The sequence below is a fragment of the Pinus tabuliformis genome, chromosome 1_2 (assembly GCF_031772625.1).
Source record: "Pinus tabuliformis cultivar Carrire ecotype Pingquan chromosome 1_2, CPIR1, whole genome shotgun sequence".
Taxonomy (NCBI): Eukaryota; Viridiplantae; Streptophyta; class Pinopsida; order Pinales; family Pinaceae; genus Pinus; species Pinus tabuliformis.
In genome coordinates this window covers 108945542-109017630 of record NC_142298.1, presented here as the reverse complement: position 1 = coordinate 109017630, position 72089 = coordinate 108945542, and the positions used below count along the sequence as shown (strand labels likewise).

General features: G+C 35.4%; 1 pseudogene; it reads right to left on the bottom strand.

Moving 5' to 3' along the window:
- Positions 1-15156: 15156 nt before the first annotated feature.
- Positions 15157-44975, bottom strand: LOC149204736 (phenylalanine 4-monooxygenase, chloroplastic pseudogene; annotated as a pseudogene).
- Between the last annotated feature and the right edge of the window lie 27114 nt (positions 44976-72089).

Below are 72089 nucleotides of genomic sequence, written 5' to 3'. Positions count from 1 at the left end.
CAACAAAACAAACCTTACATTAATGTCTGTCAACATGTGAAAGAAAAGGTAAACCCCTACCCTATACTTCTTCTCTTGGCAATTTGAGCCTTTTGTCACCAGATACATTATGTTCTTTGGAAATAGAGCATAAACAAGCTTTTAGATGTTTCTAAATGGAGCACTCTTCACTTACGTCCTTCTCCTTTACGCCACATGATACAAATGCCAATTTCCATATTCCTGCGTATATCATTTTTATTTTATACATGTGATCTTTGAATATGCCATGAAATCCTCCAAAATATTCATAAAGGTTGGGAGTTCCTCTTCATGCATGACGTTATTGGAATGTGATAATTTATCCAAAATTCCACCAAATATGTGATTTTTTGTGAAATGTACCATAAATGGAAAAACATGCATAAATATTTGTGGCTAAGTGCCTTAAATGTGAGATGTTGCCACTTGTGAAATTGTGCCCCTTTTTGATGCTCAAACTCACACTCTAGTTGTGCAAGGATCACAAGGTGTCACTTTGGGTCAACTCAGGGTTGTTTCCACTGTCACCTTAGGAATGAATCCTCTCACTTTGGATTACTTATTGATTCTTGGGGGTATCCCAAAGCACAAATTTATGGGGTCTTTTATGTAATGAGATCACTAGTACTAAAAACCATCTTTACATTTGATGGTTCAACATATTAATGATCCCTATCATATTGACCTCAACAGTTGTATTCATTATTGCTTTCATTGCAACACCTCTAATAGATATTGATGGTGTTCATGAGCATATTTCTAGTTCTCTACTTTATGGAAACAATGTTATCTTCAACGCCTTTATTACTACCTTTCTCAAGAGGTGTCTAGATGAACATAAGAAAAAGATAGCTTCTCTAAAAAAAAAGTGCAATCATATGGAAGAAACAATCAACTATCTGAAAGGATTGATCATCAACCAAACTGGAGAAAACTCCAACTATCAAAGTAGCAAGATTCTCTCTCACTCATAGTAGGATCCATCAGTTAACAAATATTAGAAGGATCAAGCTCAAGCATCTCTATTACTCTATGTTTCTGTCTCTAAAATTTTTATATGCTTTGTAAATGTAACTTTTTGTCAAAACTGTTTGTCTGGATATATAAGGAAAATGTTATAGGAAATCTTAGAAACAATGGAGGTGAGGCATGTAACTTAGGGAATGTACTCCCTCTATTTTCATTTTCGGAAGCCTACCTCCAGTATGATATGATGTAATTGGAGAAAGCTCCCTTCTTCGTTTTTTTGGAATAGAAATACCAATAACCGACTTTGTTAAAAAAAACCTATTAGTTTTCACTTCTATCTCATCGGGGAAGTTCCTTTTTCGATGAATGGCTACACAATAGGGACCCTATGAGCCAATTGTTCATGTCATTAATGTAATGCCCTCCACAAAACATAGATATTCAATGGTCTATCATATGTAGACACTCTATGATGGGTTTAACAGATACCCAACATATGACAATGACATACATTCCATTGTTGAAGCCTGTAAGTAGTGGAAGAAATGTATTCTACCAAAGGAAATAGCCATCCGCACCAGCTATAGGAATTTTCCTACTCTAGATAATCCTTGGGAGTTAGTTCCCATTGATTTTATATCATTTTTTCCATCAACCAAACATGGTAACAAATGTGTTTTTGTTGTTGTTGATCACTTGAGGATGGGAATTTTGACACCCTGTAAGAAGATTGTCGCAACGAAATCCACTCATAAGCTCTTATTCGAGCATATTTTGGTTTATTTTGGGTTTCCAAGGGCCATATTTCCTAACAGGGATAATAGTTTCCTTAGTATTTTCTAGTTTAACCTTTGGTCCATGATGGACATGAAGCTCGACCAAATCCACTCCCTTCCATCCCTAGATTGATAAACAAAAAGAAGCAGTCAATAGGATCATTGTAGATGTCCTTATAGTATACAATTGCAAGCATACACATAAATGTGTTGAAAGGCTTCCATATTTTCAATAGAAATTCGACATAACTCTTCATATTTCTATTGGCCACAAGAATTTTCAAGTGTGCTTGGGGTCCCAACAATTGACACAAATTGATGTAGATATATTCATGGAATAACACTTGAATATACCTCCAAAACTTGGAATGATGTAAGAAAGCCAACAATTTGGAGGAAAGTATCCAACAAATTCAACAATTAGATCATGATATTTTGTAGAAAGTTTCCAACTCCAAGTACAAGTAGATACACAATCCATAAGGTTCCACATAAGTTCGAGGTTGGTGACCAATTTTTGTTAGACTTGCATAAAGAGAAATTGATAAACTGCCATAAGAAGCTCAAACAATTTTGATGTGAGCCTTATGGCATCACCAAGGATATGGATGAGAATTATTTTTAGTATAGTCATAGGATGATTTATATTACTTCAAATGTATATGTTAGGATGGTTTATGCTTGATGGGGTGCATGTCTAGGAAGAGTTACTTTAAGAGAATAAAAAATATGATCATGCCATTACTGACATAAGTAATTGTGATATCTACCTCAATGACATTAGGTAACTACATAAGAGATTTTAAGAGTGGAATTTTTAGGGTTTTTCTTATATCGAGGAATGTGTATATAATTTTTTTTCCAACGTATTTTCATATGACTAAATTTTTTAAATAGTAAATCACTCTAATATTATTTGTCTTACATGCTCCTAGGTTATAACTCAAAGCATCATAGGTAATGAAACTCATGAAACTCTTGGATTTTTCTCTAAATGAATAAACTCCCAATTTTGCTACTCCTAATATTCAAATTTTCACCTATTGTTAAGGCTACTTCCTCTAATTCTTATTGTTCCTCCATAAGTAAGCTAACTACTAGGTGGACTTGAACCATTATTAACAAGCGATCATAGTGTTACCTAATTGTATTTAAGCAAAATAAGCGGTGGGGTTGGTACAAGGCCAAATTTTCTATTGTCTATGCCATGACCACTATTAGGTTCTCATCCTCCCTAAATAGTTGGGACACATCTATTGGCCTTAGGATATGGTTTCCCATTAGTTTATTTGACTATTTCTCATCCATAATCTCATTCTACATTGCATCCAACCTGTCATTTAGTAATTGCATATATATCGTAACCCCACTCCAGTGTGTTCATTAGGCCTCATTGAGGTTCCTTGACTACTATTCCTTATTGAGCTATATTTTATCATAACACTTTTTATTCCAACCGTTCACTCGCTAAATCACCTTTCCCATTCAAATTCTCCAACTCTCTCATCCTCACTTCACTACTCCCTTCCTTGATATTATTATTTTGAAACTCCTTAGTGGCTTCTTCATTTGCTCATATCTAACTCAACCACCACTAATTAGTTATCTCTACTTCCTCAAAGCTTGTCCAACTTTCTCTTTAGCTTTTATGTCGTCCATTGTCATTTGGTCCTTTGAGCTCTCATCTTTTCTAACCCCATTGTAACCCATTCCTTAATGCAAGGTTTTCCACCACCATAATGAAACTTTTCCTTCACTAACAATAGTTTTATCCTTGTAGCGTTTGTGTTCACCAATCTCTCTCAAAACCACTTCTCAAACGGGTCATTAGCTTTTCAGTCAAACTAGTACAATTCATAGGATTTGTCTTTCAAATATAATTTTTTTCATTTCCGTCGCTTATTTCCCTCGTGTTGTAGGGTTTTTCTATGGAAGGAGTATAGAGGGTGTGTCCAGGGTCTAATCTGATACATTTGGTTAAACTCACAAAATTGGATTCCCGATGCCTCTCATCATGGTGATTTTGTGATTTTGTTCTACAAAAAGAATATGTCACAACTTCAAAACACTTCTAAACAAGCGTAATGAGGCACTCAATAGGTTGTATGTTCAGGATTCCATGAAAGAAGATGAAGCTGAAAGTGTGGGAAATAATATATTGAAGTTTTGTTGACTCTAATTTGTTCATGAGTTATTCCTATAGAAAACAAGATAACTTACAACATGTCTACCATGCCGAGAACTCAAAAGTTGATGCTAATCCAAATGAAATGGAATTGTCCAACCCAATTTAGCGAATTGTAAGAACCATGGGATAACAATCACCAACTAGTGAACTGATACAGAGTAGAAATAATTGATGCACATTTTAAACCCTTTCAGGATTACAAACTAAGATGTCACGAGTGTGGGTGTCTCTGCTACTTTGTTGGCCTTTAACAATGAGTTGAGATCCACGAACCACAACATAGAATCTCTCTATAGCGTTGGACGATCTACCAAGAAGGTAAAAAGATAAGGAGGCTATATTGGCGAGAAAGTTATTCATTTCTTGAAACTTGTACTTCGAAAAAAAATGGAAATTGGGGTGATTGAGAGGTTTTTAAAACCTTGACTATCTACTATTTAGATAAAATGTAATATCTATTTCTAAATTTGCATATATTGGGTTTAAAAATTTTGGGGAATGGATTCTCATATGCAACATGTTATGTAAACAAAATAAATTGGGGTGATTGGGAGCTTCTTCTAGCCTGATTGTTAAGATAAAATTTGCACTAGGTATCAAAATTTCAAGAGTTTGGCTTTAAGTTCTTTAGATCATGGTTGTTTGGATGAAATATGGTATAAAAACATAATAGAATTGGGGTGAGTAGGAGATTTTTGTAGCCCTGTATTTTTAGATATAATTTGGTGTGAATTTTAAAATTGATGGAATTTGGGTTTAGGAGCTTTGGTCATAGTGTTTAGATAAAATATTTTTAGAAAACATGATAGAACGGGAAATTGGGATCTTATTTCTAGAATCAACTGTTTAGATAAAATTTGTAGTGCATCTCTCAATTTTGAAGTTTTAATTTAACATCTTTGCGCTATGGCCCTTTAGATGAAATATTTAATGAGAATCAACTAGAACTCATGTGATTGGGACCTTTTCCTAGCCCTGACTATTGAGATAAAATTGGTAATGTATTTTTTAATTTGTGCAGTTTTGTTTTAAGAGCTTCTTAATTTTAAGATATGATCTGTGCTTAGGAAAGTTACTTCAGATGTCTATATTAGCCCACTTACCATTCCATTTCATTTCATAAGAAATCATAAACTAAATATAGATAGTAACTAAAGAAAGAATATAGACGATAGAAGAAAAAGACAAGCTAAGGGAAGCGAACACAAGGATATGGCTCAAGCCATAGAGAAACCCCAATATGGGAAAACCCTTTATCAATTCTTCATATTATTAATATCATTTGTTCAACAGAGAGAGAGTACAATAAAACTGACTTTCCAAATTAAGATCTAATATCATTTCCCTTAGACAAGAAGATGGCCCATTCAAACTACAATTTTGGCATTCTTTGCATGCTCGAAGAGCGAGTATCTTCTTCTCTGCAATTTTGGGCACTAGTTAGGGAATAAATACTATATGCTTATAGGACCCTATTCACACCCATCACACCTTCTATTTACTGTGGCCTCCCTTCAAACAGTCCCTACAACAACTCATTGTGTTTAAGCCTTTTTCTAGGCCTTAGATATGAACCACACAACTTCTTGTTCAAGCATAATGGAGTTTAACCTCCCATATGTAACTTATTGTCCTCCTAAATTGGGTAATTAAGGCCTATGACCTGACTATAGGTGACCCAATCAATTGTGGCCTACTTCTAGGAGATATCTACAACAACAATCCCAAAACATCATTAGATCATCTCTCATGCAAAGTGGCATCATGTGCTCCAAACACAGACCTATAACGGTGATAAATAACTAAAAAAATAGTCCCAAACCCTTGTCCTCTTCCTCCTATAGCTTCGTTGCCTTAGACAAGTATAGCTTGAATGAACATAGGATCTCACAAATGAGGTTGGAGGACACCTATATATATACAAATTTGTGAGGGTCGAGAGACATGACATTTGGGATTTATGAACCTACCAGGAGGTGAGGCTGACATTGAAAATTTGCATATGAGTGGGCATAAATTCAAAGGAACATTTCTCCTTATCTAAATTTGATGATCTTTAGGTCATGTTTGGTCCTCTCGAAAAGAGGAATTTAATGCAATAATTATCTCCATAAAATGAGTTTTCCAAAGTGGAATTTGGCCCTAGTTGCCAAATTTAACAGAGCTTTATGTCGTGGTTGTTTAGATAAAAAATATACAAAAAGAAAATAGAATTGGGATGAGTGGGAGTATTTTCTAGTCATGAATGTTTAGGTAAACTTCACTATACATTTTGAAATTTCTAGATACTGATTATAGAATATTTGGGTCATAGATGTATAACTTAAGTATGTTATGAAAAAAAAAAAAATTGTGGTGATTGGGAACTCTTTATAGCCTTGACTGTTAGATAAAATATGTTTTATATTTCCAAAATATGTAGAGACTAGGTTTAAGAGCTCTAGGCTATAAATGAGATACCTCCACCCAGAACCAAAATTGGATATATCGTTCCAGAGTGGGTAGATGAAAAGTTAAGCATTAAATACATCCAAGAAGTGTAGGTTGTGAGATTCCAAACACAATAATAACACTGCCTTTGCGGCCTAAGAAGGTTGATGCTTTGAAAGAGAAGCTAGCAAATATTCATCCAGAAGTAATTCTGTTTTAAAATCATAAAGTTGTTTGTAATAGGGTTAATGCAATCTGTGTTTCACTAGAAACTAAGTTTAGAACTTCGAAGAATGAACACATTGCATCATTTATTCGGCACTATTTCAAGAAAAAAGAAAATAGAAATCACTTATGGAGATATTGGCTTCAACTTACCTTGGAATTGAAACTCCAAAAACGAGTTCTTGGGGTGGAGAAAATTTCATAAGAAGGCACATATTTCTTCCTTCCCATCACATATTAGAGTGAAAATTCTTGACCAGAAATATGCTTGAAGAAGTTTGATTGCTAAACCACTTTCACTGGAAATATTTACTCTTTACCCACATTTGCAAGGCTTGGTATATCATATAAGGCACCCCATTATATTGGTGTGGGATTGAGAGGGCCAGCATAGAAGAAAAAAGTAATTAAATAGCCAATTATATATTTATGAGAGCATGGTAACATTTTTAATTACAAGTTCAAATCCCTTTTATATTTCTTCCAGGCAGTTGACATGTCCTATTTGATGTATTGAAATATTGTCATGGGTATAGGCACATAAAGAAATTTGTAGCAAACAATTTACTGTATGGTTAGTGAAGAAAATGCATTACACTGCTAGCATTAAAAATTTCCTTGTGGGCTTTAACAATATTAGGGTGAAAGTTTTCATGACTAGGCCTACATTCAAAGATGGATTTGTTCATGTTCTCGACTATCATCTTTTCTAGGAGTTCCATTTTAGAAAATAAACAAAATTGAATTCCATTAATATTATCATAGTTCAATCTCAAAAGAAATACCCTAATTGAACACATGAGAACATGGGCCCAACAAGAAATCCCAAGCATTAATTATAGCTCCCTCTAGTAACTAGCTTCTTCTCTAATTCTTTTCGACTATCACTTGCCATCCTATCTTGTTGAATTCAATCCCAATAAGTTTATCTATAACAACAATGGGTTGAGATATCCCTTGAAGATTATATAGACATGTATAACATTAATATATAGTCGTGTCTATAAATACATGCATAACATTAAGCTATAGGCATTGTAAGGAGTTTGCAAACAACAAAGAAGATTTCCATGCCCATGTTTTTAAGACATTTGGTAGGCAAAGCTAAGGGCTCAAACGTAACTCCGTGTTTCTTAGCTACATATGGTCTCACTATGGCCTCATTGGTCCAAGCCATTTTGACTTTGATTCAGAATCCTTAGTGGTAATGTTGAGTACACAAATGGTACGACCTCCACAACAAATCAAGAAGTAAATTAAATGGGAGTAATAATTTATCCATCATTTATATATACATAGTTCAACCCTTTGAACTTAAATTATTTTAATGCCACAATGATTTATAAAAAATGAAATAGCATCTCTACACCAAATATGTCTATATCAGGAGAATTTCCAATGCAATTTATATAACAATCACCAACTAGTACATTGATACATAGTAGAAAGAATTGATGCACATTTTAAGTCCTAGTGCCGTTTTGAAACACAAAAGTATCCAGAAATTCCAAAGAGCGCACCAAAAAAAGTAGATGACAACATCTTTTCGAGTAAGAAATGCTTTCAATCTTGAAAGAAGAACCTCAAGGATTGGTCATACTCACAAAATATTTAAGATATCGCGTACATGGAAACTTACATTTATATTTACTTGTATAAATTTCTTAAGTAAATATTTATTGCAATAACTTGCATTTAAAAGGATACTTATATATACTTATATAAGAGATATTTTATTATAGATAAGAAGATTAAGGTGTCTATCTTTGAAAATGTGTTATCCTCCACAATGTCCCACGCTAAAAGGAGATCAACAAAGGTAACCTCAAACCAAGCTTTCCGTTTGGTAGCTAGCCCTACCAAACCAGAGAGGGCTCTCTCTATGAAATGATATCCAAGAATTAACTAGAATGTAAAAGGATTTTTGGCTAGATATGTCAGGCTCAAGTAGGTTTTGAAAATTTAGATTTTTGATGCTAGATAAGGAATGAAAACTAGGTATCTACGTCAAAGGATCAAAGGGTTACATGAGGAAAGATATAGAAATGATGAATGGAAAGAGAAGATGAATATATTTCATATAAAGCTATAACAGAGAAAATATAACATCAGAAACTTACTGCACATGAATTCCAAGATAATAGTTGCAAACTACATCGTTTGATTTCCTTAATAAAGTGTCCAAGTACAAGCTACAACTGTTCTCTTATTTGATGTCCAACTTGTTCTATGACTGATAAAATGATACATATATACTAAAACAACCTCTCCCTTCTCTCAAGAGTGAAATCCATGAGTCTATAACTGATACATGAGGTGTTCCAACCAAAACCCTAATGTCTAGGGAGGTTAAAACAACTCCTTCATTTAAAATTTGACTCAAACTACTCTCATTAATGAGGCCTCAATTAACATAAAAACAACTTAACAAGCCTATTTACCCATAATTACATCATAGTTACATCAAAATCAAGTAATTACATCATCAAGACTTGAATCCAAGTGATAAAACTAGAGAAAAGCTATCACACGAAAAAAACGTAGCAAATTCTCCCAAATTCGCTGTGTTTTCTCCATGCTCACTACGTTTTTGGCTTAATTCGTTGTGTTTTTGTTTGTGACAACTTTTATCTAGTTTTATGAGTTATATTCAAGTCTTGATGATGTAATTACTTTATTTTGATGCAACTATAATGTAATTATGGGTGAATAGGCTTGTTAAGTTATTCTTATGTTAACTTATGCCTCATTAATGGGAGTGGTTTGAGTCAAAGTTTAAATGAAGGAGTTGTTTTAACCTCCTTAAACATTAGGGTTTTGGTTGGAACACCTCATGTATCAGTTCCTTAACTCATGGGTTCGACCCCTGGGAGAAGGGAGAGGTTGTTTTAGTCTATATGTATTATTTTCTTAGTCATAGAATAGGTTGGACATTAGAGAAGACAACACTTGTAGCTAGTACTTGGACACTTTATTCAGGAAATCAAAGGATGCAGTTTGCACCTATTATCTAGGAATTCATGCGTAGTAAGTTTGTGATGTTTTATTTTCTCTATTATAGCTTTATATGAAAGATATTAATCTTCTCTTTCCATTCATCGTTTCTTCAGTACTTTTCCTTAAAGTTTATAAGCATAATTCTTTGCATAAATCTCTATTTTGATGGGGATAACAATATGAGTTAATTTCCTTCTTACTTAATGAATTCATGGTGAACATGCTCATTAAGACATTTTCCTTCTTCCAAACACTACAGTACACCAACAAACCCTAAATCCATCACAAAATTATTTCTACCTTGCTCCTCTATATCTTTGTTTTTGTAACCCTTTGATCCTTTGACCTAGCTACCTGTTTTTCATTCCTTATGTAGCATCAAAACCCTAAATTTTTAAAACCTACGTGAGCCTAGCATATGTAGCCTAAAATCCTCTTACATTCTAGTGAACTCTTCGCTATGATTTCATAGCCCTCTTTGGTTTTATAGGGATAGATACAAAAAGCTTTTTTTGAGGTTACCTCCATCGATCTCCCCTCATCCTCGAACATTGTGGAGGATAATATTTTGGCACCATTGCGAGGGAATGAGAGATCATATGTTCCCTGGGAAAGAATGAAAAGGTTCAGATCTGATTTGCTGATGGTGGACAATGGTCAGACACATATGAAGGCTAAAATCATTCACTTAGTGACTCCAAATCGGTTTCAAATTTAATTCAAATACTCCACTGGAGGATGAACCTTACCAACAGAAACATGCAAGCACAATATGGGAAGATCAAGTATTCAAATTGGACTTTCATCCAAGGCTTCCTATTATTTATTGTAAATTATTTCTTTTCCTTCCCTGAGAATGTCAAGAAAGTTTTCCAAAGTATGCTGTATTTGAGAAAAGATCCCAACCCCTCATTTGATTCATTTTCTTTGAAGATTGTGAATACAAATTTTGATCTTGATCAAGACCCTTCTTCCGAATCTTATGATGACCATCTTCAGCTTGATGAGCCTCAATAGATCAAGACTAATCCTATAGATTTTGTACATACTCCTACACCTTATAAAATTTCAGATAGATACAAGCCACTCATCTTACCTCCTAGACTCCATGATTTCCATGAAAATTACTACAAATATCTTCCAAGGTTTGATGGAGAATATTGTAACATCACTCCTGAAAAACACATTTATAGTTTTTAAAAGCTTCTCGAACATTTTGAGGTTGAAGAAGATGATGTCAGTATCAAGCTTTTTTCCTTATCTTCGCAAGGCGAAGCCAAGCAATTGTTCAAGAAATTACGAGCTGCAAGCATTTTCGATTTCCATCAGTTTGTGATTTTTTTCCTTAATAGATGGATGATCAAGAGAAGCACTTTTCTGATTTTAGAAGAATATAATCATTTGGAAAGACAACCAGGAGAAACAATGCAACAATTTTAAGCTAGATTCAATCAAGTATACCATTCAATGCTTGCTGATATAAAACTACCTCCCGGTTTAGCTCTTTTACACTAACGAGATGACTTAGATTCGAAATTGGCATTTAAGTTGAGAGAAAGGAACACTACCGCACTCAAAGAAATGTAGGACAGTGCAATAGTTGTGGAAGCTAATCTGCTGGACAAAAGGTCAAAGTTGAAAGAAGAAGCGATGGAGAAAATCAGAGAAGAGAACACTTGTAGCTTGTACTTTGACACTTTATTCAAGAAATCAAAGGATGCAGTTTGCACCTATTATCGAGGAATTCATGTGCAATAATTTTTTGATGTTGTATTTTCTATGTTATAGATTTATATGAAAGATATTCATCTTATCTTTCCATTCATCATTTCTTGAAAGATTTTCCTTAAAGTTTATAGGCATAATTCTTTGCATAAAGCTTTGTTTTGTTGGGATATCATTGTGTGTTAATTCCCTTCTTGCTTAATGAATTCATGGTGCACATGCTCATTAATACCTTTTCCTTCTTCAAAACGTTGCACTACATCGACAAACCCTAAATCCATCATAAAATTATTGCTACCTTGATCCTCTATATCTTTGCTGTTATAACCCTTTGATCCTTTGACCTAGATACCTCGTTTTCATTCCTTATCCAAAATCAAAACTGTAAATTTTCAAAACCTACATGAGCCTAGCATATCTAGCCTAAAATCCTTTTACATTCCAGTCAACTCTCGGCTGTGATTTCATAGAGAGAGCCCTCTCTAGTTTGGTAGGGATAGCAACCAAACTAAAAGGTTGGTTTGAGGTTACCTCCATCGATCTCCTCTCACACTCAGACATTGTGGAGGATAACACAATGGAGGAAAGTACAACTGCAAAATTTTTCCCTTTTGTAGTGAAATAGGGATCAAGAGGGAAATGACAGTACGTTACAAACCTTAGTAGAATGGGGTTGCATAAAGGAAGGCTGGATCCATCATAGAGACAACCAAGGCTATTTTTGATGATCTAGATTTTCCCATGTATTGTTGTGTAGAAGCATGTGCTTTCACAAGATATTGGAAGTTTTTACTATTGGAAGCCACAGGGATCACACTTTCGTTTTCTTGGTTGCATAGTCTATATTTTTATTTCTGATGAGAAGAGATCTCAACCTCAACCTTTTACTGTGAAAGGTATATTTTCTGGTTATATTACATCCTCCAAGGCTTGGAGGATCTATCTTCCATCATAGTGAAAGACAATATTTTATCTCGATGTAAAGTTTGACAAGGATTCTTGGTCATGTAAGTCTCAAGAGAAGACCAAGGATACAATTGAGTAGGGATAAAATATTCTTGTCCCACGTGCATAGGAAAAATAAGATTCATATCAGAAACATTCCAATAAAGGAACACAGCGTGTTTTACTATCCAATTTAGCTTAAATGTTGAGATGGACTACATAGATTTTGCAGGAAGAAATGAGGCAAATAGGAGCACCAAAATCTTATTTTTAGGTGAGAGGCCCATGTATGTAGGCTTAAGAAGGCCCTTTATGGGTAGAAGTAGGCACCACATACATGGTAGTGAATAATTAATGAGTGATTATTGGAATTTGTGCTTCACAAAGGTTGCTATAGATCCTAATATTTAGTACTTACTTTGATCAACCTAATATGCTTTTCTTGGTCTTGCATGTATATGATTTGATCCTTATATATAGTTATGTAAGAGGCTCACTTCATGGTGCAAGAAGAAGGTAGCCAACAAATTCAATATGAAGGACATTAAACTTATGTGCTATTTTGTGGTGCTATAGGTTTGGTGGGGTAAATGCGATGTTTTTCTTGGAATAAGAAGCACACAATAGATATTCGAAAGATATTTTAGATGCTATATTGTAGACACTTAGCCATCTTGTGGTTCCAAATTACAAGTTACATGGTGATTTAGATTCAGATTTGTAGATCCTTTTCTGCATAGCCAGTTGATTGGTTCTCTTATGTCTGACGAATAATGTTATGCCTAATATATGTTTTGTAGTAAATACTTTGAGTGAGTTCATGGTTTGAACCCAAGCATATTGATTGGATTTCTAGGAAGCATGTGCTCCAATAATTGAAGGGTAGAACCGATTATCGCATGAGGTATGTGGGATATGGTGAGTTGATGGTACATGGTTTTGTTGATTTTGATTGAGTGGGAGATGTAATTGCTCGGAAGAGCACTTTTGGATTTTGTTTCAGCTTTAGATCATGTATGATATATTCATTTAATAGGAAGGAGGCAATAGTTTCACTCATCTTAATTGAGGTGGAGTATATGGTAGATAGTTATGCTAGTTGTGTGGCCATATGGATTGCAAGTTGATATCAAAGTTGAATGATCAGATGTTGGGGCCTTTAGAATATTCAGAATTCATTATTTTACAATTTCTCCAATCATATTCATATATATATATATATATATATATATATATATATATATATATAGATAGATATATGTATATGTATATGTATATGTATGGATATATGGATATATGGCACCATTTCCTTAGAGACATAGTTCAAAAGGGAGAAGTGGTCATAGATTATGTTCCTTCATATTTGCAGGTTGTAGAGATATTAACAAAGACCCTATCTAAGGGGAAGTTTGAAATGTTCAGAGAGAAACTTGGCATGGTGGATAACACCTTCCTTGCAAAGGTGAAGTGCTAGTTTTCTATATCTGTGTTGCCGAACTGTTGTTCTCTTTAGCATCATGCAGTCACTAATAGCAAGAGAGCTTTAAAACCTTTGCCTATGTGCAGCACTTTGAGTAATAATGATCAATGGTGGTGCACTGAATATGTAGAGAGGTAAAGATGTATGCATTTTCTAACCTTAGACAATTTCCAACCTTAAATAATTCTAGTTTTAGGATTTTCTTTAGTTAGACACTGTTGTCCAATTTTGAGTTTAACGTTTCCATATTTTGTGAAAGTACATGACTTAGGAAGTCTTATAGATTTAGAGTAGGCACTATGTTTGAGTTGGTGTCCAAATTTAAACCATGGGTGCTCTATTCTAGGAGGATTGGATATTTTTTCTATGGATTCTACCATGCAGTTAGGGTACATCTCTAGGCAGATTTAGAGTTAGAGTTTCTAAATCTAGGCACACTAGAGGGATAAAAATTTTCTGTAAATTTGGGGCCTTTTTTAGTGTATAAAATAAGGGCAAGGTTGGGGCATTAATTCATTCAATTTTGATTCATTTTAATTTATTCCTTCTTTGCAAGTTTATATTAGAGAGATGTGAGCTAGAGTTCAGATTTGTACTCAGTATCATAATTTTCAAAGTGTTGTGCTTACAGATTTCATGTTCCTTCATCCACAGTTATGATATGCTTTCATTTTTTCTATTACCTAGGATTTGTATAGAGTGAAAATCTACCTACCATGATTTAAAATTTAACATAGGCTACCAAGAAACAAATATCTAAGCTACATCTAGCAGACGATTAGAAACCACCCGTTACGATGGAATACAAATAATAAGAACAACTTCAATCCATATAAAATGGCCATCGAGGGACTACCACGCTCATTCCATTGACATACAAAATTATATAATGAAAACTATGTAGTATTCAATTAACGTATAATGCTCCCAATAATATATGTAAAGTTGGAATTGCGTAATACTCAAACAGACACATTTATCAAATTTTCACAACAAAAAGGTCCATTTGAATCCATAATTTATTCATATGTATGTGCTTGTGCTTGCCCTTTACATAAATTGTATAGAAACATTCTAGATGAATTTTGCAAATTTGCATACATGATTGTTCTCCTAGGCCAGTCCACTTGAATTTATCAGTAATTATACATATGTGTGCATTCTTAAATTTAACAATGAATGGGTTTAGCACCTATACATGATATATTGTGGTAATATCCCTCATCTCTGTTGTTTCAGCACCCTAAGCTACTTCCTAGACATGTGCAATAACAACCACAATAAGACCTGTCAGCTTACTTTAATGTTGATAGGTGCTAGTTCTAGTTTGTGCATAAGGTGAGGCAATTTCAATAGCTATTCATATAACCATGTTTGTTTAGAGTTTTATAGAGCATTTTTTAATTACCACAGTGAATAGTTCTTGCATAGGACCAAAGATTTTCTGTAATGCCTTAAATACTTTGACATAAGTACATGTTTTAAAATTCGTCCTTGTAACTCATCTTGGGTAGCTAAGTGAATGGTTCAAGGTTCTAAAATGTTGGTTTGCCAGACTTCATGTGATGAATCTCACCAAAACTTGATAGTATGAAATCTCCAAATGCCTTAACTTCATTATTTCCTTTAATTGTTCCAAACTCAACTATATACCAATATAGCTTAATAAGATGCCAAATTAATTTATGTGGTGTGCCCAGTGATGCTAAGCCAATAACCTGAGAAAGATCATCAAACTCAGGGTGTACCATGGAATGTCAGGTTCAGGAGTGTACATTGGATTGCTAGTGTGACAAATATATTGTGTTGAATGGAATATTTTGAAAGCCAATCCATTCAAAAATTGACATGGGTGCAATAACCTTACAACATGTCTTATCTTCCATCTAGTGTAATGTTGCAAAACCTGTGAACACAACCCATGCCAAATTTGTTATATACAGTGGCAAAAGTATCCATCCATAAAAAAATCTAAATACAACTTATCAAAACCCAATATAGGTGTGAAAGCTCTTCTAGTTAAGAAATTACGTTATGAGAAAAGTTATAAGTGGAAATGATTCCAGATACTCTTTGCAAGCATGACTCGGCTACAATTCACTAAGAGTTTTAAGGACTTATGCCCAAACATGAGCTTCTTCAATAGTATAAATGATCTAGATTCTCAAGAATGGGTTCTCCTCAACAGAAATTGAAATCTCTCTAGATTTTGAAGTAGTTCAAAGCACATGAAGCTACAAAAACAGAACAACATTTGTTCTAATAACCAAGGGTAAATGCATTTTTTTCTATATTTTGATTTTTATTTCCATTATATTGTACATTGTACCATCAAATATTGAACAAGTTGCCACAATTACATTAAATGGCAAGAAAGAATGGAATAACAGTGACTCAATTTTTTTCTTTTTTGGCCAGATAAGCAATAAATGACCGCCTTCTCTTGTATCCTAGTCATGGTATCCCTATAGATCAATCAACACGATGAAACAATTTAATTCATATAGCTCAAGCTGAAACAAGTTCAATTCAAATGGTATAATAGATATCCTCATGAGTGTATGACTATGCATGAAATCCCATGAAAAACAGTAGTGGCTGATGCATTTGTACCATACTTCATTTAATGGCTAACCCATGAATATGACAAACTTAGAAGTTCCAATGTGTTGATATTAGATAAAAGCTCTACATAAAAATGATAAATTTCACTAGAGGACACATAAATGATGTAAAAATAAAGCATTTTGAAAATTTTGTTGTGAAAATCATGTGTCAAGAATTAATGGTTCGCATTTTACAAGGATCTAAAATGATTGTCAAGCATATAAGCTATAACGACAAATAAACCCACCTGACTACGTGAGTCCTTACAAGTGTACATGAAAATATGAAAGAAATTAGAATCTTTTTAGTAGTTTGTCTCATACGCTGCTAATTTCACTCTGTTTTTTTTGGTTCCATTTACTCTAAATGAGTTCTTTTATTGTTGGTTTTATATTAATGAATATATGAAAAAAAAATCATAGGAACTGTCGAAGAATAGAATCACAAAGAATAGAAACATATCAGTGATCCTTTTAGTGTAAAACTTGTTTTGTCACTTTCATGGTGAATGTAATGGGGAATACTAAGATAGATCAACCAAATCAACTATCAACACGGACATTATTAGCACACACAAAAAGAGTAAAGAATTATATGCATAAGAAGAGTAATGTTTTTTTCCCTTTTTTCCCACCACAAAGAGAAGCATCAAATTCCATGGCTTCTTATCAAGCAACAATAGACACCACAAGTGGAAATACTAATAATGGGACACTAATGGTGTTCCCTTGGGACCAAGAACTAGATATCCATTTCCTTTATTTCCATCTAATGGTGGATATGGCAGGGATATTTTTCCTAAAAACAATGATGGCATCGAGACTATTTCTTCTTGGCTTGATGGGCAGATGATCCATATAGGCCTCCCACAAATAATCTAGTGTCATTAGTGGTTTCACATACTACATCTCTTGGTCCTCTTAAAAAAAATATGTAGGCTTTAACTCATGTAACAGTATGCTCCTCATTGTTGCTATTATATTTTTTTGTGTTTTGATATATTAAGGATTATTTTAGGTGTAAGCTTCTTCATGAACAAAGTGTAACCATATAACTTATTATATCCTCATACAATACATTTGTTAGATCAAGTCCTGGTTTTGGGGCACATGGGTTTGAATCCAAAGCAAATGAACTGAGTTGTCGGTGTTTTCAACAAGGGGAGACCAAGAGGCCAAGGTAATGACGCAATGATGAACAATACTAGAAATTTGGAAGTCCTAAACAAAAAAATTAAGGACTAATACTTGCAAGATTTAGGAATCAATGGGTTACTCTAGGGGCCCCATGGAAACCTTATAGGGAAGAGGATATTCAGAAGAGGGTAAAATATAGTGTATTCATGTATATGGTTTTTGGATATGATAACTTATGGAATGACAATCCTCATAAGATCACTTTTCATGAGATTGGTTTCTTACCCAACATGAATATATATATATATATATATATATATATATATATATATATATATATATATATATAGAGAGAGAGAGAGAGAGAGAGAGAGAGTATTCGCAGGTTTCCAACATATCCTCCATATTTCAATTTTGCACAGGTATTATCAACAATAAAAACCATTTTGTGTTTATTTTGTGTTTTGTGACTTTAGTTTTCTCTTTTATTATTTATGGTTATGGTTATTCTGCATTCTGTATTGATGATTTCGTTTTATATATTTCATAGTTTAGAGGTCATTGTTCCTTTTTCAATCAAGAAGAGATACTACACTAAAATCCATATATTTATATGTCAACTTTAAGGGTTTAATAAAGGGTGGGAGAGGAGATGCATTATCTCAATTCACATGTTCGTGTCTTACATGTCTATGTCTACTTGCTTTGTTGCAGGGATATTATAATTTGTATGCAGCACTCCATTTTCCACAACTATATGCTGGTTCAATAGAAAAAATGTATCTTCATGTTCAAATAACACAAGGTGCAATTGCCTACCTTGCCTCTGTCCGATATATGCAAGGTTCACATATTGTTCAGTATAGCAATGCGAGATTGGTAGAAAAAATAACTAATTTATCATAATATGGTGTTGTGGCATCAATACAAATCCTTAGTCAGTCTTTGGGTATATTCTACTCCCCAATTTATCTCTGATATTTAAAAAAATTGAAATAAGTAGGTTTTTTAGTAGATGAAAATGATATTAACTTTTTATACAATATTTTAGATCTTGATGAATTATTTCTCACACAATATGGACACTATGAAGTGAAAATTAATTCTTTGTAAATCAGAGTCCAAGACAGACACGACAACAATATGCAGTACCAATGCCTCTTCAAAATTATGTGGTTGTAGCAGACTCTGTATAGAATACTTCTTAATCTGTGTTTTGTGACTATTGAAGAGGATAAAGCAAAGAGGCATACTTGTTCGAAAATCACGTCATGTTGATATCAAACTTGAATTGAATATTCTTTATTATCCATCTTTAGGGATTAAAAGAGAATTATATTAGATTATTTCCATTAACAATTTATTTTAGTTAATTTTGATTCTTATTACTAAAACTCACCAGTTTTCACTCGTTTGAATTTTATACATTCACGATTGAGAACTGGGTTTTGAGAGGCTGATATGGGACTACACTCACCAATTTTCACTCGCTTGAATTTTATACATTCACGATTGAGAACTGGGTTTTGAGAGGCTGATATGGGACTACACTCACCAATTTTCACTCGCTTGAATTTTATACATTCACGATTGAGAACTGGGTTTTGAGAGGCTGATATGGGACTACAAGATTGGATTAAAAAATATATGTTACCAATATTACCTGAGCTAAGTTTCTACTAGTTCATTCAAAAGAAATTAAGTGTAGCATCAACTTCCGTATATTCTAGACTCTAGTTAACTAAGTTAAAAAACTAGCTTAATTGAAGCTTCTTGAACCTTCGTCTTGTCTTTTTAGGCTACCATGTATCTGATAATGTTCTTTCGTTGCATATGACCAAGCCTTAGGGATTCAAGGACAAAAGTAAATAGCATAGAGACTCGGGGAAAAAGGGTTCGACAATCTAGAGTATTTTAGTTTAATTATATTCTTAAATAAGTATGTTCTTCCCTGACTGTAAATCTTATTGTAGCTAACAAACAAATATGTTTCTTATTCATGTTAATTTGCAACATTCTTGCATTTTCATGAGATTTTCTAGGTCGTTTTATAGGATGCCCAAATAGAGAGAAATATTTTTTATTTTCTTGTCATGGGGTTTTGGTAATTTTGCCCATGCTACAAGAAAATATATGTTTCCTTATGTCAGCGACAAATACATTCATTGGGATATGGGACAAACAGGAGCAATGTTGCAGATTACAGGGGAGTAGATTACGAAGGATTTGAGATGTTGAAACTATTGAAAAAAAAAATTTGGTGGAAGTTTTCTTCTTCCAGTGGGCAAAATATATAAGGACATGCTATCCTATATCTGTGATATGTGGCCAACCTGCACCTTTTACAGTTGTATTCTGTGTTGTGGACAGACTGGTCTATGGTGATAAGACCAAAAGGTTATTAGAAAAACACCTTTGAGTGTGTGCAGTCTCACATACCAATCATGATTCATATCGTGAAGTTTTTTTCTGGTTACATGTTTACGCAACATCTGTGTGACGGCAAAAGCCTTCTCTTCTTCGTATTTGTTGTAGCTTCTTTTATGGTGCATCTATACGCTGCAATAGTCAGTGCACAAAAATTCTAAAGAAAATCAATTATTTATACACAACAAAAATTTAAACAGCACAAACATCATAATGCCACTACACAACACATGCTTTATTTCATTCGTCTAAAATCTTTGAAATGGAATATCCATGCAGATACTTGAGGGCCAAGATCCATGAATATATATTTACTTTGAATTTAAGCACACTATACTTTAGGAACTGTTAAAACTGTAGAAAACTTTTGAACATTAAGAAGGCATTCAATAGTTAAATAATCCACCCTTGATACTATACATGAGATTCTGGTGTTGGTTGGTATTTTAAATTCTATATAATCCTCCTCCCAACAAAACACCTTCGATGTTGTTTATGACTTCCAATTTTGTTTGGCAGTTTGACTTATATATAATCCTTCTCCAGCAAATATGAATAATGGATTCAAAACTTGATTTGGTGTTGACACATTTCAATTCCCAAATAAAAATATGTTATAAATCCTGGCAACCCAAATCAACCTAGACATTGGTTTTGAAGGAACCATACAATGATTATGTGTGGATCCAGACTCCGCTTCCAATGAATTATCAGGAATAGAAAATATTGGATTTGATATTCCTTGAGAGGTAAGGACATGGATCCTAGATTGCTTATCTTCACTTGTGTTTTTTTTAGCTCAAACCGTTATAATTTGTATCAAAAAGAGGTTTTGGCTGCACCATACAAATAACTAATAGAAATAAAAAATGAAATGTTTGATATCAAGGCTTCAAAAAGACCTAAAATTAGTAATCTTCTTATTTAGACAAGGCATGGATATTTTCAGTCCCTCGGTGTATGGAGATCGATGGGGGAGATCTTGAAAAATGAAAGGAGTCATTAGCTTTTACAAGTAAGGCGTCATCCACTGACAAGGTTTATATCTACATATTTGTAAATATTCTTTTACACTATCAGAACAATCTCCTTCCCCTTTTATCTGTACTTTTGTGTCATATTCTGATTTTTTTCCCTTATGCAACATTGTATTTTATGAAATATGAACAATGCCACTAATGTGTTTTAAATAATTTCCCTACCATGGGAAGTTGACTTGTTGTGGATCTACTAGTTGGATCAATTGCAATGATGATCTTAACTAGGTCTTATTATGGATCTGCTAGTTGATTTAAACTTTCATGCATTGCAATAAATTTATATTGATGGAACACCCAACATTGTTATTTTTAGATGCATTTTTATTCCTTTTGTTCATTTGTTTCTTTCTTGTGACATGCTTTCTAGTGTAATGTTAAGATTATTGGAAACTCAGTATTAATATTGAAGATTTAGTATATGCAAATTTATGATTTTTTTCTTAGTGGAATGTCATTTAAATTGTTCCATACCATAAGATTCTTTGTAGAACAATCATAATATTTTCGCAAACCAGCCAATACTTTTGGTAGGGGCTTCCTTTTATTGTTAGTTTTGTGTCACTGTGTTGGTAATTTAACAAGATGATCCTTCCTTCAGAGTTTAATAATAGTTTTGTAATGTGTGGTAATGACTTTACAGGGTCCAATTATTGTATGTAATCTAGCAAGTGTTGGCACCAATCCAGTACAAACTACTGATCAGTCATAAAGGAAGATTTACATTGGTGGCCTATCATATGAGACATCAAATGAGTCACTCAAATGGATTTTTTCATAGTATGGAGAAATAGAGGAAGGTTCTACTTCATATGATAAGAATACAAACATATCCAAGTAATCTAGTGTTTTACTAAAAATGAAATTATTAAGTGGAAAATTTAGTTTCTCATAATTTTGTCATATCACAATTTTATGTATATACTATATCTCTTTTGGCAATATAGTTTATATTTCTACTCTCAAATTTGTTTTTTAAATAGGGGTTTTGCATTTGTAACTTTTAAGTCTATTGAAAGAACCAAAAGGGCTCTTGAGGATTCAAGAAAAAATATTGATGTAAGGAATAGAAATGTGAATTTTTTAATGGGCCTTGATATTTTGTTTTTTTTGGGTAGTCTAAGGGATATACTTTAATTCTTTGAAAAATTATAGTTTGGAATATGTACTTGTTTTTTGAGATGTAGGGAAGGTTAGTTACAATGAAAATTTCAATTGAGGGCTAGAAGGAGAAGGTTGCTTCAAAACCTATACCATCCTCTCAAGTACAGTTGGGACCACAGGTATAACCAGGTTATGCAATAGTGAATCCAAACATTCCATCTTATCCAAGGTCAAAACTACCTCCTCCTACTCCACAAGAATATCCTACAGGGATATTTTCATATGATCCACAATATTCTTATGTTACACAACCTTTATATGGACCTACATTTGTAGGAAAGCCTTCATAGACATGGCTATCTTTTTCTCATGGAGTTGTAGCACAAACATAGTACAACCCCCACTATAACCAATATACAACCTTTCAACCTCCAAAATCTAGCCCACTTGGATTTCCTATAATAGGTAACACAATTGCACCTATCCCTCCATACTACGATATCTCATGAAGTGATTCTTGATGACATGACGATCAAAGATTGTCCTAGTTATTAAGGATTAAGGTAGTTAACCATGGTCTCAGTACTTGAAGCTCCCATTTTACTAGAGAAATAATTGAAGTTCTATTTTAATTTTTGGCACTTTAGAAGAGTCACTTTATGGAGGTATGTATATTTGGGAAGCCCATGCTAGTCCCATGCACAAGATCTCATGTCTTCTCCATATGTTCAATTCTTATAAAAAAATTTCCTGCGCTGCAAGGTTTTGAATCTTTATAGTTAAGTTATAATTCCCATTTCCATTCTCTATATGTCATTGAAGTTCTATATTAAGTTTCGGGTGATTCAAAAGACTTACCTTTGGGAGTTATGTATATTCATGGAGCCCATGTGAGAAATGTGCACTGGATTTCCGACTAGCTCCATCATGTTTAGTCTCTTTGTTAAATTTCCTACTCAACATAATTTTAATTTTTAATCATCATAATAGTTATAATGCCTATTTTCATCAATTTGGGCTATAGTTGTATATAATGTTTAAGTTCTTAGGTGATTTCTTTCATGTGCAAACTTGTATCAGAGGAGCCATGGAACTTTGGGACTTTGTGTTTATACTTTGGTTAGACTCAAGTTTAAACAATTGAATTTGATGTTGTGTTTTAGGTGGTTGAGTGTATTAACCATATGAAAGTTGCTTCCTTGTTCTAAATCAATTATATTTTTTTGTTATCTCATGATTGTTTGTGACAACTAAGTCAATGAAACCTACAAGACTTTACAACATTTTATAATTTAATTAAATTTTTAGAATTCATAATTTATAAATTTTGAATGTCTAATTATTTTAAGGGTGCCAGCTCAATGGAAGAGCACCTTCTTTACAAGAAGGTGGTTGGTGGTTTGATCCCATCGTGCCCCATAGGGAATGGTGATGATCATTATATATTCATATATATATATGTATCAATAGTGAGGTTGTAAAAGGGCCATCATCAAAAGTAATTTTTATATATGAAATGGTGACCGATAATGAACATCATCATATATATACATCAATAGTGATGGTCATGAAAGGTCCATCACCGTAAATAACTGTTTTTCATATGAAATGGTGATGATCACTATCTTTCATTGTAATCATTATTCGTGGCAAACCTTGGATGTGACCACAACATTTATACTTTTGGTGACATAGCCTTCGGTGGTGTTCAGTTTTTGGTGATGGAGGTTATTATGACCTTCACCAATGAGCTTATTGCAAAATTTTTCAAACCTGACCAAAATATGAAAAGTTGACAGTCAATGAATGTTGTCATATATATACACATCAATAGTGAGGGCAATGAAAGGTTCATCACCATAAATTACTGGTGCTCATATGAAATTGTAAGAATCACTATCCGTCATTATAATCATTATTCGTGATGGACCTTGAATGTCACCACAACACCTATACTTTTGGCGAAGCCACCTTTTGTGATGTTTAGTTTTTGGTGACGAAGACCATTTTGACCATCACCAATGAGCTTATGGTGACATTTTCGACCCTCACTAATGACCTTTTTTGCTGTAGTGCATATTGGTCTAATGATCATCCTCGAGTTGGATTGGAAAATTCCTTGAGGAAGCAGGGCTAATGTGGACTAATGCAGTTTCCATGTGGAACACATAGCATTAGTAATGCAAGAAATGGCTTAGAAACATGAATTATAACATAGGATAATAGAGCAAAGGGAGAGTTACTCTATTTTTATTATTTTCTTCAAATTATGCGCACATGTCATATGTTTCTATGAGTTTTTCTAATGCTATTTGTTCAGAAATTTTAATAAAAAGGTTGGGTAAGTTCAACTAATTTCTAGAAGGTGGTTAAATTGAATAATATTTTTCATTAAGTGAAGTTAGTGGAAATATTAAGTCAAGGGTATTGATCCAAACATATTTTATGGTGTGAAAAGAGTTGTTTAGTCCTCCATCTTTTAATGCATTTACTGAGTTAACTATCTTAGAAAATAACCAGTAGGAGGAAGCTACAAGTTTATTTGGTTGGTTCTTTTGGAGGGTGAGAGTGTTTGTGCACATTTTATACAAAGGACAGCATGCTCAGAGTTCAGTAGTTGTAGCAGACTATGCATATTTCTAGAGTTATCAAATGATCAAATATCATATGTGAATTAGTTGTTTTTTATGCAAGAATTGAAGACATGTTTTGAAGGAAGTGTATGGAGATTTGTTCTCTCATCACGAGAGTGACTTAGTGGTAACTTAAGTATTCTTCATCAATGGTATTATTTGTATTTTACAAGAGTGATTCAGTCTATATTATTATTATATATCGAGAACTGTATATGCATTGAGGTTGTGGCTTCAAGCTAAGTGCATGTGATCATTCTATTATTGGAGTGGTGGCTCCAAGTTGGTAGTGACCAACATTCTTATTTCTAAGGACTTGGGGCTCCCTCTCTAGTGGTGGCTAGTTGATGTATGTAAATGAGAAGATTTTAAAGCAATAGAGAAGAAGAAGCAACAAATAGTTTGGTGGTTTTTTGCCCTAAGGGTTTTCCACCTAAAACCTTGGTCTCCTCATGTGATGTTGCTTGTGTTTTACATGTGTATATTTCATTTTGTGTGGCATTGAAGCTTAATAAATGAAATTTTTTTATTTGTAGAAAAACATTTAATACTTTTGTAATACTAATTCAACCCCCCTCTCAATATTACTAGTTTTTAACAATTGGTATCAGATTAGGATCATTTGTTGCCACTTAACCGCTCAAAAGATAAATCGAGAGGGGATTATGACTAGTAAAGAGGTTAAAATTCATGTCTTTGATGGAGATAAATACAATATATGAAACATGAGAATGAAAGGGCACCTGATGATCCTAGTTGTGGATGTTTATTCTACTGTGGTGTCTAGATATATAGTCGCCAATACCCTCCCTACAGATGTTGATGGGAAGAAAATCTATCAGAACAATTGCAAGGAAAAAATTGTTATTTTGGTAGGTCTTACCGAGAGTGAGATAATAAAGGTCATGCATTATAACTCAGCCAACGATGCATGAGACATACTGGAGAATAGTTATGAAGATAATGAGAAGGTAAAAAGGGGGAGCTCCAAACCTATAGGATAAGGTTTGAGAGCTTAAGGATGAAAGAAGAAGAAATCTTTGGAGAGTATTTTCGGGGGGTTTAGGAGGTAACCAATTTGATCAAAGGCATAGACGATAAATTCAAAGATGAAGTCATTATTTACAAAATCTTAGGGTCCTTGCCATCAATATTTAATCTAAAATTCTTTGCAATTGAGGAGATGGATGACTTGATCACTGTCACCATGGAGAAATTACTTGGAACCCTTACCACATATAAAATGGCATTGGATAGGAGAAATATGAACCTAGTGAAGTAGAATTCACAGCGTCCAAGAAGGTCAAAGATATTGCCAAGAAGCTCAAGAAACGTCCTAACAATATCAAGGAACATGAAGATCATTTTAGTAGTGAATCTGACCAAGAATTTGATTAGTTTGCTTGGAATATAAAGAGAGTTTTCAGAAATTACAAAATAAATCTCCCTTTTAAGTGTTTGATTGTAGAAGGGTTGGACAATTTTGTTGAAAATGTAGCAAGAAAATCTTAGTTTGACTTTTCCTTGGTCAAACTAGAGAAAAATTGAATTTCTATTTCAACAAAAATCATAGAGGTAGTTAGCTGAGGTGACATGGCACTTTTCACTCAATTAATTCAGATAACTTAATTTAGGGAAGTTTGTGTTCAATTTAGTATGATTGATTGCTAATTTTTAGCAATTTATTTCAGCTAAATTGAGTTATGGTCACTTAAACTAGTTTTAACTATTAGAGGTACTAATGGAAGGTCAAGTTGTGGAAAGGTAACTTAAACCACACTAAGTGATCGCTTGGTTAACTAATGAATCAGCCCAAAATAATTGATGCGTGCAACAAATTTGAGATACCCAATCAAGATGGAGATTCCAAGGCAATGTACTATCAGTTGTGGACTATTCCAATGTGTACAAGTGGTGCATGTAGTAAGAGGATGAGCCTAGAGAAATTTCACAATACAATTGAGGGAATTTATTAAATAGTAGGGGCTAATTTTCTTAAGGAATAGTGAAATTAAATAAGAGCTTGAAGGGCTTGAAAATGGTCTAAGTGTTGGCTAGATTCAGTCAATCAGGCAGAGAGATAGACTATACACTTGCAAGTTGTGCTTAGGCTTGAGAAAGCATATGTACTCACCTCTATTATTTGATTAATGAAATGCAGATAGGAAGGGGTTTTGAGAAGTTTGTTTCCCCTAGATAAATCTATGTGCATCTATGATGTTTCTTTTTGCATGCCTAAAATCTTTTTCTCTAGCTGGTGAATTGAATTCCGCACAGTGGTAGAATAGCTTCAAGTCTTGTTATTTAGTAAATTTCATGAGAAGTTTCGAATATACATCATAATTTCTATATGGTATGAGATTTGCAGGGAATTCAAATTTGGGTCTTAGAGGTTCAAATTTAAAGATCAATGTAGAAAGATTTCTTCAGATTTGAGAGGATTTCCTTCAATCGAATAAGGCTAGAGTATGCCTTAGAAGGCACCTCTAATTTTGTTGCATGAAAGAACTGCATGGAGGCAGTATAGGATGAAAATGGGTTGCTAGAATACATCAAGATAGATGTCACTAAACCACAAGCATCTTAATCCCATAATCTTGCTTAGTGGAAGAAAGATGTAGCCAAGGTGAGGGGAATCATCTTGGAGGGAGTACAGGATCATATTCTCTTGAATATCCAAGAAAAAGAAACTCCATTTGTGATGTGGAAAGAACTGAAAAAATTATTCGAGAATGGTATTGACCACAGGAAGCTGACACTCAACGATAAACTTTGAAGTATAAAGATGCAAAAGAATGACACAATTCCATAGTATCTAAGCAATTTTACATAGTCTTGTGATGAACTTAGTGGAATCGGAGTTAATTTACCTAAAGGAGACTTGGTAACCTTAGACCTTTGGGCCTTCCAAAGAGCTAGCACAGCTATCAAGATTCGGTGAATGGGAGGGAGAAACTACGGAGTTGGTAGGCCTTATGGTCTCACTTGGTGCAAGAGCAAATAAGGCAGAATACCATAGATGGGACTTCATCCAAAGGTGAGGATGAAGAAAAAATTCCATTGGATGGAAAGGAAAATAAGGGAAAGGAGAATAAATACCAATCCAAAACAAAATTCGGTGAAGGGGGAAAGAATAAATATCTAACAGAAATTGAATGCTTCCATTGTCATGAATCTAGACACTATTCCACAGAGTATCCACATAAGAAGACAGGAAAGAAGGCCTCAAAGGAGCAGCAGGTGAAGCTTTAGCTTTAGAGTTTGGGCTTGAAATTACACTCATCACATGCATGGCCTACATAGTAATGGGGAGCATGTGGTACTTGGACCAAGGTGCTTCATTCCATATGATAGGGAATAGAGAATTTTTTAGTGACCTGGAGGAAAAATACTTGTAGATGCACATTGATATGTGGAATGAAGGAAGGTACAATACAACCAGGATTGGTATAGTCACCTTTTAGAGTGAGTTGGGCTCCCTCGTTAGGCTCAAGGATGTCATGTTTGTTCTGGGACTAAAGAAAAATATCATCTCTGTTGTAGTTTTGGAAGACTTTGGTTATGATGTGATCATCAGCAAAGGGAAGGAATTCCTAAGACACATAGACATGAGACATGTGAAGCAAATTTGGGTTTGTGTGAAGAACCTGTACAAGCTAGATGTGGAGCATTGTGTTGCATTGAGTACAAAGGTGGAGAAAGTGCATAGTCGTGATATGGGTGAACCTTGGCATAGAAAAATTGGCGATTTGCATCATGGTGCTTTGAAGATCATGTAGCAGATAACCAAAATCCTCCCAAAAGGAAAACTTGAGTAGAAGGACATATGAAAAGGATGTACCATGGGGAAGTACACAAAATCAACATTTCATGATTGGAACAACAAAGAAAATGGAGTCGTTGAAAGGACCCATTCTAATGTCTGTGGACCTTTCTCGACAACCTCCACTGCTAGACAAAGACATTTTCTCATTTTTATTGGTGCTTCTCATCAAAGTTTCAGTTCTTCTTTAAGTAGAAGAAGGATGATACATTCTTCAAGATCCTATAGCTGAAGTCATTGGTTGAGAAAGAAGCAGGAAAGAACGTGAAGGCTCTCATAAGCGATAATGAAGTTGCGTACGTGTTGAATGAATTTAAATATTTATGTGCAAAAGAAGGCATTCGATGAGAAATGATAGCACCCCTGAAGGGCGATGTTGCACGATGAAGGCCTACCTCTACATTTTTGGGCCAAGGCATGTAACATAGAAGCCTATTTGTGGAACCAGAGCCCTCATCATATTATTGTCATGATTACACTGGAGGTTGATTTATCGGGGAGAAATCCATATGTGTCACACTTTAGGATTTTTAGAGCCTCTCTTTATTGCCATGTCTCCAAATAATCAAGGAAGAAGCTAGAGCCGACAATAAAATTGGGGGTATTTTTGGGTTACATAGAAACTTCCCACAACTACCATGTGTACATCCCATCCCTCATAATGAAATTTGTGTGAAGGGATGTAAAATTTGATGAAGAAAAAGCCATGTGGTTCGCTCTTGAGAGGGAGCTTCAGATCGCACCAGAAGAGTAGCTCTTAGTTCCAAAGGAGGAACCTCCAGAAGTTTTGGAGCAGCCACAAATTAAGGAGAAGAGAGTGGTGATAACCACTCAAGTAGAACCATCCAGAGAAGGAAGGAAAAGGAACAGGCAAGTTGAGAGACTTGTGAAGGATGTGAGGGAGAACGTGGGTGCTCCTTCAAATCAACGCAGACACATAAGGTCACTAGATAGGTAAACTAGATACATGGCTCTAATGAATGAGATTGTAAAGATTAAGCCATCCTCTTTTGAGGAAAAATTAGAGAAACCTATATGGGTAATTGAGGGAATGGTGGAAGAGTACGAATCCATTGTAAATGATAGTGTTTGGGAAATGGTCCCAAGACCAACAGACAAATCATTTGCAGGTTTGAGATGGATTTTTAAGGTAAAGCATGCAGTAGATGGAGGCATAGAGAAGTACAAGGGCCAATTTGTGGCCAAGTGGTACTCTCAAGTTGAAGGGACTGACTATGAGGAGACCTTTGATATTTTACCAATGTATTCATCCATCACATCAATCCTTGCTATGAATGCACATATGGGGTGGAAGATCCACCGGATGGATGTGAGAATGACATTCCTCAATGGGGTTATTGAGGAGGAGTTGTATATCGAGCAACCAGAAGGCTTATACACTTTTGATCGAGAGCCTCATGTGTACAGACTCAAGTGACCGTTGTATGGTCTAAATAAAGTACCCTGTGCTTCATACACCAGGATCGATAGTTATCTCACCATTTTGTGATTCACGAAAATTGAAGTGGGTGAAAACCTCTATCATATTTTGGTAGAAGTTAAATTGTTTATTATTGTCTTATATATTGATAACTTTATTTTAAATGGTGATGAGAAGTTGATCAAATCTTGAAAGGAGGACCTTGTAAGAGAGTTTGAAATGAAGGACATGGGTCTCATGCACTAATTTATCAGATTGGAAATATGGAAAGGTGATGGGGGAATGTGTGTCTCTCAAGGCAATCATGCCAATGAGATAGTTCAGAGGTTCTGCATGGATAGTTGAAAACCCATGGAGACACCTCTAATGACCAACTAGAGAAAAGAGCATGCCACATTAGGTGAGGAAGCAGATGCTACTGTTTATTGGAAGTTGATGGGATCACTAATGTATCTTATGAACACATGACCATATATGTGTTATGCATTCAACTAATTGAGACAATCTATGGTTAGGCAAAATAAACTATTTTGTAGGGAAGCTAAGCATGTTCTACGATACCTCACAGGCATGACTCAGTTTGGACTATGGTACAAAAGTACAGAGGGAGTGAAGCTATGGGGCTTTAGAGATGTATATTGTGTGGGGAATCCATCAGACTGGAAGAGTACATCAAGAGGAATTTTCAGTACTGGGTCATTGTTTCTTAGTACAATAGGAAGCAAATATCTGTGGAACTCAGCTTAGTAGAAGTAGAGTACACGACTGCGAGTCAAGAAACACGTGAGGCAATTTGTTGGAGAAATATTTGCATGGGACTATTTGGTCAGAATATGGATCCAACTGTGGTCTACTGTGATAATCAGAGTTGCATCAAGCTCTCTAAAAATATTGTTTTTCATGATTGATCTAAGCATATAGATATTTGGTATCACCATTTATGGGATTGTGTGTAGAGGTGGATAATGTTGTTGTAATACATTTTGATAGAAGAACAAGATTCTGACATTTTGACAAAGGCAATATCAAGAGGGAAGTTCGAGTTCTACATGTGTAGGATAGGGGTGGTTGAAACCCCCTTTCTTGCTAAGAGGTAGTGGTGAAAATGCAACAAGAAAATCTTAGTTTTACTTTTCCTTGGTCAAACTAAAGAAAATTTGAATTTCCATTTCAAGAAAAATCTGAGAAGTATTTAACTAAGGTGACATGGCACTCGTCACTTATTTAACTCCATTATTTCGAGTTGGGGAAGCTTGATTTTAGATCAATATGATTGATTGATAACTTGTAGCAATATATTTTAGTTAATTTGAGTTATAGTTAGTTAAACTAGTTCTAACTGTTAGAGGAACTAGTGGAAGTGTAACTTAAACCACACTCAGCAATCAACTAGTTAGCTAATCAATAAGCCAAAAATAATTGACGCATGTAGATAGTTTGAGTTACCCAGTTTAGATGGAGATTCCAAGGTAGTATACTATCAGTTGTAGACTATTCCAATTTGTGGAGGTGGTGCATCTAGTTAGAGGATACGCCTAGGGGAATTGTGAAATCCATTGAGGGAATTTCCTAAATAATAGGGGCTAATTTCCTCAAGGAAAAGAACAAGGAAATAGGAGCTTGGAGGGCTTGAAAATTAGCTAAGTGTTCGCTAGAGTCAGTTAGTCAGGGTAGAGAGATAGAATACACACTTTCATGTTGTGCTAAAGCTAGAGAAGGCATATGTATTCATCTCTATTCTTTGATTAATACAATACAGATAGGAAGCGGTTTTGAGCCATTTCTTTCCCCTAGATAAATCTCTCTGCATGTGTGATGTTTTCTTTTGCATGTCTAGGATTTGTGTTTTAGATTGTGAATTGAATTTTGTAGAGCAATAGAGTAGCTCCAAGTCTTGTGATTTAGTATATTTCATGAGCAGATTAAGATATACATCATAATTTCTACAATTTTGCTGCAAAATGTCCATTCAAAAGAGGTGAAAAAGATGACAAGAAAAAGGAGATAAAGAGCAAGGATAAAATTCAGAAGTATTGGAAAGTAAAATATCAAAAGTAAAAAAGCTTCTACTCCAAAGAGAAAAGTGATTCTTCAAAAGATAGAATTGAGCCATCATCATTAGAAGAAGAGCACAATGAATGTGTTTTTATGGATTTTGAATCTAAATATGGATCTGAACTTGAAGATGTAGAGATAAATTATGAAGGTGAGATCATTAATGCATTAGATGAACTAAGAAAGGAAAGAAAGAATAATATTTTTTTGGAGGAAATGCCATAACGATGGATAATAAGGATATTATTGTTGATAATTCCTTAAAGACACATGTAGACGATCTACAAAGGTTCAAGGAGACCTTGCTATAATATATCATAGTTTAGAAAAACAATATGGCCGAGTTGGATTGAGAGAATGAGTCACTGAAGAAGAATATTTTTGGGCTTCAAATTGCATGTTCTCATGAATAAGACATATTTTTTCTAAAGACATATTTGGAGAATAAAAAAGGAGGAAGACGTGCTCATAAATCAGCTAGGATATTGGAAGGAAAATTAGCACAGTCTTGAAGAAGAAATTGTTGCCTTAAGATTTGATCTATCAAAGGAAAAAGTTGAAGCATGCCTAAATCAAAAAATCATAAAAGGATATGGAACCTTGAAGGAAATTCTCAATGTGCAAATATCACTGGAAGACAAAACTGGCTTAGGGTTCAGACCTCCTTAACAAAATGTCAAGGGTCAACCAAGCTCCAATGATGCAAATGCTCTAAAAAGAAAAGGTAATCAAGAAAATACTTTAGCTAATAAAAAGGGAAAGAAAAAAATGGTGCCCCAATTAAATGAACATAAAATCATCAAGAAGACACCAAGAATTAGCAAGTGAAACAAGCAAGATCCTCCAATTATACTCCCTCTCCATGGTAGCAAAAATCCAGGTATCCTACTCTATTTTATGGTTATTATTTTGCATGTCACATTTTTGGACAGAAGGCCATAAATTGTAGAATGGAGTTGTTTTCAAAAAGAGATGTTGATATATCAAGAGTTGTTCAAGGATCTGATAGCTTGCATGCTAATGGTATAAATAATTTCTTTCCACTAATGAATTATATAGATTGTTTCAAATGTAATAATTTTGGTCATAAAGAAAGTTGATGTAGATCTAACTTTTCAAGCTCTTCCATGCAACGCAATCAAGAGCATCCTAGTTAACAGGAAGTTGTGAGAAGATGGAAGAAGAAGGCTGAAAATTCTAAAAAATGCAAGCTATCATTGGTAGCTCATGATTAGCATGAGTAGTGGTTTATTGATAGTGGATTCTCCAATCACATGATCGGTGATAAGAGAAAATTCCTACAATTAAAGATGTATGAGAAAGGCAATGTCAGTTTTGGAAATGATATAGGAGTCCCCATCAGAGGCAAAGGAACAGTCAGATTGGATAAGAAGACCAAGGCCCAAAATATTATTTATGATTGTGGTTTTAAAAATAACCTCCTCAACGTGATCTAGATGTCTGATAATGGGAATGATGTGATATTCATATTTAGAGAATGTGAAATCATAAATTCAAAATCAAGAAAGTTGGAGGAAAAACCAATCAGAAATGACAACAACATGTATATATTTGATGATACCAGACACAAGTGTTGCATGAGCATGGTATATGAGTCTTGTATATGGCATAGAAGATTGGGTCATGTTAATTTTGATAACTTAGTCAAGATCAGCAAGATTGAAGTGGTTATAGGCTTACCAAAATTGTCTAAACCCAATAATACTATATGCAGGTCATGTCAATTTGGGAAGAAAACAAGAGTGTAGTTCAAAGCTAGGAGTTTTGTACCTCTAAACTATTGGAGCTAGTGCATATAGACATATTTGGGCCTACAAGGAATTATATCCCAAGAGGAGAGATATATTTTATCTTGGTTGTTGATGATTACATTAGAGCCACATGGATCATGCTCATGAAGGAGAAGTCTGAAGGCTTCAACAAGTTTAAGTATTTTAAGGAACTAGTTGAGAATGAGATTGATTTAAATATAAAGTGTCTTAGATATGATAGAGGAGGTGCGTACATGTCTAAATAATTCAATGAATATTGTGAGGAGCATGGGTTCAAGAGGAAATATTCCATAGCTAGAACACCTAAGAAAAATGGTGTGGTTGAGCGGAAAAACAAGTTGGTCCAAGACATGGCACAAACTATGATGGTTGAGGCTGGTGTTGTATATACTTTTTATGGATAAGAGGATTAAGAAACAATATATTTAACCAACAAGATCCTCCTTAGGAGTAATAGTGACAAAACCCCATATGAGTTGTGGAAAGGGAAACCAACAAAAGTTGACCATTTCAAAGTCTTTGGGAGCAAGTGATACATAAAAATGATTGAAGACAAGATTAGAAAGTTCGAGTCAAGGTTTGATGAAGGCATATTCCTTGGCTATTCAGTCAAGAGAAAGGGATACAAATTATACAAAAATATGACCCAAAAGGTAGTTGAATTTATTGACATTGTTATTGATGAATAATTACCCAAGTATGATGATTTTGAAGATGTTGCAGTTGATCATGATTTTGTAGAATATGAGGAGCAAGAAGCGTCAGACAAGGATGAGGAATAAAATTCCCCCTCTACAAAGAAGGCTCCACCAAGCCACATCCAAAATAAGCATCCAAAAACTCAAATACTTGGAGACAAGTAACTAGCATTAAAAAGAAGAAGAAAGTCATTGAGAACCTCCTATCAAGCACACTTTTCCTTATTACCACAAATAGAGACTAAGAGTTTTAGTGAGGCTAGTGAAGGTCAAAACTAGATCAAGGCAATGAATGAAGGGTTAGATCATATTCAGAAGAAAAAAATATGGAATATTGTACCAATGCCAAAGGACAAGAACAAGTGGGTCTTCAAGAATGAACTAAATGAAGAAGGTAAGGTGGTGAGAAATAAGAAAATACTTGTGTGAAAAGGGTATACTCAAGTAGAAGCTATTGATTTTGATGAAAATTTCACATCAATTACTAGATTATCTACTATTAGAATGTTCTTGGCCTTTGCATGTTACAAGAATGTGAAATCTTAAGAAATGTATGTTAATTAAGCTTTCTTGAATGGTGATCTAGAAGAGGAAGTTTACATAGAACAATCGGAAGGAGTTCAATTGACTAATGATAAGAACCAAGCTTGCAGGTTGAAAAATGCTCTTATGGCTTGAAACAAGATCCAAGAGCATGGTATGAAAAGTTATATAAACATCTATAGTAGAAAGGCTTCAATAAGGGATCAATAAACAACAATTTATACATCAAATGTGAAGGTGATCACTTTCTAATTATTTTTGTGTATGTAGATGATATAATCTTTGGGAGAAATTTGGAGGAGATGGGCCACACATTTGCAAAAGATATGCAAAAGGAATTTGAGATGTCAATGTTGGGTGAGTTAACCTTCTTCCTTGGGCTAAAAGTTACTCAAACGAATAAAGGAATTTTTATCTCTTAGTCCAAGTATCTAAGAGAGAAATTGGAGCAATTTGGCATGGAAGATTGCAAACCAATGAACACTCCTATGGTGACTAGCTGAAAGTTGAGTAAATATGTGGATATATATAGATAAATCAGTCCATTTATCATTTTATGATTGGTGGCTTATTGTATCGAAGAAAATCTAGCCCTGGCATTATGCAAGTTTTAGGATTGCTCTCAAGATTTCAAGCTAACCCCAAGGAGAGTCATGTAAATGTAGTGAAAAGAATCTTCAAATATCTTCAAGGCACTCTTGACTATGTCTTGTGGTATCTCAAAGGTAAACATTTCAATTTGATTACTTATATTAATGTATATTTGGCTGGTAGTATTGATGACAGGAAAAATACTTTAGGAGAAACTTACTTTTTGGGATGTTGTTTGGTCTCTTTGGAAAGAAAAAAAGAAAAGTTCCATCTCATTATCCACTATTGAAGCGGAATATGTAGCAACAATCATTTGTTGAACTCACTTACTATGAATGAAGAAAACTCTTCGATACATGCATATTGAGTACAATGATCCTCTTCCTATCATAGTTGATAATGTAAGTGCAATAAGCATCTCCAAAAATCTATTTTACACTCCAGGAACAAGTACATATAAATTAAGTAGTATTTTTTAAGAAACCAAGTGGTTATCAAGGTTGTAAGGCCAGAGTATGTGGCTACAAATGAACAATTTTCATACATCTTCTCTAAGCCACTTCCAAGGGATAATTTTGAATATCTCATAGATATTATGGGTGTGGTTCCTTTTTAGAGGTATTGAGGAGTTATTCATGGAGCTAGATTACATCTTAAGACTGCCTCAAAAGAAAAAATCAGTTGCAGAAGTTTTGAGAATTGGTGGTGATCGTTGGACACATGTATTTCATCACAATATGAACTATTTTACTTGCTTATTCTCTCTCATTTATTTACTATGTATAGCTTCTCATGTATGAAAGGGGAGAGCGCTTAGAAACTCAGGGGGAGTTTATGGTGAAAACCCTTAGGGGGAGTATGTATAATAATGACTATGTATCTCATTCTTATATTTACCTTGTCTTGTCATGTAAATCCCTTGCCTTTAATGTCAAAGAGGGAGAGACTATGTGTGTGATCAGCTTTAAAAGATCAACTTCAAGAAGGAAGTTTGTAGGTTGACATCATTGGCAAAGGGGGATTTTGTTGAAATGATGGTGTTTCCATTGTTGCCACCTAATAAATTCCATGTATTCATGAGCCTTTATGTATTGTACTAATACCTATGTATGTCTCCAGAAGATTGTCATGATGTTGTAGAAAGTTGTTTAAGTGTCAAAAATTTTGTAGGAAGTTTTCATGATCTATCAAGCTCACTCTTGAAGTTGAGCTACAAGATGGATGCCTCTTGGTATATTCCCTATAATTATGAGTTTTGATTCCTTATATTGAGTCATACTGAGTCATATACATTTTTTCATGATGTTAAGTTGTTTATGGAAGGTTTCCATATTGGTGTAATCATTCTACTGAAGTTGGATTGGCATATTCCTTGAGGATGCAAGGCTAAGGTGTACTAAAGAAAGTCGCATGTGGAGCACAAATAATTTGTAAAGTAGGAAATGGATTAGGAACCTAATTTATAATGCAGGGAAGTAGAGCGAAGGGATCATTACTCCGTTTTTATGAATTTCTCTAGACTATGCACACATCTCATATGTTTTTATGATTTTTCTGATGTTATTTGTTCAACAATTTTGAAAAAAAGGTTGGGGAAGTTTAACTAAATTATATAAGGTGGTTACATTGAAGAATACTTCTAATTAAGTGAATTTAGTGGCAATATAAAGTCAAGGTTATTGATTACAAAAAAATAATTGGTGTGAAAAGAGTTGTTGAGTCCCCCATCTTTTGATGCATTTACTGAGTTAACTGCCTCATAAAATTACAAATAGGAGGAAGCTATGAGTTTATTTGGTTGGTTATTTTGGAGAGTGAAAGTGTGTGTGTGCATGGTATTCTAAGGGGATTATGCTCATATTTTAGTAGTTGTAGTATACTATGCAAAATTTTAGAGTTATTCAGTGATCATATATCATAATTATGAATCAAAATTTTTTTATGCGGGAATTGGATACTTGTTTTGAAGGGAGTGTGTGGAGATTTTTTCTCATAAGGACAGTGTATTAATGGCAAATAAATTTTTCTTCATTGATGTTATAATTTTTATTTTGTAGGAGAAAGTCATTCCATATTATCATAATAGCTCTAGAATGGTTGTTGCATTGAGGTTGTGGCACCAAGCTAAGTGCATGTGATCATTCTATTCTTGGAGTGGTGGCTATAACAAGTTGGTAGTGCCCAATATTCTCATTTATAAGGAGTTTTGACTCTGTTAGTGGTGGCTAGATGATGTATGTAAATGAGAAGATTTTAAAGAAATAGAGAAGAAGTAGAAAATAGTTTGGTTGTCTTTTTACTCTAGGCATTTTCCACCTAAAATATTGGTGTCCTCATGTGATGTTGCTTGTGTTTTAATTGTGCATCTTTATTCCATGTGGCATTGATGCTTGAGCTCTGAAATGTTTTAACTACTAATATTTACGAACATAGCTAAAATTAAAGTATATTTTACTGATAAGAACTGAATGGTATATAGAATCTAATCACATGCACTGAATTTTCCCATGTGGCCAAGTTGGATCAAAACCATCAACTATATTTCGCATCACATATAATACTAAATCTAGAAATATAGTACTATAAAATTGATCTCCATAAACCTACAAGAAATTCATAACAAAATACTTGTGGTATTATCCTCAATAGTATGTAACATGTTCAAAAAATAAAATAGGTTTATTTGATTCATATTTAATGTAATCCATTATTTTTTTTTGTTTGACACATTATGACACTCTTGAGATGACTAACACGGCTAACATGTGGCTTGAGCAGCCACAGCCCATGGGCATCTAAACCTTCGAAATAACTTGGAGATTGTATTGAGCGTAGGCCACACCAACCCTTAGCATGGATAGATTTTGGCGCACGAAGTTTTGAACTATTGACCTTTACACCATGGATGTTGGAATTAATACTGAGAGGGGGGGTGAATCAGTATTATCACATCAATAAAACTTTTTCAATTTCATACTCAGAAACATATACGCTACTTCAGTTAAGTGAACCAGCGTGTACACGCTACTGTGTCTAAAGCAACTAGCGTATAACCAGAAACCTTATGATTCAGTTAGCTTATCTTCAGTAAATGCATCAGGACATTATTAATAGTAAACATGTGCAGTATAACAGAACAGATCATCACACAAAAGCCACACACATGAACACCATGATATAAGGTGGAAACCCAATGTGGGTGAAAACCACCTGCTGCAAGTCGTCTCTATCTTTCTTTAATAAGAAACTTCAGTTTACAATCTTTTGTACTGGTGCAGTCTTATACCAGTACGCAGGCTACAACTTGTAGAAGGCTACAACCTTCTCTCGTTTTCCAGGCTCTCCTGGAAGGGAGCTCCAACCCCCTTTGCTCTTGTAGTAGCTAAGATACTAGTACGTAGGTGCTGGCCTACAATCTTCTTTCCTTCAGGTACCACTGTTCATACATTTTCAGACTGGATATTCCTGAAGCACAACATTACAATCTGAAGACCACAATTCATCAATTTTCATAACAGATCATTGAAGCACGAAACAACCAATACTAGCATCATCAATCTTTGAATCACTGAACCACTGAAACCCTGTCAACACCCAGTCACCAGAACACAGAGCAGACTACAGAACTCTGCAATAACAGTCAGACCCAACTGCAACCCCAAAAATTAAGCTTCAAAAGATATACGCTACTTCAATGAAACCAACCCGCGTATACACGCGCTTTTACCAAAGACAACCTGCGTACAGATCTAAAAATAATTTCTCATAACTTGCATCTGTACCAGACATCAGTCATACTCAAAACATAACATTGCGTCAGTATGCAGATCTAAAAATACGCATAATCAACCATATACCGATAGTTCATTTCAAACCATTTGATCCCGATCTATCCTTAGATTTAGTCTTCCATCAACCGGTGTGATCTCTCCTTAGCTTAGATCAAGCAACCCAGAACCTGCATACTAGATCTCTTTCTTTATCAGATATTAAAGACTTTTTCAGTGCACTTGCCTAATGATCTTCTTCTCCTTATATAGCCTTAGGACCTTCACAATACCACGGTCCAAAACCATAGTAACATAATATCATCAACTTCAAAACTAGGGATCAACACGTCTGCCGAGATACCTTGGTCCAAAAACATAGCCTCAAGTACTGAGGACTAACTACCACGGACCAAAGGAAAGCTTCTCGACATGTACGCTCTTTTCTATTCATGAAACTGCGTGTATACGCGACTTCGTATATAGCGAGCCTGCGTATCCGCGACTTAGTATATAGCGTACCAGCGTGTATACGCAACTTGGGCTTAATGAACCTGCGTATATGAAATTTCTCTTCATTCTTGTAGTCTGGACTGAGATCTTTCATCAAAGAGAGTTGCCATCAAGGACAACACCTGTACCGTAGCACCACACCTGTGCCAAAATGCCAACAATGGAGTCTCTTAATAGAAAACTATGTCATTGTCTGCTTTATCCCCCATGAGATAATGTAAGCCATTATTAAATTTATGATAAATTTCATGCTTCCAAAATACATAATTATATTTGTTATAAATTTTGATGTAATATTATATTAAGAAGAAGAGACATTCTCCAAAAGGACAAAGTTAAAACATCATTATATTACACATAAATTCATTAGAGGTTGTCATTCTATGTATTAAAATCAAACGAGCGTAATTTCAAATCATTATATGTTACATATTGTGTTTATAGTGATTATCTTTTATTAGTCCCTAACTCGTGAGGGACTATAACATCCACCCGACAATCAAAATGTTTTGACTTTGCATTATTTTGCAGTGTTTTTGAAATTTTAACCTAATTTTTGTGAAAATTCTTAATATTTCAATTTTCTCATAAATTCAAAAGTAATTTTCTAATTTTCTCAAAATATTATTTCTAATTTCCACTTGGATAAGAAAGCTTTGATGGGACATAATTCCTCTAGTGGAGGGTGTTTTATTTTTTATATTTGTTAGTGCCTAACAATTCAATTTAAAATAATGTAAAAAAAGTTGATTTTGTGAGTGGTCATTCCATCGGTGAGTGATATGACATAACACTCACACTATTATGCTATTGTACTACCCAATGCTATGAAAACTAGAGCAGTTGCAAGTCATTTAAGTAGACATCGAGGGGGTCTAAACAAATCTCCAATTAATATTATTATGTTTCCTTATTCAGAAGAAGATCCTCGCGAAGGACTATAACATCCACCCAATGGTAAAAGTGCATTGACTTTGCATTATTATACTCTGTTTTTTCAATTTTAACCAAATTTCGGGAAAATTCTTAATATTTATATTTTCTTGTAAATTCAAAAATAATTTTCTAATTTTATGGAAATGTTATTTCTAATTTTCGATCAGTTGAACAAGCTCTCATGGGACATAATTCCCATGGTGGAGTGTGTTTTATTTTTTGTATGTTTCTGTGCTTGACAATTCATTAACAAACAAGGTAAATAAAATAAAGTAAAAATAAATTTGTGAGTGAGTGATGTGGCACTGGCACTCACTATTGTGCTACTACTCTACCCAATGATGCTAAAACTGATGTGATTGCAATTATTTTATGTAGTCAATGGAGATGAAGGAACCTCCAATTAACATTATTATGTTTCTTATGAGGAGATTTCATTGTGCAGAGGAATCTTCCTCTGCATAGTGAAAACTCTACAAAATAAAAGCTCCACACACATGCTTGATACATCATTCACTAATACATTGCAGTGATAGGTTGTGCGAAGTGTGATGAGAAGGAACTACAGTCCATAGTCCCTGCACTAATTAATGCATCCAACTTCCCTAATTTCATATGGTATCCCTTCTTCTAGTCTAACTGGGTGGTGGCAAACAAAAGATGGGTGTCTAGGGAACCATTAGGAATGCATTCATACAAAAGCAGCCTGTGTTCTCATTGTAAAATCCAAGTTTAGGTGATGAATCATGCATATAATTGTTACCTCTGCCTGGAATTTGTACTCTCCTTCGTGAATTCTATCTATTCTATTTACTACTACTTATGTCTAGTTAGGGATGTAATATGTGTAGACTAAAAAAAGCACAAGAAAAATAAAAATACCAAACATTGAAATGCAGAAAGACAAAGACAGCTAAACATATTCACTATGATCTCCCATCATGACACATTCATTTGAAACTATCAATACCATTACTTAGCTTCAAACACCGTATTCCTCATTTAGTATGAAGGAGATCTCAATGTGATTTATGCTTAAATGCAGTAGTGGGACTTGCATTCACTTTTTTAACACATAACATAACATACTAATGATAATGCTTATTTCTCTGCAGCTTGCTCTGTGTTCCCAACTTATCGATTTGGAAGTCTTTAATAAGTCTTTGACGGGTACCATTCCTCATACTTTGGGTGCAATTTATATCTAGTCTTTGGATCTTGCTAATAATTTCTTGGTGGGAAGCATTCCCCACAACATCTAGTACACTGTCTAAGGCAGCGTGATTCCTCTTCACATTAGTTGCACCTGTGCTATAAGAAAAACCCTTTAGCAGCAGAGAAAGTAGCTTTATATGTAGATTGATAGGAAACAATCCCAATGAACTTCACAGTAAAGATTTCATCGGCACTAAGAAACAAGGTGAATAATAACAGAGCTATTGGCTCTTTGAATTGCAATTTATTTAAATGAATTATTTTATTTTTTTGATATAGTTTCAATTGATCTGGCTTCTTGCTGTGCAAAATATATTGAAAATGGTGGTTTTATTAAAGATTCTTTCCATGGTCTAGGAGCATGTTTCAACAAATATATGGATAAATTAACCAAGTAAACTTAAGGGACATGTATGCAACAATGTGTCGAAACTTTTGTACAGATTGACACTGGCATTCATTAGCTTTCCAGTGAGAAGTGTGCAATTAATTTCGATCGATGCCATATCCTCACCCTATTATCGATGGATTGCAAGAATATTTTCTTCCGAATTAGTGTGTGGAGATATCATGAAGCCATGTCATATCATTCACAAGAAATTTGATTTTTGAATTGCACCGTTAAAATCTTGGATTGATGTTTGAAATTCATTTTCCATTGGATGAGAGCCATTAGTGATTGATATGATATATTTGAATTACAATTGATAATTGTATTTAAAAATATAATTTAAATGAAAAAACACAATTCATTAGAAACATTTCCTTCATAATGATATGATTTAATTTGCCACTGAATCCAAAATGGATTTCAAAAATGTGATTCAAGTGTTACTAAACTTGTGCATTCAGATCCCACATCTTAATGTAAGTTTTATGATAATGGGTCACAAAATGTTGTGTGTGGATTGTGGAGGAGTCCATCTACGAAGTGCGACGGAAGAAACGACAAGTCACACCTACACAATACATGCATGGGCTTCCGTACTCTGCACACACAAATATTAAATTAAATTATGGAACTCCTGCCCCAATATTGAGTTACAAAACTCTTGCACAAATGTTGAGTTGTGAAACTCCCACACAAATTTTGAGTTATAAAGTGCCACACAAATATTGTAAATTCGAATTTGTTAATTACTATGTGGGAAGATAAAATATGAGAATCCAGATTCATTTATTAATCAAATGCAATTACATATATACAAGAAGTGTTGTGTGAAGATTGGTACGCTATCTTCGACACACAATCTATTGGTTGGGAGATTATCTCAACCACACACCAATATAGGAAATAGATCTCAACTACTAGGAACAAACTTTACTTAGTAAGAATCACAACTGAAACAAGTAGGAATTAGATATTCCAACACCACCCCTTAATGAGTACTTGTCTCCATATCAATCTGTAAAATTAGTTGTGGTCAAATATAACAAAAAAAATATGTTGGTGTCCATATAAAGGAGCAACCATCCACCGGAATGCATGGGTACTAACCGCTGCAACCGCCAGTCTTGTAGGATGTCCTTTGCATACATGGTTCTTTCAACCATTACAATTATATTACCTGTACCTATAAATCCCCCTCCAATATCGTCGTGGGTTTTATTGGATTACTTGTAATCACGCTCTCGGTTTTATCAAATCACCCTCAAACATGCTGCCAAGGGATCTCAGCCACCAAGGCTAAACACAACCACTAAGGCTCAACATAGCCATGAAGGCTCAACTGAGGCATGAAGGCACTCTAGCCACTATGGGCCACAATCTTGCCACTAGGTCACTCCAGCCACTCTGGCCTACAAACCTACCACTAGGGCACTCCAAAGACCCAACTCAACCAGGCCGAGGGTTTTCTTGGCTAACCCTAAACCATGCCAAGAAGAATCTCTCTCCCAATTCACTATTACACTTGGTTTCTAGCTTACCATAAATCGACACTGCAAATACAAAGTGGTTTTTAGATTACCACGAACTGTATGGGGCTTACAACAAAACTCCAAATTTTAGAGTTACCACTTACATACATTGCAAAGGCCACTAAAAAACATCATAGACTTGCTTACTAATAAAATGTATGTGATACACTAATACATCATGTTTAAGATTCTATTCCACACACTCACACAAACATTCAACCCATTGTCCATCATCATTTAATTTCCTGTGTGGTTGTTGCTCAAAATCAATATTTGTTGCACTTTAACCTCATTATACACCACGAAGTGTCTTTGCATATTCTTTCTTTTTCTGGTTCAAATGTTGTTTTGGATTCACCTCCGTGATTTGTTAGAGTCGCTAATTCTAACAAAACCACTCCATTGAGTTAGCGAAACTTAATGTAAATACTTCTAATTCCAAAACATTTATAAATACCACTTCTTTGGAGTTTCTAAAAATGCAGTCATAATCATTTTAATAAATTACATTTCTACATTGAGTTGATCAAGCTCAATGTATTTATCTTACGAAACTCCAAATAAATTCAAAAAAGTTACTTTTGATTTTACCTTGACTTGAATGGGCATTGCAACAGTTTAGGGAACACAAAAAAATGGTGAATTTCATGCTATCTGCTAGCTTATTGCTACAGAGAAGCACTATTAGTGTGGGAAAAATGGAGCTTGTTTTTCCGTATACCGTACGCTATATGGAAACTTGGTTGCTGAGCATTTCTCAAAACCAACGACGAACTTGCAGATCCTGTAGAAGCGAAGATGAGCTGAACAAAAAACATCTCACTGCTTTCCATAGACATGAAGTTATTCTAGCCAGGAAGAACATATATGGAACCTCCTCCAAAGTGAAAAGCAATTTTGTGTAGTCGAGGAGCAACAGGCTTAGAATCCACGCTCTCGTCCAACACAACTCTGGAAAATGCTCGTTTCTTCTTTCTCATGTTTACTGGTATCTGAAATTACTTCACCCTTGCATATGAGCTCTTCACCCATCGGTAGAATGATAGACACCCTGTCTTCTTGTTTATAACTCTGAGAGTTATAGCGGCAATGCAAATCAGTGCCCTCATCGACACACTAACCATCCACGTCGACATGAGCCCCAAAATTCCTGTAAAATTTGCAGTGGATTCCATTGTCGTTGTTCAAAAAACGACGAGCCAAGGCATTCGCCCTCTACAGGAATGCAACTCACTTCGTATTCCCACGCTACCTCGTCGGCGAGAGATGCGCCCTCCTGAACAGATGCAAATTCAATATCCATGGATCTCAGACTTCTTCTTAAACTATGCAACTTCCAGTGCTTCTTCTTCCCTCTTTCACGATGTTATTTAGCATGGAAATATATATAGAAAAACAAATACACTCTTTGATTTCCTGAGCCCACGAGGGGCTAGCCCTCGGGGCTCTGATACCATGATAAAATATGAGAATGTAGATTCATTTATTAATCAAATGAAATTACATATATACAAGAAGTGTTGTGTCAAGATAGGTACGTTATCTTGGACACACAATCTATTGGTTGAGAGATTATCTCAACCACACACCAATCTAAGAAATAGATCCTAACTACTAGGAACAGACTCCTTTACTTAGTAAGAACCACAATTTAGACAAGAATTAGATATTCCAATAATGATCAAATTTATCAGTACACCTAGAAAATAGATCTATATCAAGATTCACTTAGCATAAAAGTCCACATTACTTGCAATGGATGAGAACGAAAAAATATGAAATTGAATTCAATCCCCAGTGGTGCAGGCGTAGGTTATTTTAAACCATGCTCCTGGCACTCTCTATTGTGATTTGTGAGATTGTTTGGTTTTCATGTAATAGAATTCAGGAGATGGAGGAGCGAGGGGAGAGTTGGTATGTCACGTTGCTCGATTTCAAGATGACAGATGTGGAGGATTTCATGGATTGTTAACAGATTCTTCTAAAATATTCACAAGGTGGTTCTCCAACACCAGGTAAACCTTTTTAAAACTTTCAGGAATTTATAAGGGCTCCTCCATCTAATATCTTCCATTCAAAAAGGAAATGTATAGTGTCATCTTAGAATCTTTCAATTGGGAAGGGTTGTAGACCAGATGTGAGCTAGATGAATGCTTGGAGTTTTCGATCTCTGCAACCTTTCCTGAACATCAAACCTCTTCCAACATTTATGTTGACACTCTACATCTTGATTGGTTTTCAATGACGAAAACATCCAATTTGATTAATGAAGGTTGGAACATGTACATAAATCCATCTAAGACCATTACTTCTAGTGATTCTTAAATTCATAACATATCAATGGTAGGAGTAACGTTTTGTACATTTCATGTTAAGTCGACCTTTGGCAATCATGCAAAGTAGTTTGTTTCCCCTGTTGTAGTATGTGGAGTACACAATTTTGTCATCAAAGTATGAGAAACTGGAAATTGTACATTTATTGCAGAGAAAATACTTATTCTTGTAATTTTAATTCAAAATTAATTTCAATGAAGCTTATTTGGATACATGTATGTATAAATGATTCATAATGGGTGATTTATATGCATTCTAATTTGTGTCAATCCTCTTGTGAAAAATTCCTCCCATTTCAACGAATAGTCATATCTTAACCAGGACTATCACTTGTCCTAGGAAATTATTTTTTAACTTTTTTGCAAATTATCATATCTCAACGAAGATTATCACCTGCGTTTGTATCTTGACATGTCACTATAAATTGCTCCAAGTTACTATGAAAACGGCCTATTAATTCTTTTTCTCACTCATTAGTTGTTGTTTCGCAAACGAATGTGTAATTCCTCCTGTCGAGTTTTTAATTTATTTTAATTCCATGTCTTTTTTCTTTCTAGATCCAACTCCAGTTACCTTTCACGCTATATTTCATAATAAATAACAATTTTGATTTTACGATCTCCATTCATGGATAGTTTCGTATGTTTCCATGAGTGCAAGTGTGGAGCTCTGTGTAAATGTGTTAGAAAACCTGCACAAATGAATCTAGCTAGTAAAGGTGGAACACATAGCTTTGCAGAGCAAAAACACTAAAAGAAAATCGAAAGAAGAAGAGAATGATTCATTAGAAAATAGGTTACAATGCTCATGATATAGCATTACTGGGTGAAGATCCAAAGGTAATGCACCATAGTGGTGATCAATGAGAAGACTCAACATCTACAACAAGTTCCGGAGATAACTAGCCAGTTGTGGAGTGAAAGAAGGAGAAAATCAAGGAGTAAATCATGCAGAAGAACTAACCAGTTGCGGAGTTAAAGAAGGAGCAAATCAAGGAGTAAATCATGCAAAAGGAATCTTGCATGTAGTCCCATGCTCTAACTAAGAGTTCGCATGTAGGTGTGTATTCCAACACCCCCGCTGAACACCACTATGGGGAAAAATAGAAAATGGGCCCTAGAAACTAAGGCCAAAGGTCACCCAAAATACAGTGCAACTTGTACTAAAATTGAGGAAAGAGGTAAAACCTCGTGGGACAACCCCCCTTCAAAATACAATGTAATCAAAATAAAAAAGGAAGAAAAGACAGTTGCTAAGCAACTGTGTTCTTCACTCCAAGACGATCGCGTAGAGAGCGAAACTTCTGCTCAATGAATGTCTTGGTGAAGATGTTTGCAGTCTGTTCTACTAAGGAACATAACTGCAAATCAATGACTCGATCATGTACTAAGTCTCTGATGTAGTGCATATGGATCTCTATGTGCTTCGTCTGCTGTCGTTGTACTTGATCCTACAAAATTTGAGAGTGCTCTGGTTGTCACACTAGATGACAATGGGCTGGTGGAACTGGACGCCCAACTCAGTGAGGAAGTGCTATAGCCACAGAGCCTGAATGATGATGTTGACTACTCCTCTGTACTAGTACTCGGCTAAAGAGAGAGCAATAACAGCCTGCTTCTTGCTCGACCAATAGATAGGGCCAGACCCTAAACTGAGTGAATACCCGGAGGTGGACTTGCGATCAATGTTGTCGCCCGCCGAATCAGAATCAGTGAAGCCAAGGAGATTCAATGCAATGCCTGCTGCATAGTGAATCCCAAAGGTGATGGTGCCCTGCACATATCGGAGGATGTGCTTGGTAGCATTCCAGTGTAGCTCATGCAGCTCCTGCATGTATCTGGAAACTGCCCCTACTCCATATGAGAGATCTGGTCTAGAGTGGGCGAGGTACAATGAGCTCCCCACTAGCTGTCAGTAGAGAGTGTTGTCAACTAATGGATTGTCACCTCCATCCTCAAGGCAGACCCCAGACAGAAAATGAGTCGGTGCTGGCTTGCAGTCAGTCATGTGAAATCTCTCGAGGAGATCCCGTGCATACTTAGCCTGAGGGAGTTTGATGCCTATGGCATCTTGGCTAATCTCAAGACCAAGAAAGAAGTGTAATGGACCCATGTTCGTCATCAAGAACCTGTCATGGAAGGCCCTCTTGACTGTAGCAATGGTTGAAGCCAAGCTTCCAGTGATTAGGAGATCATCCCCATACAAAACTAAGATAAGAAGAGAATCATGTGTCCTGAGCATGCAAACACTCAGATCAGACTTACATCTTTCAAAGTTTTGAGATAAGAGAAAAGAATCCATCTTCGCATACCAAGCTCTCGGGGCCTGCTTAAGGCCATAGAGAGATTTCTTCAGTCTGCAGACCAAAGATGAATCTTGAATGAAACAATGTGGCTGCTCCATGTAAATCTCCTCTAATAGGTCTTTGTGAAGAAAGGCATTCTTCACATCCATCTCATGTACTTCCCATCCCTAGGCAGTCGCAATGGCAAGTCTAAGGCGTATGGAATCCATCTTTGCTATTGGAGCAAAGGTCTTGTCGTAATCAATGCCATGCACTTGTTGGAAGCCTTTAGCTACTAGCCTCGCTTTCCATATGTGGATTTTCCCATCTACAGCACTCTTGGTCCTATAGACCCATTTGCATCGGAAAAGTATCCTTCCTGAAGGAAGGGGGACTAGATCCCAGGTCTGGTTCCTGAGGAGGGAGTTATATTCCTCCTTCACGGAAAAATCCCAAGATGGATGCCCAACAACCTCAGCATAAGACTGTGGATCAGAACACTGAACCAAATGACAATGCCGGGATGGTGATGGTTCAGTGGCAGTGAGCACAAGAGGAGGCTCAATAAACTCTGAGCTAGTCCTCTATGGATCAGAATTATCCCCCACAAGACCATTTCTAGTAGCTGGGTGGTATTGTTCATATATCTAACGTAAGCTCCTTGTTCTCTGATTTATGACAGGAGAATATGATTCACGGCTGGAAGCCCGATCTGGACTTGGATGTGGATCATCATTTTCATGCACTAGATTTGTATCTGAAGAATCTATCTCTACATTTGCATGCTTTACCTCGGCATCCGCATGCTCTGTATCTGCATCTGAGTGTACTGAGTCATCATCTCGAACATGAGGTAGATAAAAGGTGTTTGCATGCGGCAATTGAGGTGCATGCGAGAGAGTTTCCTCAAATTTGACACTTTTCTCAATGATGAGCTTGTCCGCATAGGAAATCAGGAGCCGATATCCCTTCACACCATGAGGGTATCCAACAAAGATGCGCTCACTTCTCTGTGGATCAAGAGATTTCCTCTTTTAAGAGGGGATCCTGACCCATGCTTGGGAGCTGAAAACACGAAAGTGGGTGACCTCTGGTTTAGTGCCGCTCCAAGACTCAAAGGGGGTCTAATCCTTGACATACCTATGAGGAGATCTGTTCTGGATGTAGTTAGCACAATTAAGTGCTTCAAACCATAACTTATGAGGCAGTGACTTAGCATGCAACATGCAGGAAGCCATCTCTTTGAGAGATCGGTTCTTTCTCTTAGCAACTCCGTTCTACCGTGGAGTGTATGGAACTGTGTACTATAACTGTATGCTAGACTGAAGGAAAAGGTTTCGAAGTGCTGTGTTAACATATTCCCCCCCATTTTCTGTACGGAGGGCTTTGATCTTTCTCTCCGACTGTGCCTCAACTAGTGCTTTGAAATCTTTGAAGTGCGTAAAAACTTCAGATTTGGCCCTGAGAAGATACACCCAAGTATATCGTGAGAAATCATCAATAAATGTAAGCACATACCTTGCTTTGTTGATGGAAGGATGAGGAAAAGACCCCATGAGATCACTATGGATCAGATCTAGAGGAGAGGATTCTTTGTGAGTCTTGCCAGTGTCAAACTTTTCTCTGGGATGTTTGCCAAGGACACACCCTTCACAAACTCCTTTGGAGAAACTGATATTTGGCAAGCCTTCCACCATCTCATTCTTGCTTAGCTGCTGCATATACCTGTAATTTAAGTGACCAAACCTCTCGTGCCAAAGCCTACTACTATCATCAGCATGTGTAAGCAATAAGGAGGATTGAGATTCAATAAATTCAGAAAATGTATATAGTCTGGCTCCATTGTTTACCTCACCAGTTGCAATTTTGGAGCTGCTATGTAGATCATATATGTTCACTACATATGTAGTGAATTCCACTCTCTTTCTGGTGCTGGAATGAGTGATCTGATAAACTGAAAGCAAGTTTACTGAAAGTTTTAGAACATGAATCACATCTTCAAAGCTTCCGTGTAAAAGTTCCACTCTACCTTTTCCAGTGACCTCAATAGATGAGTCACCTCCCATGAGGATGGGAGGTCCTTTGCATGCATCCAAAGAGGAATAGACTTCCTTTGCAGTAGCCATATGATGTGATGCACTAGAACATATAATCCATGCATCAGGAGAAGAATTAATTGCAACTAAAGCATGAAAATTGTTACCTTACCCGTGTGGCGGATCCTGAGTTTTCTTCTTGGTGCCCTAAGGGATGTGGTCCTCAAGGTTGTGCTTATGAAGGATTTCTACCATTTGGTCAATTTTTTTCTTCATGCAAAAGGATTCTGGATGGAATCCTCTTTGACAGTAGGTGCATCTGTTTGCTTTCTTCCCTTTCTCATTTCTCGAGCCGGAGGAGTCATTGAAGGGCTTGGTGTACCCTTCCTTCTTTGGATGGGAATGTGCTTTTCCCTTGTCTTTGTGATGCTAATTTTTATGATTTGAATCAGATCTATGATTTTTAATGTGGCTGCCATCATGCACAGCAAGTGCATGTGCTTTTGGAGGTTTGATTTTCCCCATGCCAGTGAGTTTATCTTTCTCAAAAATAAGGGACTCCATAAATTCTTTGAGAGAAGGCATAGTGTAGGATTTACTTGTTGCGAGCCTTACTGAATGAAATGTAGACACAAAGATAGAGTATTCTAGTCCCAGCTTTGACATAATAGAGAGAACTTGGCGACCATCCTCCTTGGATTTGTCAATTCCACAACCCTTGAGCTGCAGCAATAGATCATTATATTTGGTGAAAAAGTCTTGAATTCTATCATAGTTCCGTGGATCCAATGAGAGAAACTCCACTTCAAGCAGATTTCCTTTCATCTCATCATGTTTCCCTTAGAGATCTTCAACCTTTTTCCAAATCTCATTGGGAGTATTGCAGGCAGATAGATGAAACTGCAACTCTGGAGAGATGCACATGCATATGGATCCGTGGGCCTCATCCATACGATTAAGGTATTTGGATTTCTCTATGGCTGAAGTGGGTTCCACTTCTATAGCCATGGTAATCCTGTACAACCCTTTATGACGAAGGTATCGAGCCATTTGGTCTTTCCATTCGTGATAGTTTTACAGTGTTAGGATCGATGCTTTGGGAAACTCCATTTTTCTATTGATCTTTGATCTCCAAGCTGTAATACCTGCAAAATAAACTACTGATACGCCTTTTAAATAACAACCTGTGGAATCTCATACCATGTAAATGTGTTAGAAAACCTGCACAGATGAATCTAGCTAGTAAAGGTTGAACACATAGCTTTGTAGAGAAAAAACACTAGAAGAAAATCGAAAGAAGAAAAGAATGATTCATTAGAAAATAGGTTACAATGCTCATGATATAGCATCACTGGGTGAAGATCCTAAGGTAATGCACCATAGTGTTAATCAATGAGAAGACTCACCACCTACAACAAGTTTCGCAGATAACTAGCCAGTTGCGGAGCGAAAGAAGGAGAAAATCATGGAGTAAATCATGCAGAAGAACTAACCAGTTGCGGATTTAAAGAAGGAGCAAATCAAGGAGTAAATCATGCAAAAGGAATCTTGCATGTAGTCCCATGCTCTAAGAGTCCGCATGTAGGTGTGTAGTAGTTCCAACACTCTGCACTCTACATCTAGGCAAAGTGTATGATTTACTACTCCTAGTGTGTGCGGAGGTTCACTGTGTGGAGGTTTACATATTTTAACTTAATTATGGTAGTTAAGGATCAAAATGTCTTCATTCATATTTCTTAACATATATAATTTACAGTTTACCTTCAACCTAATTGCAAGCCACCTCGACGAAGAGCGAACTATATGGAAGATATGGCTGATGGTTTCTTTAATTCCACATGTACTATACTAGTGATCCAGACTCTATAAATCTTGTGGCGCACATCCATTGGAGCCCACATCTCATTACATGCACAGATAGATTTCAAATTCATTGGTGTCAAGATCCTTCCATCATAATGAGCAGCTTCAACTCAATGTCATTAATGATTCAATGCCAAACAGTAAAAGTTATTTTCCCAGATGGTAATTTAACAAATTTTGGGGAGAAGATCAAAGTGGAATGGATTATTATACAAAATATATGTCACTTCCTTTGTGGTTTGGATTCTCTATATATTGATCGTTACATAGTTCCTGCTAATCTAGAGGGGAAACTAGAGATAGGGAAATCTATTTTCTCTTTCTACGAAAAGAACAATATGTGTTATCTATGTCAGAAATGGATGCGATATTGCACAAAGCGAATTCAGTCATTAGGTCGACAGGCTGCCAATAAAATAAGAAAAATCTATCCCCATGCCCAAAAGAAAAGTCCAACAGGGTTGTAGGATAATCAAGGCCCCTGGGTTCGATTAGGAAGGAAGCATTCAGATTAGAAAAACTTGAAACCATCCATGGAACATTAACATTCTCTTCACTGAATTATTGTCATTCCTTTATGCTCACTGATTTATTTAACATTTGTTTCCAAGAAGTGTTATACGTAAGTAGAGATATAGAAGAAAAATCTATAGTAAAATTTTGTTTTTTGACGTATAGAAAAGCATTTTTCTCCAATTGCAATGATTTCAACTTCACATATGTTAAGTTTGTGAACTAAACTTTTATTTCTGTAATATTTACCCAAAGTATTTTTTGAAATTCAATTTACTATTTTTAAATCATGTGTATTCTCTGTTATCATTTTTGTATGTATGTTGTTTGTGTGTCAATAGAATTGTTTTACATACAAAGCCATTGGCATACTATTGACCAATGGATTCAACCATGCCATATATCACGGATAAATCTATCAATGTTGTTGAAGTATTGTAAGTTTGTTTCATTAACATGCATTAACATAACAACGTTTTTTAAGATATCAACTTCAGCAAGGAGGAATGCTTTGCAAGGGCTATGGTTTGTTTTTATACAAATTTTATGCCAATAGCATGTGAATGTTAACTGAGTGAAGAACTGAACAATTGAAGGAATTGTAATTTAAGGCTCCTAGAGAAATGAGTGGACTAGTTTTTCCAAGATCAAATGTCACAAAATGTTGTGTACTGAGAGTGGAGAGCCTATGTGTGCAGTGTAGAAGTAAATTATAGAACTCTCACACAAATATTGAGTCGCATGAGTTAATTTTCACTAGGAGAAGAGCTTTGTGTGGAGTTTTCAATGCATATAGGAAGAGACTATGGATTATAACATCCACCTTATGGTGAAAGTGAATTGACTTTGCATTATTTTGTTGTGACTTTTCAATTTTAATCAAAGTTTCAAGAAAATTCTTAATATCTTTATTCTTTTGTAAATTCAAAAATAATTTTCTAATTTTCTAGAAATCTTATTTCTAATTTTCAATTGGCTGAGCTGGATGCTATAGGACATAATCGCCTTAGTGGAAATTGTTTTATTTTTGATATTTGTTAGTGCATGGAAATTTGTTTCAAAAAATTAAATAAAAAAAATGAGTGGCCATTCTACTGCTCTACCCAATGATTCTACAACTCACACACTTGTAGGTCCTACAAGTAAACAAGGGGCTAAAAGAATCTCCCATATATATTATTATGTTTCCTTGTAGAACTTTCACTATGTGAAGGAATCTTACTCTGCAGAGTGAAAGCTCTACACAGCTGCTCAATACATCATTCATCAATACATTACAACGATGGGTGTTTAGAAGCTATAGAACATGATTAGACGGAACTACAATCCATAGTCCCCAAACTAATTAATGCATTGAACTTCCCTAATGCGATCTAGTATAGTTCTTTACTCCACTTGGGTAGTGGCAGATAGATGGGTGTCTAGGGAACCATTGGGAACATATTCATAGATGAGCAACCTTTTTTCTCCTTATGTGCATAATCCTCTCCCTCTTACCAAGTTCAAGTGATGAAATATGCATATAATTTTCATCTCTACGGATAGTTTTTCTTCTCAAGAAAAATAAAAATACAAAACATCAAAATGCATAAAGAAAAATAGAGCTAAACGGATTCACTATGATGATCCGGATCTTGGGGGGAGGTCCTCAAGATCTAAAAGATTGAAATGGATCTTGGGGGTGAAGCCCCCAAGATTTGAAAATTTGAAATTACCAGAAGAAAACAAGTAGAATTCCCAATAAACAAAACCACAAACATTTTTTTATTCAAACAGATAATAACTGTCAGGACTACATTGTTGTGGACCACCTATCCTTTTACAAAATGTGACTTGTTACTCATAGTATTTTTCAGTTACAATGCCATGAGTCAATTCCATCAGTGAATGAATACCATGGGTGGAAGTCACAATACCATGGGTCAATTCCATGGGTGAATGAATACCGTGGGTGGATGTCACAATACCACGGGTCAATTCCATGGGTGAATGAATACCATGGGTGGATGTCACAATACCATGGTGAATAAATACCATGGGTGGATGTCACTTACAATACCATGGGCGGATAAATAACATGGATGAATGGCACTTACAATACCATGGGTAAATTCCATGGGTGGATGAATACCATGGGTTGATGCCATTTTCCATTCGGATCATTCCTCCCTCCTTAAGAAGCAATGGTCCCCATTGCGTGAGGTCCCCTCCTACGAAGCCTTTGTTGAATATGAAGAGCCATTGAGGAGAAGGGTTTTATGTGGTTAACCCATAACCGTGATGAAAAAAGATCCAAGGATAGAGATACCCTGTAATGCTTGTGACCAACTGTCATACTGACATTGTGCGACCTAGCAAATGGGCTCCAATGAAGTGTGGGTTTGTGGATGACCCATAACCATGATGAACAAAGATCCGAGGATAGAGATACCATGTAATGCGTGTGACCAACTGTGATATTGACAGTGGGAAGTCTAGCAAATGGACTTCGATGAAGTGTGGGTTTGTGGATGACCCATAACCATGATGAACGAAGATCCGAGGATAGAGATACCCTATAATGCTTGTGACCAACTGTGATACTAATATTGTGTGGCCTAGCAAATGGGCATCGATGACAAGGATTTTGTTCGGTTGATTCATAACTGTAATGTTGCCTGTTGATGAAGTAGCAGGTGCCTACATAGCCTCGGGTGGGAGGACACATCTCCAGATAACCCAAGATAAATGTTGCTATGTTGAAACTGATGAATGTTAAGAAGGTGCCTACTAAAGTGGGGTGGGAAGGCATGTCTCGAACAGGGACCTTCTTTGAATGCTTCCCCATAATTAGAATGGACATAACTCAGTCAATATAGCTCAGAATATTTATTATAACCTGTTTTTCAAAGTAGATGAACTATTTTGCATCTTCCCATGTGTTGGAAATCCTTATCTGGACATTCTAGAATCTCGATTTGCATTGTAAGTTTTCCGCCATCACAAAAGTTCTGAAAAAATTAGTTGATTTTAAATCAGCGATATCTCCCACATCCGAACTCCAATTCGACCCATTTTTTTTTTGAAATTTGGTGATTTCTCAAGAGGAACTCAGATCTACAACCCTTTTTCTGAAATTCTATACAGAAAACTTTAAAAAATGGTACGAGAGTCGTCATCCATGAGTTGTCGTCGGAAAAAAATTCTACAACATAGCTGATTCTAAATCAGCGATATCTCCCTCATCTAAACTTCGATTCAGCTGATATTTTTTTTTTGAATTTGGGTATTTTCTCCCAAGGAATCTAGATCTAGTATTTTTTTTGTAAATATTGCACCAAATGTTTCAGATCTGATCTACAAACTCGCCGCCCAAAAAACATTCATGCAAAAAAATAAAAAAATAAAAATTCTTCCTGCTTGGCCCAAGAAAGTACTTCGTGGAGGTTGCAGTGCATGCCTGAAGTTTGTTGAATACTGCTGAAAAATTTTGAAACTGAAATATGCATAAAACCCTTATTCCCATGGAATCATAACCTGCTCTGATACCATTGATCTGAATCTTGTGGGGAGGCCCCCAAGATCTAAAAGATTGAAATGGATCTTGGGGGTGAGGACCCCAAGATCTGAAAATTTGAAATTACCAAAAGAAAATGAGTAGAATGCCCAATAAGCAAAACCACAAAGAATTTTTTTATTATAACATATAATCACTGTAAGGACTACAAAATGTGACTTGTTACTTGTAGTATTTTTTAGTTACAGTACCACGGGTCAATTCCATGGGTGAATGAATACCATGGGTGGATGTCACAATACCATGGGTCAATTCCATGGGTGAAGGAATACCATGGGTGGATGTCACATGGGTTAATGAATACCATGGGTGGATGTCACAATACCATGGGGGGATGTCACTTACAATACCAAGGGCAGACAAATAATATGGGTGGATGCCACTTACAATACCATGGGTAAATGCCATGGGTGGATGAATACCAAGGGTTGATGCCATTTTCCATTCAAATCATATGATCTCTCAGCATGACACCTTCGTTTGAAATTCTCAATGCCATTACTCACCTGCAAACACCCTATTTCTCGCTTATTATGAACGAGATATCAATGTGATTTACGCTTAATTGCAGTAGTGGGACTTGCATTCACTTAGTCAAAGCTAGCAATAATGCTTATTCCTCTACAACTTTTTTTGTTCTCCCAACTTATTGATCTAAAGCTCTTTAATAACTCTTAGGCAGGTAACATTCCTCGTACTCTAGGTGGACTTCCTCTCTAGCCTCTAGATCTCGCTAACAATTTCTTGGTGGGAAGCATTCTCGATAGAATCTCATACAATGTCTAAGGTAGGGATTGTATGGCCTCACATGCTTCCTCTTCAGATTAGCCGCACTTGTGCCACGAGACAAAATCTTTAGCAATAGAGAAAGTAGCTTTATATATCTATCGATAGGAAATAATCACAATGAACTTCACAATAAATATTGCATTGATGTTAATAATTAAGGGGGATATTGATAGAGTTATTGGCTCATTGAATTACAATTTCTCTAAAGGAATTGTTTTATTTGTTTTATATAGCTTCAATGGATCCTATGTCTCCACATGCATTTTTTTTTAAAATGATGTTTTTATTAAAGATTATTTCAATGGTATAGGAGAGTATGTAACACATATATGAAGAAATGGACAAGTAAAATGGTATATTTATTAGACAATTTGTCGAATATTTTTTATAAATCAACACTAATATTCATTAGCTGTCTAGTGAGAAGTGTCCAATGAATTCTGATCGATTCCTTATCCTCGCCTTGCTATCAGTCGATTCCAAGAAGATCTTCTTCTAAATTAGTGTGTGGAGATATCATGAATCCATGCCATATCATTCACAAGAAATTTAATTTTTGAATTGCATTGTTGAACTCAGCTTAAAACTCATTTTCCATTACATGAGAGACATTAACAATTGATAAGATATATTTGAATTACTTTTGGTAATTGTATTTTAAATATAATTTAAATGAGAAAACATGGTTTATTAAAAATATTTCCATTATAATGATATTGTTGCATGTGGAGCATGATTATTTAGAGGTCTTTGTTTCACTCGGATGTATACCCCAAGAAGTTTGTACACCCCTCCATGCGGGGGGGGTGTGGGGGGGACGAAAGGGGGGTTTTGGGGGCAGTGCTCCCGAAGCTAAAAACAAATGTAAAATTGCTTTGTAAAAGTATAGTAATTTCTTCTCAATCTGGGCCGTTCATTAGGTGGATGATCTGACGGTAGAACTTATATTTAGTTTAGGGTTTTTCGCCCTATAAGGTAACCCCTCTCTTTATATGAGGGTATTGTATTGAGGCTATGTAATAGATGTGTATTCTCCAAGCGAGAAACAGAGAGGTGAGACTTTGAGAGAAAACAGAGGATATTACAACGGATCTGTTGTAGGTTGTGTCTCTTCATTTTTCTGGATAATAAAAATGAAGGACTGGCTATTCGGGGTGGAGATAGCCCAAACTGGGTGAACCACATATATCTGTGTCTCTCTAGTTTTATGCTTTTTCTGTGTTTATATTTATGTACTATTCTATGTTTTCCATTGCTCTGTAATATATAATTTTCTAACAACTGGTATCAGAGCCGAAGGTCTATTTGGCTGACAAACTCGTAGGAGAGGAGGATTCCTGGTTCGAGTGGGAGCAATGGAGGAAGATGGTAAGTTTAGGGTCGAGAAATTTAATGGCCAAAACTTCTCGCTGTGGAAGATGCAAATGGAAGATTATCTCTATCAGAAAGATCTGTACCTACCATTGGGTGGAAAACAAAGATGTCGACGCGTATGACAGATGAAGAATGGAACCTTCTCAATAGAAAGGCACTCAGAATAGTATGGTTGTGCCTCGCAGTGTTAGTCTCCTTAAACATTTCGAAGGAAACAATGACAGAGAGTTTGATTAAGGCGTTGGCGAAACTATATGAGAAAACCTTGGCCTCAAACAAGGTATTTCTTATGAAACGGTTATTTAATATGAAGATGTCGGAAGGTGGATCTATTGCAACCATTTAAATGATTTTAATACCGTTACAAGTCAGTTAATTTTTGTAGGGGTAAACTTTGATGATGAAGTTAGAGCTCTGTTATCCTTATGCTCATTGCTAGAAAGTTGGAATTCCTTATGCTCATTGCTAGAAAGTTGGAATGGTTTAGTAATGGCCATTAGTAACTCTATTTCTAGATCTAGTACTTTAAATTTTGATGATGTTGTCGGTTCTATTCTTAGCGAGGAAATGCGACGGAAAAGCTCTTGTGAGACAACGGGTAATGCTTTGAGTGCAGAGTCTAGTGGAAGAAAAATGGAAAGAGGTAAGAGCTCAGGATATCGCAGTAAATCAGGGAAAGACAGATCGAATTCCAGATCGAGGATAGTGTGCTGGAAATGCGGAAAGAAAGGACACCTAAAGAAAGACTGTAGATCTCAGAAGGAAAAAGAAGGATATGCACGACAAGAAAACAATCGTGAAGCAAATGTGACAAGTGAGGTGTTACAATATGATTTGATTCTTTCTTTAGCAAATATTATTGATTCATGGGTGGTAGATTCAGGAGCCTCATTCCATGCCACACCTAATAAGAAATATTTTCATGACTATGTTCAAGGAGATTTTGGACAAGTCCGTTTGGGTGATGATAAACCCTGTAAAATTGTTGGAATGGGTAAGGTTCTTATAAAACAACAAAATGGAAACCAATGGCTGCTAAAGGAGGTAAGGCATGTTCCAGATCTGAAGAAAAATCTGATTTCAACAGGGCAGTTATGCGGTGAAGGTTGTGTGAAGACTTTCACAGCTAAAGCTTGAAGGTAACCAAAGGAGCCCTGGTAATAGCAAAACACGAAAAGGTTGGTACATTATATTTATGCAATGGTATTTCTAACTCTATTAATGCTTTAACCTCCAAAGGAGCAGATGTAACATTACGACATCATAAGCTCAGACACATGAGTGAGAAGGGGATGAAGATTCTTCACTCAAGGAATTTGTTTCTGGGTATGAAGAAAGTTGATTTGGACTTCGGTGAGAATTGCATTTATGGAAAACAAAAGAGAGTAAGATTTCTTAGAGTTGGGAAGGAAAAGAAGAGCGAAAAATCAGAGCTCGTGCATACAGATGTATGGTGACTTGCTCAGGTATCATCTCTCAGTGGCTCTCGTTATTATGTTACTTGTATTGATGATGCAACTAGAAAAACTTGGATTTATTATATTAAGAATAAATCTGATGTATTTAATACTTTTAAGAAATGGAGAGATTTGGTTGAGATTGAGACATGAAAGAAATTGAAGTGTCTCAGATCAGACAATGGAGGTGAATATTGTAGCAAAGAGTTTGATAGGTACTGTTCAGAGCATGGAATTCATAGAGAGAAGACAGTTCCAAGAACACCACAAGAAAATGGTGTGTTAGAAAGGATGAACAGAACAATCATGGGGCGTGCAAGGTGCATGAGATTGCATGCAAGATTGTCTTTACAATTTTCGGCAGATTTTGTAGATACTGCTATTTATCTAATAAACAGAGGGCCTTCATGTTCCTTCGATGGTGGTGTTCCAGAGGAAGCATGGATAGGAAAAAATGTAAACTACTCCTTTTTAAAGCCTTTTGGTTGTGAGGCCTTTGTCCATATTAATAAAGAAAATAGAACAATGAAAATGGAACAATGGTTGAAGCAAAATCAAAGAAATGTACCTTTATTGGATATGGTGTTAATGATTTTGGTTATCACTTATATGATTATGAAAATCACAAAATCATTAGGAGCATAGATGTCATATTCAATGAGAAGGTCTTGTATAAGAATCGGTTGTGGGAAAAGAATTAGGAAAAAGAAAACAAGGAATACAAAGTTCTTGATGAGATCACTGAAAAAGTAAAGGTGCCTAAAAATAATAATAATCAACAACCACAACAACAACAATGACCACAAGAGAAACAGACACCCCAAACACATAAAAGTGGTGTTAGAAGATCTACCAGGATAAGCATACTCCTCTAACGATACTCTTCTTCATTATATTATTTATTGTTGACTGATTCTGGTGAACCCGAATGTTATGAAGAAGCAATGCAGGTTGAAAGCAAGAAGAAGTGGAAGCTAGCCCTGGAAGAAGGGATGGAGTCCTTAATGCATAACCAGACTTGGGACTTAGTCAGGTTGCTTGTAGGAAAAACTATATTGAAGAATAAATTGGTTTACAGGCTGAAGGAAGAAGATGGAGGAAAACAAAGGTACAAAGCTAGACTTGTGGTGAAGGGGCTTGCACAAAAGAAAGGTATTGATTTTTATTAAATATTTTCTCCTGTTGTTAAAACAACTTCAATCAGAACTATTTTAAGTCTAGTAGCAGTTGAAGATTTGCATCTTGAGCAGTTAGATGTAAAGACAACCTTTCTCCATGGGGATTTGGAAGAAGAGATATATATGTAGCAACCACAAGGATATGAGGTGAAAGGGAAGGAGAAACTAGTGTGTAGGTTGAAGAAGAGCTTATATGGCTTAAAACAAGCTCCAAGGCAGTGATATCTAAAATTTGACAAGTTTATGTCTAAACAAGGTTATACTAGATGTCACTCTGATCATTGTGTTTATCTGAAAAAGAAAAATGATGGCAGCTATATTATATTGTTATTGTATGTGGATGACATACTTGTTGCAGGGTCTAACCTGCAGGAAATAAATGTGCTCAAAAGAAAATTGGCAGATTCATTTGCAATGAAGGATTTGGGAGCTGCAAAACAAATCCTTGGTATGAGAATAACTAGAGACAAGAAAAATCAAAAATTAACATTGTCTTAGAATGAGTACATACAAAAGGTGTTGAAAAGATTTAATATGCACAATGCAAAACTAGTTAGTACACCTTTTGCTAGCCATTTCAAACTTACTAAGGAAATGTACCCAAAGACCCAAGAAGACATGGATTATATGTCTAAAGTTCCATATGCATTAGTAGTTGGAAGCTTAATGTATGCAATGGTCTGGACAAGGCCTAATATTGCACATGTAGTGGGACTTGTAAGAAGGTACATGAACAATCTAGGAAAGAAACATTGGATGGCAGTGAAATGGATTCTCAGATATTTGAAAGGTACCACAAATCAAGCATTATGCTTTGGTGGTTCAAACATTTCTCTACAGAGATATGTTGATGTAGATATGGCAGGTGACAAAGATAACAGGAGGAGCACTACAGGATATGTATTTACTGTAGGTGGAACAACTGTCAGTTGGGTTTCAAAAATCCAACACTTTCAACAACAGAAGTAGAGTATGTTGCTGCTACAGAGGCTAGTAAAGAAATGATTTGGTTACAAAGGTTTATGGGTGAATTGGGTAAGAAGAATGATATGGGTACGTTATATAGTGATAACCAAAGTGCCATTCATCTTGCAAAGAACTCAACATTTCATTCCAGGAATAAACACATATAGCTCAAGTACCATTTCATACAATCAGTGTTAGAAGACGGAGAGTTGAAGCTGGAAATGATACAAACTAGCCAAAATCCTGCAGATATGCTAACAAAAGTTGTAACCAGGGAGAAACTGAGAATATGCTCAGTTTCAATTGGTCTTCAAGGATGAGGAAACAACTAGGTCCAAAGAGGAGTCATTGTCTAGAAAATGAAGTAGCGGTGGAGTTGCTACAATCATTCTCCAAGTGGGAGATTTTTGGGTGTGGGGCATGATTATTTAGAGGTCTTTGTTTCAACCGGATGTATACCCCAGGAAGTTTGTACACCCCTCCATGGGGGGGTTGCGGGGGGGACTTGTCCCCCCCGCGAGGGTTCGGCGAGGCCAATCCCCCCCAGCTTGGGGGTCCTCCGGCCAGCAGTCCCCTAGCGGGGGTTTCGGGGGTAGCACCCCCCGAAGCTAAAAACAGATGTAAAATTGCCTTGTAAAAGTATAGTAATTTCTAGTCAATTTGGGTTGTTCATTAGCCGGATGATCTAATAGTAGAACTTATGTTTAGTTTAGGGTTTTTTTCCCTAGAAGGAAACCCCTCTCTTTGTATGATGGCATTGTATTGAGGCTGTGTAATAGATGTGTATTATCCGAGCGAGAAACAGAGAGGTGATACTGTGAGAGAAAACAGATGATATTATAGTGGATCTACTGTAGGTTGTGTCTCTTCATTTTGTTGGATAATAGAAAGGAAGGATTGGCTGTTTGGGGTGGACGTAGCCCAACTGGGTGAACCACGTATATGTGTGTCTCTCTGGTTTTATGTGTTTTCTGTGTTTATATTTATGCAATATTCTATGTGTTCCATTGCTATGTAATATATAATTTTCTAATATATATGATTCAATCTTCCACTAAATCAACACTGGGTTTCAAAGATGTGATTCGAGTGTTTCTTTTGCACTCAGATCCCATTGCTTAACATAAGTTTGATGACAACGGGTCATAAAATACCATGCCCTGAGTTCGGAGGAGCCCATGTGTAGAGGAAGAAACAAGGTCACACCTCTGCACTATGCACATGGCATTCTGATAAAAATGGAAATCTTGTAATGAAAGAAATAAAACAAACTGGTCAGCTCTACGAAAGAGAGTCTGAATGAGGAGAGTTTGGCTCTACAGAACGCTCTACATTGTTCATGTACATCACACATTATATAGTAATCATGGTTTTTAGGGAAGTTAGAACACTAACCTAAGAAATAGAAACTAATTCTTATCCTGAGGTCACATGAACCAATTCATACTATTCTAGGATATTCTCCATTATCTTCAACACCCCCCTTTAATGAAGATGGGGTTCAAAAACATTCCTAACATCTCCCTAAACATTTCAAACTTAATCCTGCCAAGAGGCTTAGTGAAAATGTCTGCAAAATTATCACATGTATTACAATATACCAAATGGATTTCTTTGATCAGATATGTAGCATCACCTGTAATGATAAAATTGTCTACATATAGAGAAATCATCACTATACACCCTTGTTCATCTTGCATGGTGTAAAGATTAGGGTCATTTTTGCTTCTGTTGTAGCCAGCTTGCAGAAAAAATGAGTCAATCTTTTCATACCAAGACCTCGGTGCTTGCTTTAGTCCATAAAGTGCTTTCTTCAATCTACAGACTAAATGTTCTTTCCCTTTCTGGACAAACCCTTTAGGTTGCTCTAAATAAACCTCCTCTTTTAGTTCTCCATTTAAAAATGCAAACTTTACATCTAGTTGGTGTATCATCCAATTTTTCTTAGTAGCTAAAGCAATTAACATGCTGATAGTGTTTAGTTTAGCTACACGGGTGAAGGTTTCTTCATAGTCTACACCTTCTTTTTGTGAATACCCCTTTGCTACCAATCTAGCTTTTAATTTTTCTATGGTTCCATCTGCATTGATCTTCGGTTTGTATAACCATTTACAACCTACAGTTTGTTTTCCTTTAGGAAGTTCAACTAGTTCCCAAGTTTTGTTCCTAATTATTTATTCATATTCTTGTTCCATGGTTGTTTTCCATTCTCTACATTCATTTTATTCTTTATAACTAGAAGGTTCAACCACATTAATCATAGTAGTTATAAAAGCATTTTCCCTATATCTTGCAAGAAATTGAGCTTTCGTACCTGATCCCCTGAGAGGTGGGGTAGCCTCAAACCTTGTTTGATCATAATTCTCTTTTTCTTCTCGTTGTTGTTGCTACTGTTGTTGTATCTGCTATATCTTGTGCTGTTGTTGTTGTTCATATTTTGTCTTTGTCTACTTCTGATCCTGATTGTTTTCTGATTCTTCTTCCACCAAGTACGGAATATCCCATTCCTCATTGTGCTCATCAGACTCTTCATGATCCTGTTCATGGAATTTGACATATCTACTAACTAAAATCTTGTGAGTAGAGGGATTAAATAAGCTGTAAGCTTTATGTTGTGAACAATACCCTATTAAAGTACATCTGATGGCTTTCGAATCTAGTTTTCTTCTATCTTCTTTTGGAATATGGGCAAATTCTTTAGATCCAAATACTCTTAAGTGTTTTACTGTAGGCTTAAATCCATATAATGATTCATAACGAGTTTTAAATTCAAGAGTCTTTGTAGGACTCTTATTTTTAAAATAAACTGCATTATTCAATGCTTCATCCCAAAAACCATTCGAAAGATTCTTACCTTTCAACATGCTCCTAACACATTCCACTAGTGTTCTGTTATTTCTTTCAGTTACTCCATTTTTCTATGGAGTATGGGGTACTGTGAACTACTGCAATATTCCATGGTCTTTATAATACCTGATAAGCTCATCTTTCTTGTATTCTCCCCCTTGATTGGACCAAAGAGTTTTTATCTGTTTCCTTATTTGCCTTTCGATCATGTTTTTGAACTACTTAAAGTATTCAAATGTGTGACTCTTCCTTCTCAAGAAATATACACAAGAAAACTTTGTGCAATCGTGAATAAATATTAAAAAATATAGTGCACCTCCTAATGATTTTGTTTGCATGGCTCCACACAGGTATGTATGCACTAATTCAAGTATATCCCTCTGTTTATTTTCTATTCAAACAGGGAATTCATCTCTATGAATTTTTCCTAATGTACACGCATCACAGTCATTATTTACTTGCTTTAGCATAGCAAGATCTCTTACCATTTCCTTCTTCTATAGTAATAACAAATCATTGTAGTTGATATGACCAAATATCTGATGCCATAACTCTTCTGTAGTCAAACTCACAGCTGTCAAGGCTCGAACTGGTGCAAGTCTTACATCCAACTTGTATAGAACTCCTATTTAGATTCCTGTAGCAATTGTCTTCATGCCATCTAGTAGATATTTAATATAATAGTTAGATTTAAAAAATTCAACTTTAAGATCTTGATCTGTGATCATGGATATAGAAATCAAGTTCTTTGTTACACTGGACACATGCATGACATTATGAATTTGTTTTACATTTCCATTAGGTAGAATGACAGAAATTTTCGCACACCCTTTGATGTGATAACTTCTATCATCACCTACGTAAATCTGTGCTCCTTCGTTGATTTCATTAAAATCTTCGAACCAGTGGTTGTTCCCTATCATATGTGTTGATGCTTCCAAATCTACATACCAGATGTCTGCATCAACATTCTCATCAAAATCTGCCATAAACAATCTGAAATTCTGCACATGATTTTCATTTGCAAGATGACCTGCATGTCATTTTTCTTCTGTTGTTCTTCATGATATTTCTTCTTCTTGCACTCCTTGGAAATATGAACAACTTTTCCACAATAAAAACATTTAATTTCAGAGTTTTTTCTATTCGGATGCATGCCTTGGGTTTGATTCGATCTTTTCTGTGAATGTCCTCCATTTTGCTATTGCAAATTTCCTTTCCATTTGAAGAAGTTCTTCTTCGCCATCCATGAAATATCAATACTCTGGGGCTTCAGAGTCGATCTTCTTTCTTCTTCTTGCATCAATATTCCTGTCACCTCTTCAAACTTTGGGATTTTCTCTCCCGCATTTATCCCAGTGATGAACATTTGGTAGTCATCGGTCACACCATTCATGGTAATTGTTACAAGATCTGTATCGTCAAGTGTATGACCAATGTCTACCAATTTGTTCTTCAGATCTTTGATCCTTGCTATGAAGGAAACAACTATTTCATTCTCCTCCATCTTCAAGGATAAGATCTTGCTCTTTAGAAACAAAAGATGATTTGTATTCCTGATCTCATACAGATCCTTCAGAATTCCCCAGATCTCGTTAGCTATCTTACACTCTCTGATGTGTGGTATGATGCAGTCTTTCACTAACATCCTCAAAAACGTCTTTTCTCTACCTTCTCACTTCTCCCAATATGGGATTGCTGTTGATCCAGTTGTTGGCTTCGACTCATCCCCATTTACAATTGTCCAAGCACTTTGCACTTCTAACATAGTATGCATCTTGAATTTCCAATTTTCATAATTGGAACCATTGAGCTTGTTATGCTCCTTCAAGCATGCTTCAAAAATATTATTATTCATCCTAGAAATTTACACAGAAAAAAAAAAATCGACAGGTAAAAGATGTTAGATTTACCCCAGATCTACGACAAAGAGAGATCATTGATCTTCAATGTTGTTTGATCTCACAACACACCCATTGATCATTGTGGCTTCCTTCACAGCCTCCAGACAACCTTTTGTTGTCATCCTCTGCAACCTTCTCCAAGATGAAGCCTTCTCTTGGCCTCCACGAAGCCTTTTTTGTTTTTTACACGATTGTCACAGATATACACCACTTATCTGAGATGTCGTCGTAGATGTACACAAGTTATCTGCGATGTTGTCGCAACTATATGCCTAATATCAGAGACGGTGATGATAAGTTTGTTTGAGTAATCATCGTGTTTATTCTCTTGAAACCTGTAACAATTTTGGTTTAGTTTCACCCTCCTCTCAGCGTACATGTACCTCAACCCTGACACTCTAATACCATGATAAAAACGGCAATGTTGTATTAAAATAAATAAAACCCATTGGTCAGCTGTACAAAAGAGAGTCTGAACCATTAGAGTTTGGCTCTGCAGAACACTCTACATTGTTCATGTACATCACACATTATATATTAATCATGGTTTTCAGGGAAGTTAGAACAATAACCTAAGAAATAGAAACTAATTCCTAGCCTGAGGTCACGTGAACCAACTCACACTATTCTAGGATATTCTCCATTATCTTCAACAGATTCTACACTTCGCACATACAAATATTATATTAAATATGCAACCTCAACACAAATATTGAGTTACAGAACTCCTAAACAAATATTGGTTGCAGAGCTCCTACACAAATATTGGGAATTTAAATTTATTAATTATTGTGCGAGAGTGCAAAGTTCCACACTTCTCCACAATAAAATTTTCCTGCATACCCAAGAAATGGACCTGTTACAGGCTTCACTTAGCAGACTTTCATAAAGTCAATGTGTTGGATGAAAAGAAAAAAGTTTGAAATGGAATTCAATCCCTGATGGTGCAAGCATTAGTTATTTTAAACCATATTCTGGCACTTGTTGTGGAAAAACAACTCTCAATTTTACATTATTATCTTCATAATAATAGGGACCTTTCATGTTTTGATATCTTTAATTTTTGTTAGATTTTCATTTTTCTCGGTTTTCTCCTTTGATCACTTCATTGTGTATGGTTTTTTCCAACTTCCCAATGACTCTAATTTTGTTGAGTTTATATTTATGTTTTGAAAATTGTGTTGTCTAAAGTTTGAGTGATTTTCATTGCCTAGGCTTAAAAAATGTTAAAATTATATTTTACTTTATTTTAAATTAAAATAATTTTAAAATGTAAATATTATTGGAGTTGTCTTTAGTGCAACTTTTGTACTTTCCGGTGTCGGAATCCGACATAAAAAATTTAGGTGGAATCTTGATTTGTGTTATTTAAGATGGTTTTTTGACTGTATATATGGATTCAATGCCCTGAAAAAACCCATAGGGCACTTTGATTTTGCAAGGGTTACCCATCAAGTTTGTGATTTCAATAAATTCCTGCTGGATTTTAGAGAAATTAGACCAAAAAATCTGACTGGAAAACTTCCAAAAAAATCTCACTAAAAACAACTCGAATATTATTGTTTAAGTAATTTAGATTAATTAAATTAATATAATTAATTTGTAAATATTAATTTTTATTATTCAATTAATTATATATATATATATATATATATATATATATATATATATATATATATATATATATATATATATAACCTCATCCCACTCCTACCCTTTTCATTTCTCAAAATTTAAATGTGCATTTTACAAAACTAGGCTTATTCAACTCCGAGCTTACGTAATGAGAGGGCTTCAAAAGCTTAATTTTATTAATAGGATGGAGACTTTTACTTGTTTCAAAAAACAATTATGTATATATATAATGAAATGAAATGTTATTTAAGGTCCACGAGACTAAAACTAGTCTATGAGACCATTAGTTCCATGTTTTTACCTTTTTGCAATCCAATCCTTTTCCGATTCAAATTGATGATGAGTTGGCCCAACCTTCCAACAATCCCCTCACTAAAAAGAAAATGCCAAGAAACCGATGCCAACATGTTCTCATAACTTTCTCTGATGTTTTTGAATGCATCACATTCCAAAATTATTGTTTTTTTTCCGATTCCACTATCCCAAATGTGCAAAATGTATGCAACCATTCTTCCCAAGATTCTTTAGGACATTTCCACAGCCATGTCTCACACCGAGGTTGATGCGATTTGGTCCTTAATTAAGCAATAAGAACTTCTTCCCTCCACAAAATGCTAGCTACATTGAATTCCTCAATGTAGTACTTCTTCCTTCTACCCAACTCTTTTCCCGATACATTTTTATGAAACTTCTCCATAACAAACTCCTTTACCTCCGTTCTGTTTTTGAGATAGACATTGAGGTAGATATTCCATTTTTTCATCCATGTGTAGTTTTGTTTCATCAATGTTTTCTTTCTTTCACTCATGCCTTCATTGAATATAACATTAGGCCATCTACATAATCTCATTTGATCAATTCTATTTAGATATCTTATGAGTCACACCATAGCAATTTCTTCGATGGGAGTTGCTTCTATTTCACTCAACATTATCTCATAAGGTATTGAAATTTTTATTTTGAACTTGCTCATGATCAAGCGTTTTTGGATTTTCTCAATTTGTTTCCATTTTGAGACGAGGGTGTTTCCCGCCCACAATTTGCACCGATATAACATCACTGGACAAACTATGAGTCCAGAAAGAACTTTAAACATTTTCCAATCCCATAAATCTCCCTTTCTACATCGGTTTTGAAGAGCATATAATGCTTTCCACCCTCCTAAAATTCTCTTATTTATGCAGTCCTCCAAATTGAGTTTGTTGTTGAAAACAATCTCAAGGTACTTGTACTCATTTACTTCCTCAATAATGTTGTCGTCAAAGAAGAAAGTATGTTGGCTCTACTTCCTTTTATTAGAGAAAATCATTATTCTGGTCTTGCTAGTATTGAGTTGTATCCCCACTGCTCTACAAAAATTCTCAATGGCATATAAGTGCATTTGATATCCATGGGCTAATTTAGAAATCAATACAATATCATCAGCATATTAGATAAGCTTTATCACAAAATCCCCCAACCAAACACCATCTCCACCTTGCAGATTTAGCCACTTTTCCAATTTATCAATATATAAACCAAAAAGAGTAGGGGATAAAGGGAAACCTTGCTTGAATCCAATGTCACTTCTAAAGCTTTATGAAATACTTGGTGAGGTTCTAATCTTGACTTTCACCTCTTCATAAAGTCTACGGACAACTCTATAATGCACAAGAATTTCAAGTTCTTCCATACTACGACACAAATTATCTTTAGGGACCGTGTCAAATGATTTTTTGAAGTCAACGAAGCAACAAAATACTTCTTCTTTGTCCTCCAAAACCTTTTCAACAATGTGTCTCAATGTGATACCATGATCCATTGTAGAATGATTCGGCCTAAAACTTGCTTGTCCTCTTGCCCTCTTTTCTTTTACTTCTTCTCACTCACTAATTTTGTTTTCTACCATGTTGCTGAAAAGCTTTGCAAACAAAATATTGATCATAATTGTTCTATAGTTGGATGGATTATTAATGTCTCCACTTTTAAGAATGGGTATTGTTAGGCTACTTGTCTAGTCTCTTGGGAATTGTTGCTGAATGATCTTCTTGAATATTTCCTTGATGTGCGGTGCAAGAGCATTCATTCCCCATTTTGGATACTCTACTTCAAGTTCAACCAAGTCCTTTGCCTTTCCTATTTTTAGCTTCTTAATTCCATTCTCCACCTCTTGTAACGCAAAGAGCTTTGAAGTTGTGTTGATCCTGGGGGGGCTCTACCTCAGATCCTTTCACATAGAGTTATCTTGCATATTAAAAACATTGATTGGTTGTAATATTATTTTCAATTTGCTTCTTCTTTGGTTGAAGTTCCTGCCATAAAAACCTTTTATTATTCTTTCTTAAATATATTAACTCTTCTCCCCTTATTTGCATGAACTCATCTTTTTTCCTTTTTAGTATCTGCTTATATAAATTTACATTCATCTTCTCCGTTCCTACCTTTTTGAAGGTTATCCTCGCCATTTTACATTCCTCATCAAACCAAGCATTTACAAGAAAACAATTGATTCTGTTTTCTTATTTTTTTCTCTTTTGCAATTCTCAAGTGCACTTTGAATTATATTTGTTAAGTCATGATTGTTGAAGGTTTTGAAACCATTTTTCTCATTCTAAATTAATCTCTCAAACATTGTCTTGAAGATAGTACAATTTTCTTGTGTTAGAATAATTTTCCCCCTTAATAGTGATTGTCGAGAGCAATGGCTTTTCCTCCTACCATACCTTTCTTCTAACCATGATAATCTTATATAAATTTGGCGATGTTTTGATTTTAAGTCCCAAATATGCTCTCCAATATTAACTTCATCTATCTCTTCTATCAAGCTTTGTGAACACATCACGTAGTCAATGACACTTGCCCCATTATATGTGTTGCAAGTGAAGTTCCCAGACCTTTTCCATGCTTCTAGACCATTGGAAATAATTAAGTTGAAAGCATCACACAGTGTAAGAAAATCCTCTCCAAAATGATTGCTAACTTTGTCATCTTCTTAACACCTCACCCATTCGGGATTCTCCTCTTTGGTGAGCCAAATAGGATTGGCATCCTCTTTGCAACAAAGAATGCTAATTTGATTATTTGTTGTTCTAGAATTGAAATCTCCTACTAAAAGAACTTCTCCCCACTAAGAGTGCACAAAAATATCTTTTTTTAAAGCTGCATACAGATCCTTGTTGTCAAGCCCCTTATTTTTGTAATTTTTGAGACTTGAGGGGCAAAATAGAATGTTGCAATAATTATGTGATTCTCATTCTCTGATATTTTCAACCATAAATATTGTTTATTTTCATCTTCTTTAATTATATAATGGAGAGGACCCACCCTACGTGGGCTAGCGTCCTCCCAACACACTTCAATTTTCATCCCTTATACCTTC